Source organism: Dermacentor andersoni, chromosome 1 (genome assembly GCF_023375885.2).
Source record: "Dermacentor andersoni chromosome 1, qqDerAnde1_hic_scaffold, whole genome shotgun sequence".
Lineage (NCBI taxonomy): Eukaryota > Metazoa > Arthropoda > Arachnida > Ixodida > Ixodidae > Dermacentor > Dermacentor andersoni.
Genome location: NC_092814.1, coordinates 322,432,627 through 322,504,715, shown reverse-complemented (window position 1 = coordinate 322,504,715; position 72,089 = coordinate 322,432,627). Strand labels below are relative to the sequence as shown.

The 72,089-nt window shown below is 44.8% G+C and overlaps 1 protein-coding gene and 1 long non-coding RNA gene across 3 annotated transcripts; both read right to left on the bottom strand.

Moving 5' to 3' along the window:
* Nucleotides 1-18,837: 18,837 nt before the first annotated feature.
* Nucleotides 18,838-27,236, bottom strand: LOC129381299 (uncharacterized). The gene is made up of 4 exons (XR_008609496.2): nt 27,064-27,236; nt 25,142-25,231; nt 22,643-22,769; nt 18,838-19,327 (listed from the first exon to the last, which is right to left on the bottom strand). It is a non-coding gene; the product is annotated as an uncharacterized lncRNA (long non-coding RNA).
* A 13,846-nt stretch (nt 27,237-41,082) lies between these two features.
* LOC129381325 (uncharacterized) lies at nt 41,083-68,701 on the bottom strand. Of its 2 annotated transcripts, XM_072285946.1 has the most exons (8): nt 68,101-68,694; nt 65,904-65,980; nt 63,436-63,562; nt 58,475-58,548; nt 55,906-56,062; nt 47,962-48,112; nt 45,779-45,849; nt 41,083-41,213 (listed from the first exon to the last, which is right to left on the bottom strand). In XM_072285946.1, the coding sequence occupies exons 1-7, from the start codon at nt 68,220-68,222 to the stop codon at nt 45,841-45,843; spliced, it is 717 nt and encodes a 238-aa protein (XP_072142047.1). In that variant the 5' UTR covers nt 68,223-68,694; the 3' UTR covers nt 41,083-41,213; nt 45,779-45,840. The 2 variants fall into 2 exon arrangements, with proteins under 2 accessions (XP_072142047.1, XP_054920046.2); XM_055064071.2 differs by lacking the exons at nt 41,083-41,213; nt 45,779-45,849; nt 47,962-48,112 and adding an exon at nt 50,979-52,843 and having other exon boundaries at nt 68,101-68,701.
* Between the last annotated feature and the right edge of the window lie 3,388 nt (nt 68,702-72,089).

The window sequence follows — 72,089 nt, the reverse complement described above, 5'->3', positions numbered from 1 at the left end:
CTGAGTTTGCATATCTAACGATGAATTAAACATGTTGATTCTTTAAAATATGACTAGTTGTCCTAAGCTTGCTGCAACATAAGAACATGACTAGGAGAGCCGTGTTGCTCCATTGAAGTAGACGCTACTATGAAGTGGTCATTGGTGAAAAAGGCTTTATAATATTTCTTTTCAAGTAGCGAAGAAGCCCGGACGAACCAAGCACTGAATCAATAGAAGAATATCAATTTTGTGATACATTACAATATATGGCCTCTTCTTTATTAACCACTCAACGGAGTTTACATGAACTTGTTCCATGCACTTACCTTTGGCATCTAGAGTCTCCCTACAAATTGTTGAGCATTCAACTCACCAGCCATGAAATCTTGTTTTTATTCATGCGCACTTAGATTGGTTAGAATTTCTTCTGTTTACCTTCAATCTATCAGTTGGAATTACATTATAGACATTCTCTCTAAGGGCGTTTTAAGTTGTAGATGATAATTGACCGACATGTCAATACAAGTATTGCCACACCACTCAATGCGGCAATGCCGTCGTCATGGTATATTCAGAAGGTGGCCGATGGCCGGAGGAAGTTTGATTGCTCAGAACTTAAATGCCTCTCCTCGACACAATAATATCGTATGCTTATGTTCAAATAATAGTTTAGTAAGGTCATCAAGGTTTTAATTAGCCATCTCGCATTGCAATACATTATGCGCAACGCCTTCGTAGTACCAGAGTCCTTTTGAAGGACTCTGGTAGTACTAATAAAAGGAAAGTGTGCCACGTGCCAGGGTAGAATTGAAGTTTTTGTTCGCTTGCCTTTTTCTTGGCCGATGATCTTTTGTGTTTTTGTTTTTGCCGCGATCAAGTGAACTGTGCCCGTTCTTCGGCACCAGCTACTCGAAAGTTGTGTCCCTTGTCTTCTGGGAGGCGCCGAGTGCCCGCGCTTGCAGGCTGTTCGCGCGTGTGTCTGGCGTCGCCTGGTGATGGGAGGCGATGTAGCCCGACGGTCTCGGAGTCACGCAGCTCTCTCGTAGCGAGTGGAGGTTTAACTATTGCCGCAGGTGGCTAGCTCCGCAGAGGCCGGGCAAGGGAAGTTGGCCTGTGCGGCACTCCCCTCCCCCTATCCGCCCTCCTCCCGCTTACGATTCCTATCAGCAAATGCTGTGTAGTGAAAAACTGAGCACCTTTTATGGGCTTACTCAAGTGAGGTATTCCCTTTGACATTGAGGATGACGACCTTTTTTCCTTCTTTTTCATTTTGCAAGTGATCCTGGTTATGCAGCGTGGTCACCATCGCAGATGAGTCCTCGCAATGGGGTGTGTCAGCACACTGGTCCGAGGGGAGGCTTTGGACACCACGTTTCGCACAGGTGAGCTGGCCACTGCAGGAATATTTATCGGCGCGCCCTTTTTATATATCAGTGTTGTATGCTGGTGATCGGAATACGTTCAAGATTCATAAGACTGGTTAGCATCTCGTACTCTTGTTTGTCACGAAACAAGAGCACGTGGTCTCTGCTGACCGCCGAGGGGACTTAAGAAATCGTCTTTCCTTCTGACACGGCTAAGCCGCGCTCTCTTTCCTTCGGACACGTCTAAGCTGCGCTCGATGAGAGAAAGGAGGGTCCGAGCCTCGTCTGCTTGAGTCTGGTGCCATGGCAAACCAAACACCTGCCGACTAATGAGCACCTGTCGAGGCAACTGTATGTAAACTGCAGTATCGAGTAAACAAAGCGGAATGAACGTAGAACTTCACGCTGATGCAATGGAATACTTTTCCTAGTTCGAGATGTGTCGACTGCAAGGCCGTTGGCTCTTCATAATTACAGCTTTCTAAGACGTCCTCAGGCATTGCTCCTCATCGCGGACCATCTATATGATTCGCCGACGAAAGGATATGCATACTTTATGGCGGTTTTCATTTTACGCTTAGAGGAATTTCGTGAACATGCGCAATCACCAAGGTTTTAGTTTTTGTGAACTTACTGACGGTCTGCTATTCGCCTCTATCTTATATCGCACAAGTGGAAAGCACATGTCTGGTAGCACCTACTTCCTTTTAAGTAACGACGCGATTAACTTTACTTGCCTGTTCTCTATAGCATATTTTGGTGGTTCTCACATGTAATGTACCCAGTGAGGCCCAATTGACAAGCAATGGTTATTTCACTTATGTTTGAATGCTTTTATTAGAAAAAAAGTTCTTCATATCAACATGTCTAAATACCAACGTGAAGATTCACATACCCAAGCAAAACGACGTTTCATGCGTTACTAGGAGACTGAACATACTTGCCACATCTCCGCGTGTAGTACGGAAAACTGTGGAAAGCCTACGTTACCGCCTTTTCCTTTCTTGTCGGCCTCCCCCATATTTTCTCTTGTCACAACGCGCTAAAGCATTCTGCTATCGGTGCCTAATGAGACGTCAACTGCGCAGTGCGCTTCCGAAGCGTATCTCAAAGTTTAGTGTGTACAAACTGGCAGTCCTAAGCATTGAGAGGCGGATACATCTGGTATGACCTCACCGGGCGAGGCTTCCCGCCCTATACTGCGATATTTTCTCTACTATTTTGTTTCTCTTTAATTTCACAGGGATAAAAGAAAAATCAAAGAAAACAGGTGCGAAAATATCGCAGTATAGGGCGAGCATCATTGCATAGTACATTAAGATCGGATGTGCGAGCCTGTCAGTGGTGATGACTATCCGACGGCGCCCACATTACCTTCAGTTAAGCTTCGGTCACAAGACCCGCTGCTCGTGTTTCAGTTGATAGAGATAGTACATCTGCAAGTAATGCAAGGCAACATGTATACAGTTTACTTGTACAAGAGGTTTTTTTACAGTGGAGCTGTTAGCGCCACGCTGGTTTTCTCTTGACGTTCACAGCTTCGCCAAGCTGGGGGAGAGATTGTTGAGAGAGTGTGAAAGCAGAGTGTAAAACAGTTTCACGCAGCATAACGACGCGGCGACGGTGGGTGGAGCCTGGCGGGGAAGAAGGAGCACCATAGTGGTGACACAGGTGGTGTGACGGCATTGCTCTCCGAATAAAAAAAAAATTGCGCGCTCGTTGGGTTCGACGCTTCGCCGTGCTCCCTCACTGGTTACATAATCTAGCATCTTTCCTCTTTTTAGATCAATAATAATATCGCTTCGCTGGACTTCAAAAAGCTACCAGGTTCCCGGCATGGAAGCTAGCATGCATAAGAGCTACGCCGCGGCGGTTGCCGCCACGTCGCGTCGGTGCAGCGTCTGGCAAACGACACCCACGCATATGGCGTCGCAACAAATCGCATCTGTTGCGGCGGGCGCCTGAAATGGGGTGCCATTCCAACCTACACCTCTCACTGAGGAAGACGGCATGAATTTTTCCGCAGCCTTAACTTCCCCCAGCCCCTTCTCGTCTGTGTAGTTTGCGAAAGCAGAGCCACACACAAGTTTCTTTTACTGTCGATTAAAGTTCCATTAAGACGCGGTTTATTCGTCGATACTTTCACGTTGCAGTGACGGTGAAAAACAGTAGCAAGAATGGGGAGTCACGAAACCAACTCTTTATTGAGCGAAACTGCGCCTACAAAACAGGCGTCACACGGGCAGAATGGAGGCAGCGAGCACATGCCTCAACCATCGGAAACCTTATATGCGGTTTAAGCGTGTCGGTAATAAATAATTGTACAGTCGAAGATTACAGACTAATCGCATGAGCTCAAGCGCCCTACAGAATGTGAAAGACTATTCTGGTCACGCATATAATCAGACTACACAAGGATCCACTATAATATAGACAGCAGACGAAATCAGCGAGGATGACCCAGAAGGTTTTGATACATGCAAGCGCGTCGTGCGGGAAGCGATAACAAGACTTTAGGCGGTAAAACGCGTCAATGAAAATGCACCCAACCTAAACAGTATCGTGCCAGGGCTACGAGCGTCAAACGAGAGGTAAAGATAGAAGAACTTGTAGTAAATAAAATTAACAATGCAACAGAAGCTATGGTAGAACCGCTTAAGGTGCACAACATGGACTGTTTACGGGTGTGAGCGGCGCTGCTGTGATTGCGTGCTACCCGGCACTACATGAAACTAGCGTGGGCCCAGTTAGTGAATTTCCATGTAGAGGCCGAAATAACGCAGCTTTTCACTCAGCCCACATCCCGTTAAAGGGGTGCAAACCCAAACGTGGTCGCCGACTGGTATACGACAAAGCGTGATCGAAGATTAGCTTTCACTGGCCGTACTTCTCTGGTGCTTCATGCGTAGGCGGGCGAGTTTTGATCCTGCGACGCAAGAGCGATTCTGCGGCGCAAGGGCGTCTTAACACATCATGTGTTCGACGTACGTGCTCATTCAAGTCGTCCTTGTCAGGTGATCTCCAGCTGCCCGGACGTGGGCCGCTTGCCAAACACTCATAACTGACTTCGACTGTGGCGTTAAGGATTCATTCATGACGGAGTGATCGGGTGTTGTGTCCACTAAAGTGGTGACTGCGTTGTGAGAACGTTGATGTGGGTGGTTCATGGTGTTACTTTACTTATTTCGAGGTGTTTGGCCACGGCTTGATGGCGCTGTCCCACTGTTTTGTGGCCTCGTCAGGTATGCTTTAGGAAGCGTGGTTTTTTTTCTTCGGATCTGCGTCGAAATGCCAGCACGTCCTTCCTTCTTCGTGTGGACTGATCTTGCGTTTTCGGCGGAGGACCTTCGCCACTGCAACCAGCACCAACCGCACCTCCTTAGGTTGCTGTGTTTAGTTTACGGGATACGGACCACATATCGGCCACGTATTGCCTCAGAGTACCCTCGGCGCTGCGGTGAAATGCACTGCCTTGGTGACGGCGATCGAGCAATTCGTCGGTGTCTCCATTCAATTGCAGCCAAACAGTAAGGAATTTCACGGGGTCGTTCGTCTTTCTGTGAATCCAAAGAGTTTACTGCAACATTTTTAGTAGCGTCTTGCGGTATGGACATAAGCTATTGACGTGCACGTCTTGTCCCCTATTTCTGCAGATGGAGCAGTCATCACGTGCGGGCTGAAGGGGCACGCAGACGCATGAAGACCGTGATGTAGGCCATCAGTCCAGGCTTCAGCTGCGACAATTCAGTAACCGCGGATGGCTTGCTGGAACTCTTCTGAGACGACGGCAGCCATTAAGGCTACGTCAGGCTGCGTTGAAGAGAACACCTTAAGTAGTTCTTCACGTGCAACTGTTCTGGCGGTCTTTCGCAGTTCGTCGGAACCTATTACTTGAATTTTTCACCTCAGCGAGAACACAAGGCGACAATGTCGCCGAGTGCGCTTCTCCAACGTCTTTTCGATGCCCGGGGCTTCCGTTAGGAACTTTGTAATGGTCTTGGCCCGTTTACGTATCAATCCCGTGTTAAACACTTGCTTCAAAACCACAGATGAGGAAAAGCGCTTTCATCTCTGACGCGTGCGGGTCGACGTGGCTGAATGAACAGTTGATTTCTGCCCTCAAGATCACGATGTTCACATTGAACTTCAACCCGCTCCTTAAGCATGACGCTCGTGAATATTTGTGGAAATGTTGTAATGTATTGCTGAAATGGTGTAAAAAATGTAAGCTGCGAAACCACAGCTTGACACCGTTTCCATTGTTAAAGATAGCGGTTCTTTACTAGGTTTCCCGCCAGCTCTTCAGATCTCGAAGCAGTGATCCGCGAATGATCGATGGCTCCCTTGGCTTTTGCACCTCACGACGCTGCACGGGCACTCATTGTGGCAGTTGTGTGGACAACGATCTTGCTCGTCTTGTGGGGCATAGGTCCGTACTCGGGCGGTAGTCGAAGCCTGCGGCTAGCTCACTCGTCCATGACGACGTTCGCGTTATTTTCATGGCTGGTATGGTTTATTGGGTCTCCACAAAGCGCCTTTACGAGATGTCACGTTGTAGTGACGGTGACCAACAAAGTCATAAAAACCGTAAGTCATGAAGGACTCTTTATTGTGCGAACTGGAACCAACAAAATAGGTTACATTCGAGTAGGAAGATAGTGCCGGGCACTTGAGACGATCGCTGAACAAATGATTAGCGATTAACGAGTATCGGCTGTTCTCAATTTTTTCGCAGAACATTCCAGCGTTCTCATTGGCACTCACGTGTCTTCCTGAATGCACAACTGTATTCGAGTGTACGCGTGCAATTTGATTACACAAGGCTCGACTATTGCAGAATGTTCCGATACATGCTGGTGCCTCATGCCCTGAGCTGTAACTTAACATTTGTTATTCAGTATAATCCGTTCACTGGAAAAAGATGTACAAGTATCTCAATCGTCCTGTCATTGTTCGCTGGGACACGTTTGTCATATCAGCATTAAAAAATTCCACAGCTGTATCTAGAGTGGAGTGCCAGTCAAAGAGACTACTTCAGAGTTAATAAGAAACTACACTCTAAAACAGAGGGGTTCCACTTCAATACAACAATCATTGAAATATTCGTACTGAAAGAACCTATATAGTTGAACTCCAATAGATTTGAGCCTAATACAGTCTCACTGCTGTCATCAGCATGATAAAGAATAAAAATCTTCGGTATATTTACAAGAGCCAAAGAGAAAACCAAAAAGTTGCGTGCATTCAACAATTTGTAAGGGAAATAAATTTTCCCATTCCTATGTGTAAATATTCTCGTAAAAGCAGTCTCTGAAAAGCCGCAAGGCCAAAGAATCTCGATATAAGCAGAGAGTAGTTTTTAGTTGCAAAGGACACAGTGCTGTAATTTTCTAATGGTTTTTAATGAGAAGCGTTCCCTGCTATTCGCACTGTAAAATGATTAATAATAATAATATGTGGTGTTTAATGGCGCAAGGGCCAAGTATGGACAAAGAGCGCCATGCCAAAAGGTAATTTTAACAATGTATTGTGAATGCAGTGGATAGTGGATTTATCATGGTAAATGTGACATGGCTGTAAAAAGGCCTAAAAACTGTCGCTGTGGATGTAAAATAAATATGTACTAAAATGATGACACTGATTAGGGCATGAACGATGGCAATTGGGTTTCGTTAAAAAACATGATGGAACAAGACAACACAACAGTGATAGTAGAACCTCAAGAGAGCCCTTTTATTAGAAGGGCTGTTAGTCGTGTGCTAAAAATTTCCTGTCCAAATGCTTTTGAGAGTATCTGTTTCCAATAAAAACTGTAAGACTAATTTCATGTTAAAAAGCGGTTCATCAGTAAGAAAAACTGCAGGGTGAAGAGGTGTATTTTCACGATATGCAGAAGGAAAATGCTTTTTCCTCTCTGTTTCTATTGCAGGGCACTGAATAAGAATATGGAATACTGTCAGACTATTGCCGCACTTACCACAAGTCGGGGGATCGCCTCCAGTCAAGAGATAAGAGTGAGTACCGTATGTGTGGCCTAACCTTAATGGGCAAAGAATTACTTCCTTGTAACATGCTGTTTTCCCACTGATCCAGTTCCCCAGTTTTGGTTTTATTATGTGAAGTTTATTCATTACTTGTGTATCCCACTTGCCTTGCCAATGATTTCTTAATTTACGGCGTAGAAAAGGCTTTAGGTCTTTGGCAGGGATGGGAATATTTCCATCTCTGTCGCTAAAAGTTACGGATGTAGCGCTTTCGTCAGCTACTTCATTCCCTTTTATACCTTTGTGACCGGGTACCCAGCATATGACAATCACTTGATTGCACATATATAGGGCGCACAATAAGTTATACAGCTCATTCAAAACGGAATTCTTATGTATTTGTAAACTAATTATTGCTCTCACGACACTTAACGAATCTGTGAAGAGAACAGCCTTAGCGACGTTTGTGAGCCTGATGTGTTTAATAGCCGAGAGTATAGCGTATGCTTCCGCTGTAAAGATGCTTGTGTGTGGGTTTAGTGTCCCAGATATTGAAAATGATGATCCAAGAGCTGCGTAAGCAACACCATCAGCAGACTTCGAAGCATCCGTGTAAAATTCAGCACAGGAATACTTCTCTTTAATTCAAGAAAATGTGATTTTATGTGAGCCTCAGGCGCTCGTTTCGATATTTCTAGGAAAGATATGTCACCTTGGATAGTTTGGCACTCCAAAGGCGGTGGGAACCGAATAGGAGCCATTGGGATATTTTCTGAGAAAAGGGACGCCTGTTTCTTCTGACAGTGCTTCCACTCGGAGGGGCAGAGGAGGCCTGATGGCTGGGCGGTTACGGAATAGCCTGGCAGTGGACAAGTCGCTAATTGCAAAAAGACATGGATGCTGAATATCTGATTTAACTTTCAAGGCGTAAGAGAAAGATAAATATGCTCTTTGTAGATGCAGGGACCATTCGTTGGATTCAACGTACAGGCTCTACAGGACTAGTCCTGAAGGCACCTGTAGCAAGACGGATACCCAAGTGGTGAATCGAATCTAACATCTTCAAGGCACTAGGCGTAGCAGAACTATACACTATAGAACCATAGTCAAGGCGTGACCTTATCAAACTTTTATACAGGTCCAAAAGGCATCTTCTGTCACTTCCCCAGGATGTACGGGATAAGAGCTTCAGAAGATTCATTGTCTTCATGCACTTCGCCTTCAGATACTGCAAGTGGGGGATAAATGTTAATTTAGTGTCTAATATGAGGCCCAAAAATTTATGCTCATGGCTCACTGGGAGCTGTTGTCGATTAAGATAAATAGCGGGTTCAGGTAATATACCTCTGTTGTTCGAGAAGAGAACACACGTGCTTTTTTGCATGTTTAATTTAAACCCATTCTCATCAGCCCACATTGACAATTTGCTTAGCCGAAGCTGTACATGTCGCTCACAGATGAAAAGACTACATGATTTAAAACCTATTTGTACGTCATCTACATATACAGAATAAAACATTGTACGTGGTATGATAGTATAAAGTGACTTCATTTTTATAACGAATAGAGTGCAGCTAAGCACGCCACCCTGTGGTACACCTGTTTCCTGTGTAAATAGACGAGATAGCACATTGCCAACTCTGACGCGGAACGTGTGGTTAGACAGGTAACTTTGGATGACATTCAGCAAATTACCTCGGACTCCCATTTCGGCCAGATCACGGAGAATTCCGAACCGCCACGTCGTGTCGTAAGCCTTCTCCATGTCAATAAATACTGACAAAAAACTGCTTATGTACAAAAGCATCGCGAATATTCGTCTCGATGCGGACATGGTGATCAGTTGTGAATCTAGCTTCCCTGAAACCACACTGTAGGGGATCTAATAGTTTGTTACTTTCAAGAAAATGAAGGAGACGCCGGTTAACCATTTTTTTCAAAGAGTTTACATAGGCAACTTGTCAACGCTATAGGCCTATAGCTGTTAACTGAAGTTGGGTCCTTGCCGTCTTTTAGTATTGGAATAATTATTGCTTCCTTCCAGGCGGATGGAATGTAGCCGGCAGAGAACACAGAGTTGAGTGACAGTAGCGTTTTGTGGGTTTCAGGGTGTAGGTGTTTGATCATTATATACAATATCCTGTCACTTCCTGGAGCGGATTTGTTACAGCCAGTGAGCGCGGCCTGAAATTCCGCCATGCTAAATGGGCGGTTGTAAGGTTGGTTGCTATTTCCTTTCCGATCCAGAGGCAGTCGTTCCGCTTGTTGCCGGTATCTCAGAAATGTATCTGAATGGTGGGATGAGCCAGAAATCCTTTCAAAATGTACCCCTAGAGAGTCGGCTTGGTCAATGAGTGTGTCTCCTTGTGTATTTACCAATGGCAGAGGATGAGTTTCGCGGCCTTTTATTTTGTTTACCCTGTTCCAGGCTTTTCTTTCGCCTGTATAAGAATTAATACTAGAGATGTATTTTTGCCAGCTTTCCCTTTTGGCAAGGCGGCGCGTTCTTCTACCTTCTGATTTTATTTTGTTGAAGCTGATCAACTTCTCGGTACTTGGGCAGTCACGAAGGCGGCTTCAAGCCTTATTTTGATTTTTGCGGGCTTCCTTACACTGCTCATTCCACCAAGAAATACACCGTTTAGAGGGTGATCCATTCGTTTGAGGGATGCATATAGATGCAGCATCAGTTATAAATGCCGTCAAATAAGATACTCTATCATCGATTGAGAGACTACAGATGTCATCCCAGGTCAAATGTGTCAGCTCTCTATATCGTTTCCAGTCAGCAAAGTCGACCTTCCAACGTGGCAGATGTGGAGAACACTTATCGCTTTTTGTTAATCTTAAGATAATTGGGAAATGGTCACTGCCATATAGATTTTCGATCACGTCCCACTCCAGGTATGGAACTAGTGTACTTGATGTTATACTTAAGTCAATGGATGAGAACGTTTTGTTCGCCACGCTGTAGAATGTGAGTTCTTGTTTAGTAAGCATGCATTGGAGGATAAAAGGAACTTTTCCAATAAGCGCCCTCTCGTATCACAACGAGAATCGCCCCAGAGGGTGTTATGTGCGTTTAAATCACCTACTACAATGTAAGGTTCGGGGAGTTCTGTGATAAAGCTATGGAATTCTGTTGTGGAAAGTTTATGGCATGGAGGGATGTACAGAGAGCTAACTGTTGCTAACTTATCAAATAGCACGGCCCTGATTGCCACTGCCTCAAGGGGTGTTTGCAGATGTAAATGTTGGCAGGCGATACCTTTATCAACTACAATAGCAACACCGCCTGACGAGACGAGAGCGTCACTGCGATCTTTGCGGTAAATGGCATATTGTTTGAGAAAGTATGTGAAGGGTTAAGGTGTGTCTCTTGCACACACAGCACCCTTGGATTAAACCTGCGCAGGAGTTCCTTAATATCATCAAGATTGTGTAATAGACCTCTCACATTCCAATGCGTTATCTGTGTGTCCATATTGGAAGTGCTTTGTGGTGTGTGTCAAGAGATCAATTAGGTTGGCTCAAGAGACCTTTGAAGGCCCCTTGATGCGGGGTATTTCCTTTTTGCTGGCGTGCTCCAGGGAGCGACGCCGTTCCTTCGGCGTCTGAGACGCCGGAGAAGTTTGTTACATCCATCGCCTCTTCAGAGGCGCTGGATAACGCCCGCTCAGCGGGCACTCTCAGGAGTTTTTCGGGCCTGTCTGCACGAGCAGTGGCCCTGGGACCGGCAGGCTCGGAGGTCTGCTGGCCCTTCGTGGGAGGGGGTGGAAGAGCAGTGGCTGCTCCCGCCAGGGGGGCTGATGGCGTAACCGCCGTCACACTCCGTGTGAATTGCGCGGCCGCCAGAAGATGTGGGGCTGCCCCCCGGCGTGTCACATCACTGTACGACGGATTCGATTGGTGGTTTAGAGAAAAACGCTTGCGCACTTCAGGAAAAGAAATGTTTAGTTCGACCTTCAGCTCAATTATTTCTTTTTCTTTCTTCCATGACTGGCACGATCGCGAATACGCGGGGTGGTATCCGTCACAGTGAGTGCAGTGGGTTGCGGAAGAACAGTTATCTGATGTGTGGTCTTTAGATGCACATTTTACACACGTAGCACGCCCTCGGCAGCTCTGAGATCCACGCCCAAAACGCTGACGCTTGAAGCATCGGCGCGGTTTGGGGATGTATGGTCGTACGCGAAGTTTACAATATCCGGTCTCTATCGAATCAGGCAGTTCACTTCTTGCGAACGTTATTATTACATGCTTTGTTAGGATTTCCTTGTCATCGCGTCTTAACTTAATTCGCTGCACCTTTACAACGTTTTGGTCTTGCCAGCCATCCAAATGCTCGCTTACACTTAGTTCAAGGAGGTCGTCATCAGAAATAACACCACGCACAGTGTTCATTGACTGGTGGGGGCCCACAGAGACAGGAATGCCACCAAACGCAACAAGTTTAGTCAGTTTGCTGTATTGAAACTTGTCACGCACTTCCAGAAGAAGGTTGCCGCTTCCCATCTTAGTTACTTTGTAACCAGAGCCGATTGCTTCTGTCAGACATTTTGCAACCACAAATGGGGATATTGTACGGACTGTCTTGGTTTCATGTTGGCTATGTATTACGTGGTATTTGGGAAACATTTCTTTTGGTTTCATCAGAAAGTTGAAGGTTTCATCGGTGCGCCCCCTCTTCAGGGAGCGATCAGGGAGTGTGGGGAAATTTGAAGCCATATATAGGATTACTGTGTTCGGCAGGAATGCCCGCCGCCCACCTCGGAGCCCAACCTGGGGACGTCACAGGATTAGAAAAATTCTATTCTGCGTACGCCAGCGGTACATTCCCACTATAACCGAATATATATATATACCCAAGACTGGATATATTACACAAGGTTAACCCTTGCCGCCAGGAAATAGGAAGTTAAAAGAAATGAGCAGAAGACAGGAGGAAAGATGGACAAGTGGGAGAGAAAGACGAAGATTGGAGAGGAGGACAGGAAAAGGCGACTGCCGGTTTCCTCCAGGTGGGTCAGTCTGGAGGTGCCGTCTATGTGAAGCCGAGGCCGAAGAGGTGTGTTGCCTCCGCCTGGGGGCCTTAACGGTCCAAACACCCAGCATCGGCTCAACCTCCAGGATCCCCCTTTCCCCAGACACGGCTAAGCCGCGCACCGCTACACGCGGGAGGGTCCAACCCTCGTGTGCTCGGGTACGTGGTGTCGCAACACACCAAACGCCTGCTGACGCAGACGCCCCTGCGGGGCACTGTAAAATGATTAAAAGGACGGTCAGGTAAACCTTGTTTGCTAGTAGACTGTCAAAACGCTTGCGAAAAACTAAACGAAGTGTCAAGCATCTTGTGAGAACGTTTCAACTTTCTAGTCGTACGAAAAATAAAATTGCTGCCCGTTCGGATTTGTCTAGAATTTAGTTTGCTAACGCTACCTTTGCGCATAATAGTTCTGCAAACAGTGAGCTCCAGCCAGCACCTGCAATATGCTTCACATTCAACCATCCCAAATTTTTCTGCAGAGGACGTTTTGTCTGGTAACTTCAGAAAATCAAGCAGCATACTTTACGTCTCACATTTCACTCAGCGGTTTTAATCGTAAATGGAGCCCCCACACGATGCGTTCCGTTAGTTTCTCACCCCTGTGGGAGAATGTCTGCGTTATTTTCCTGCACGGCATCACGGTCACGTTCATATGCAAAACCCGTGGGTGAGTTACTTCTCCGGCGCACTAGTCATACTGTTACGACTGCCACGCGTATGCGTCACGAGATGGGCAAACAGTTGAGATGCATCTCTAAACGGCTCTCTACACAATTCGCACCTACTATTCTTGCACAGATGTTAGTTAGTTAGTTAGTTTGGGTTTAGTCGCACAAAGGCAACTAAGGCCATGCTGCGCCAGTCACAAGACAAAATAAAACGGAACGTTAGGGCAGGTAAACCTGCATTACATTATAGTTGGCGTAAATAACCAGTTTTTTCTAAAAAGTCGAAGAGGTTAGGATATGGCACTAGGGGGTCATCTGCTAGTAATAGGGCAGGGTGTAATGGAATGTGCAATTTATACAGGCTGCGTAAAAACCTCCGTCTCAGTGTATTGATGTGTGGACATGTTATTAAGATGTGCATGACTGTAAGAGCTTCATTACATTTTTCGCAAGTTGGCGGGTTTTCTTTTCGGAGAAGGAAATTGTGCGTCAGATGTGTGTGTCCAATTCGAAGTCGACACAAGATCACCTCGTAGAATCGTTGCTGGTGACTGCATGATTTCCACTCGCCAATTACAGGTTTAATTAGATGAAGCTTGTTGCTTAAACAAGTGTCCCAATCGCGTTGCCATTTTGACGTCAAGGCCTTCCGAATCGCATTGACACTGTCTTTATATGGAAGTGCTGTATTTTGAATGTTTTTGTACGCTGCCATTGATGCGCATCTATCCGCCGCTTCGTTACCCAATATTCCAACATGGCTTGGTACCCAGCAAAACTTAATTGATCTGCCATATTTGTTTGACGTTAATGCATTCAAAATATCGCCTAACAAGGGTTCACTTCGGGATTTAATGTGCAGAGCCTTCAGTACGCTTAATGACTCTGTGTATATGACAGTGTTTTCAAGTTTGTCAGCAATGATCTTTTGAACTACCGTCCATATCGCGTACACTTCGGCTGTGTAGACAGAAGCATGCTGAGGTAATCGAATACTTGTTTCCCAATTTTCTGTTATGGCCCCTACACCCACGTGTTTTTCCGTTTTAGAACCATCAGTATAAAATTCAGTGTAGTTTATATACTTGTCTTGAAGAGCGCGGAATTCTTGTATAATGTGTTGATGTGGTGTGTGTCTTTTCTTTAGATGTATTAGTGTCCAATCACATACCGCTATGAAATCACACCACGGGGGTAAACGTTCTGGCTTTCTGGCAACCTGGAGGACTTCCTGAGGGATGTCGTAATCCCGACAGTATTCCTCGTATCGCAGGATAAGCGGCCTAATCATGTTTGGTTTATTTGTGTAATGTAAGCGTGAGCTGCACTTTGTGACGATGTTGTAGCATATGTGTTGTGGTGAGGATCGAATTCTGAGTATGTAGGAAAAAGTAAGTAGCGCTCTGCGATGCTGTAAAGGAGGTTCATTACATTCAACATGTAAGCTCTGTATAGGTGATGTTCTGTAAGCACCGCATGCCAGTCGTAGTCCTAGGTTATGGACTGGATCAAGTCGTCGGACGTAAGATAGTCTGGCTGAACCATATGTAATGCTACCGTAGTCTAATATTCTACGCACCAAAGTGCGGTAGATGTGTAGCAGGCATTTAGGGTCAGAGCCCCACCGTTTCCGGGAGAGGATTTTTAGAATGTTAAGTGCATTGTTCGCTTTGATTTTAATACTATTGATGTGTGCGAGAAAGTTCAACTTTTTATCAAACAGAACACCCAAAAACTTGTGTTCTTGTTTCACGGGTAGTGTGGCATCCTGTAATTTAAGGATGGGATCTGGTTGTAGGCCTCTTTTTTGTGTAAAGACAACACTAATTGTTTTTTCACTTGAGAAGCGAAAGCCATTTTCAGATGCCCACTGCGTTAGTTTGTTTAGTGTAATTTGAATTTGTCGTTCGCAGGTTGCCATGTTCGATGCACGACATGCAATTTGAAGATCATCCACATATAGTGAGTGCATTATAGAAGATGGAATTACACTGTTCAGCGAGTTCATTTTCACCACAAACAATGTTGTGCTCAATACGCATCCCTGAGGTACTCCGTTTTCCTGAATAAATACGCTGGACAGCACCGTTCCTAAACGCACCTGGAATGTTCGATCGGAGATGAAATCAGCTAGACATTTAAGCATTCTGCCGCGGATCCCTAAATCCGCTAAATCCCTTAAAATGCCGAACCTCCATGTTGTGTCGTACGCCTTTTCAAGATCAAAGAAAACTGTGAGACAATATTGCTTGTGTAGAAAGGCCGCACGTATCTCGTGTTCTAGCCGAATTAAATGATCTGTTGTAGAGCAGCCTTTCTTGTACCCACACTGATGATTATCGAGCAGGTTCTCAGTTTCGAGGACGTATGCCAACCTGATGTTTATAATGGATTCATAGGACTTGGCGAGACAGCTTGTGAGTGCTATAGGTCGGTAGCTCGTAGCTGTTGTAGGATGCTTTCCAGCTTTCAAGAAAGGGATTATAATGGCTTTTTTTCCACGCATTGGGCATTTTTCCTGTTTCCCAGATTATGTTGAAAAAGCGGAGCAATGTCTTAACTGCTTTTGATGATAGGTGTGCGAGCATTGTGTAATGTATTCCGTCCGGACCTGGCGCTGTTTTTTTACCAGTAGTGAGTACTCTGTTAATTTCTGAAAGTGTTAGGGGGGCATTATATGGTTTCTCAGAACTTCCTGCTGTCGGAAACTTGTTTTTCTGCTGATTGTTTATACTTTTGAAATTCAGTGGAGTAGTTTAGCGAGCTTGATATGTTATGGAAATGCTGCCCTAATATATCTGCTTGTTCTTTTAAATTCGTTTGTGTACCTGGAGGTGAGAGTATGGGGATTGTATAAGGAGCGTACTCGCTTCTAAACTTACGAAGCTGATCCCACATTCTTTTGGATGTTATTGAGCTATTGATCGAGGATACATACGTTTGCCAAGACTGTCTTTCGGCTTGCCTACGCGTGTACCTGGCTTTCGGCTTTGCTTTTTTGAAATACAGGAGGTTATCATGTGTTGGATATCGCCGAAAAATACCCCATGCTTTGTTTTGTGCTTTTTTAGTTTGAGTGCATTCATTCGTCCACCAGGGTTTTAGTTTTTTCCTTAAAAAGCCGGAGGATTGCGGGATCGTCTGTTCTGCTGCAGCAAGTATGGAGGCAATAATCTTTTCATTCATTTCGTCTATTGTTTGATCATCTGATATGTGATCAAGACTGGCCTTCTCGCTGAAGAGAGGCCAGTCTGCTAGATGGAGTTTCCAACGGGGTGGTCTTAATGGTACTGTAGGGAAAGGAGATGTGTTTTTAATAATGCCGGGCATATGATCACTACCATAAGGATTGTTAATCACACTGCATTTAAAATCGATCAACAGAGATGGAGTGCACAGCGCCAGATCAAGACAGCTCATAGCTCCTGTGCTTGGGGAGCAGTAGGTTGGCGCACCAGTGTTTAAAAGGCATATTTCGTTTTGCTACCCCATAATATGTTATGAGCGTTAAAATCACCTGCTATTAAAACAGGTTTGGGTAGCTGGTTTAAATCTAACTCCAGATCTCCTACAGTAAAATGGGAATGTGGTGGAATGTACATTGAACAAATGGTAATGGTTTGGTGTGCTAAAACCGTGACAGCAATGGCTTCCAAGTGAGTATTAATGGTAACTTCTCTAGCTGCAATGCCGTTCCGTAGAACTATAGCTATGCCACCAGAAAGCCGGTTCGCCTGAGTACGATCGCGCCGTACAACATTGAATCCTTTTAAAATGTTTTTGTGCTTTTCCCCTAAGTTGGTTTCTTGTAAGCACAAGGCCACAGGAGAGAAGCTACTTAACAAGTCTTTGATGTCACCTAAGTTGTGTAAAAGGCCTCTACAATTCCAATGGATAATGAAAGCCATATTGAAACTGAAAGGTCAGAAATGGCACTACGGAAAAGTAAGAGGTGGGATTATAGGTGACAAGGATTAAAAAGGCTAATTCAAATGAGCGATAACCCTTAGGTTATCGCCTTCTTATTTTGAGTTGTTATTGGGATTTTGTCCCTCTTACCGCGCTCGAGGGAGCGCTTGTCCTTCGGTGTCGAGGACACCGGAGTTTTTGTGTCGACCTCCATCGCTCTCTCTGAGGCGCTGGAGGACCGAGAGTTAGGCGCCGAGACACGTGCCTCGGGCCTTGGGGTTCGTTTGATTTTAGGGCCCTGCGGGGCTGGTGTCTGCAGGGCCGTCGAAGAGGGTGGAGCAGTACTGACTGCTTCCACCACGGGGGCGGGAGGAGTCACTGCGGCACCACTGCGCGTGGGCTCGGAGGACTCCGGAGGCCTCTGTGACGCTGCCCCCGCCTGCGTCACTTCGGCATAACTTCTTCGGGGAAGGTACGACAGTCTTTTTCTGGCTTCGAAGAACGACATTTTTTCTTTAACAGTTAGCGCAATGACTTCTTTTTCTTTTTTCCAGCAAGGGCAGGACCGCGAATAAGCTGGGTGATCTCCCTTGTAGTTAACACAATGTGGCGAAGAAGTGCAATTCTCAGATTGGTGTTCGTTGGAGCTGCATTTAGCACAAGTTGCTTGTCCTCGGCATGCATGTGAAGCATGTCCAAATCTTTGGCACTTAAAACACCGTCTGGGATTCGGGATATACGGTCTCACATTGACTTTGACATAACCTGCATCGAGTGAAGTAGGCATTACGCTTGTTCCGAAGGTGAGTATAACATGTTTGGTGGAGATTTCTTGATCGTTTCTTCGGATTACTATTCTTTGTACTTTGGTGACATTTTGTTCCTGAAAACCATCCAGGAGTTCCTCGTCGCTTAAACCAATGAAGTCTTCTTCAGATATTACTCCCCTGCTTGTATTAAGTGTTCTGTGGGCTGAAACAGTCACTGTTGCTTCGCCAATACTGGTAAGTTCAGAGAGCTTATCTGCTTGATCTTTGTTATTCAGTTCTAGGAGGAGGTCCCCGCTAGACATTTTGGATGCTTTGTATGTTGGTCCGATTTTGTCTTTCAGACACTTCGCTACCAGGAAAGGAGAGAGTTTCCTTACCGGAGTGTTGCTTTCACTATGCACTACATAGTACTTTGGAAATGTTGGGGCGTTGCTTTGAAAGGAAAATTGAAATGGTACTTCGGTGCGGCATCTCTTCAGACGCCGATCATAAACAACAGAGGCTTGCGCTGCCATAGGAAAATGTGTATGTTCGGCAACAGCGCCGACCGCCCACCACGGAGCCCAACGAGGGGACGCGGCACACCTTGTGTACAAGCCTGCACGACGCCAGCCGTACGCCATCACTATAACCCAATATGGTGTACCCAAGGTAGGATATCCACACAAGGTTAACCCTTGCCGCCGTGGAGAAAGGAAGTAAATGGAAGAGAGAAGAAGACAGGAAAGATGTAAAGTGAGAGATAAAGACGAAGGTTTGAGAAGAGAGAGACAGGAAAAGGCGACTACCGATTTCCCCGGGGTGGGTCAGTCCGGGGGTGCCGTCTACGTGAAGCAGAGGCCAAAGAGGCGTGTTGCCTCCGCCGGGGGGCCTTAAAGGTCCAAACACCCGGCATCGGCTCAACCCCCAGGATCCCCCTTTCCGCGGACACGGCTAAGCCGCGCACGGCTACACGCGGGACGGTCCAACCCTCGTGTGCTCGGGTCCGTGGTGTCGCAACACACCAAACGCCTGCTTGCGCAGACGCCCCTGCGGGGTTGCACAGATGTGCGTAGAGGTTTTCTTTCTTTGCGAACCAAAATCCACACTGTTTGCACTTATACGGCATTTCAACCTCGTGAATAGTTTTGCAGTGTCTTTTGAAATTTCACTTGAGCTTAAAGGAGACATTACATATGTCGCAAATAAAAGGTCTGTCGATACTATGTGATTTGAGATGAATCTTAGGCTTCTCTTTGTTTTGGAATGGTTAGTACATATTTGGCAATTATGGGGTTTCAGTCCTGTGTGACTCTGTTGATGCCTATGGAAACTCCACCTGTGCGTGAACGATTTATGACATATTTCGCATTTGTAGGGTGTCTAGCGTGTATGCGTGCGGTAATACACAGTTAGAGTAGAAGCCCTGCAATACAATTTACCACATGTTTCGCACTTGTGGTTCGAATTCTTGACAGACAATCCACCACGTGCTCTGAACGTGGGGGCTGTACCGCCCGTGTGTTCGTTGGGTTGTCCGTGGGAGGCATCCCGTCTGCTGGAAACTTTTCCACTGACACTGCAGGACACAGGATGTACTCTACCTCCGGTTGCAGCAGCGTTCCTGCAAGGATATTGACAAATTAGCTGAAAATGGCCGACCCTTTTTAGGGGAAGACAAAAACGGATTTGGACTCATTGTGAGTTTGACAAACTAAATCGCACATTAATGGTAAGGTGACTCGCACAATTTTAGCGCTAAGTTGCTGCACTGGTATTAACGCTCCATTTGGGCTCTGGATTGGCAGAAATTGAACATTGGTACTTTTGGTGGCCGGTGATGCTAAACTGGAAATTAAGAACTTTCCTCGTTCGAGATGCAAGCATAACATAAACCTTGCATTATCTAATACACCATGTATGCCCTACAAGAAACAGGTGCAGGAGTGTAGAAATATTTGTCAGCGATGGTAAGTTAAATAACTAGCCGGACTAAGTATTAAAAATACAACTCCCAGATGAGCACGCTCACAAGGAGCATTCAGGAAGAAGTCCAGAAACGTGCCTTCGGAAGTGAGACATTTGGCATTGAAAAAGTGTTTTGCGCCCGATAAAACAGCTCTCCGTTTTATGGCGCGGCTGTTAGTGATCCGCTCCTGCGGCGAGCGTCGGTGGCGTAACAGAGCGAACGAATACAACAGCGAAAAATGAGAGAGCTAACGCGGAGCGGCAGAAGACGCGAGCACTGAACGGTCGAGAGGCGGAGCCCAATGATAGCTGCCCCTTCAGTGAGACGAGCGCGGAAAACTGGTTTCATGGGGACCCTCCCGACCGCTCGTTTCGTACTAGCATCTGGTCTCAGCCAGAGCGCTCGTTTCATGCTATGATCAGCTCGTGTCGGTTCTCGCTTTCGTTGTGTGGATTGCTTTCTTCGGTTGTCTTGGCTTGCGACTGTTTTCCAATCGGACCATATGCGCGACGCCAATTGTGTAGGATTTTAGGCAAGCAAATCGGCAGCAGAGATTACACCGGATCCTTCCGTCAGTCATTTACAAAAGCCGTGGCGCTTGACGTCTGCTACGTTTCCCTCTCAAACATTTGCCTATATATATCGCCAAATCAAAACACGTACAGAGCTACACTCAAATTTCGCATAATGGGCTATCCTAATGGTTGGTGAATTTTTCAGGACGGATCGTATGCTAGGAAGACTAAAAAGGTTCGGCAGCACGTGACACTCTTCTAACACCTGAAGACGAAAACCTGCTGCACACGTGCTAATGCCTAAAGTTGTACGATCTGACGCGTCAGACATAATGAGCCGCAGTACGAAGTAAACGTTTGGCACTGTAGGTTGACCTCCTCAAGGTCACATGCGAGATCATGATGCAATACCTAAAGGTAAATTCGTTCTTGTTTTCAGCGGCTCTCTTCAGTCGCTCGTTCGTTCGATGCTTGTTTCTTTCCTTCGTCCATATTCAGCCATTATATCCATGCTTGAGCATGGGGGTGTGAACCATTCCTGATAATATTTTTCACGCACCACACTAGAGGCGTTTTTTTGCAGGTATAAGCCATTGCAACTAGCTACTTGAGGCTCTCGCCTAATGACATGGAAATAGCGCAAAGGCGATCTATTCGCGTTATTTCTGACGTATAGGTGGACCGACTTCCCGTCGGATATCATACGTTTTAACTCGAGCCCTGCATATCCAATACGAAGAAAAACTGCGGGGTTCAAGTTTTCCTGCAGTGTTTGCATGAGGTCATTTAACATTTGACTCGCATTCGAACTGCACACTATTCCTGCCGAAGGGATACTGCGAACGACACAAAACTAATCTACTCTCCCATACGCAACAAGCGCAGCTACGGCAAATACTTCAGCGTTTACAGGTACACTGGATGAAATATGGTGCAGAAAAAGTTAGTATTTTCTGTTCTTTTTCTCAGTATGTTTATGAACGCTGCAAGCGTTCAGTTAAGATATTGCTGGTAGGACATGTTTTCTAAAGTTTAGTGTAGAAAATTACAACGAGCAGTAGAGCAGAACCAGCGCGTACTGTGTATGCCTTTTCTACAGTCTGTTGCTTGTTTCAAATATCTATGCTAAACACTAGATGAAGATTGGTAGCTATTGTTGCGGAAATCTGCTTTTTACTTGTATACTTGTGTTTATTCTTGTTGCAGTTGTTTACATGGCTGATGCAATGTTATGGTTTGGTTCGAGTGGTGTGGTGCTAGCTTGTACGTCGTTTCTAATCATGCCAGCTTCACCGGCATCCAGAAGGGATTATTTAATAAAGAAATGAGAAGTAACAAACAATTCAATTCCGTTTGATAGAGCCAATAAATTCCGGCTAGTGTATCTGTCATAACTTTCATTTAGGCTTACAACAAAGAAAAATTTAGAAATCACCAAGTTTCAAAAGAATAGAAGCTTAGATTGAAAAAAAAACATTAAAAACATTATCTATCGCAGTTATATTTTCTGCATGCCTTGGAGCATCCTAAGCCGACAACTTTCGTTATATATATTAGCAATTTGCTTGAAATCGACAAATAATCAGAGGACTGGCGAATGATCAAGCGATAAAACAAAAAATTTCAGAACACTGTAATACATGAATATTCAGCAAATTACATGCGTTATTGGTGCATTTGATTGAATCGTGGTGGTGTTTTCATTGCTGAGTTATAAAAATGTAATATTGTTACTCGAGAATCTCAACGTTTTCTTAAGTATTTGACGAATCTAAAATGGAACTGCTTCAGTTACGATATTATCAGATTTCTTTAAACGCACAAGCTTCAATACTCGTACAATGTGTTGTCAAGCACATTGATTTTTCTTTTCCAAAGTATTTAGGTATTAGATGCTCAGCTAAAGCTTCTTTTTTTTACGCCGACATGGCTGAACAGCAGTTGATATTTGTCATTTAAGTCATCGCAACGTTTATCCCTCGCGCAAGTGCGTCGTTGTCAACGTAATTCTTACAGGAATTTTACAGGAAAGCAGGAGAACCCTGTTTCATTTCATGAGACTTGGCTCTGACGAGCGTCTCTCCTTCACAATGCTTACATATTCCATAATGGGGAGTGAGTGAGGAGGCTAGAAACCTGCAAGTGTACGGAACATTGCGGCGTCTTAACAGGATCGAACATCGGGCGGGCTTGTTTACTTAGCTTCGTGGTTGCGGCGTAAAGTGTCGGTCGGACCAGACAGTGGTGTCCGGTCATGTTGTTTTGGAACCTCGAAGTTTGGCAAGGCAGGCTGCGCCTGCTGAACGCTCTAAATTGCTGACGTAGTACCTGTTTCAGCCATCAGAGCTAGCCCTTCAAAGGAGAAATTACCTAGTAGAGACGTTGTTATACCAGGTAACCATCCCTAGCCTCTCTGAGTCGCTTTTTATTTGAACTTTTCTAAATGCGAACTTACGTGGCGCCGTCTTCAAAATTGACTGATGTTTCCCCCATGCCAGCAGGACTTGTGCTGGGCATTGCCTTATCGATGCTCCTGATGGACGCCAGGGGCTTGCAACATGTGCTGCCCTTATCAGTGACACCTGTAAGACATAAACGTATAAAAGAGGTGTTTATTAGCAGTAGTGCAAAAACAATTCGTGGGAAATGGATATTTCGTGCTTATGGCGCAAGACAAGAAGCATTTAGTGGTAGCGAAACTGTACTGCTATGCTTCCATACGCGGTGCTTTTTCTTCCTGCATCTACGTCTTGAATGCATGCAAGAACTTCTTGTCGATGGGGATGCCGAGCAAGATCAAGATTGTGCAGTGTTGGAGTCTTGTAACGATTATCAGGTTTTCTCTTAAAGTGTGGGCAGAACATGTGCACGACATTGCTTGAAGTGAAAAACGACATCTCGGTCTCTTGTGCGTGAATACCTTGACCCAGTATGTTTGCTGTGTTATCCACTATTAAGCATATTAGATGCCTTACTTAGGTATTTCTTATTGTTCATCGTTTACGAGGTTCAGACATAGCTCTACTCAGACGATGACAATGCAAAAAAAAAAGAAGATGCATTTCTACCGACATATTTAACATTTTTGTTTGACGTATGCCTTTATATATTGACCTTCTATGACACAGGTGCTTCATCTAAATATGTACTCGCCTTCCAGTATGCCGTTATCATAACCCCCATTTGGTGACTCGTGTAGCTCAAGTTCATAAGAACCGGCTATAAGCACTGCAGATTTACCAGCTCAATACGAGCACTAAAACGGTTGTCCTCGCCAATCTACCTGTGTAGGCCATCAATAGACTATAGGACAACATTCAAAAAGGTTGCTCAATGCGCATATGTAAGAGTCGTATTGCAGAGAGTGGATCAGCTTGGAAAGAAATGCCGAAGTCCTAATTCAAAGGGCAATGCCACTAAACTATTCTACTGAAAGCCTCAAGGCACGGTAATAGGGGGGATTGTATGGACAGCGCTGCAAGTAATGTAGCTAGGCGCACATCTTACCTATAATGGCACAGGAATAGCGTGAACCTGAAAGGAAAACGTGAGAAACCTAAATGGCGGAAATTACGGCAAGAACCTCCTCAGAATGACCATCGATGCTACTCCAATTAGCATTAATACTGCAGGGGGACGCCGTATTTTTGTATGCCCCTTTATTTACAATATGAAGGGGGTGGGGCAGTTGGCTAAGAATGATTACGGTATTACTACACCCACATGCCTCAATGACTGTCTTCGTACGCTACAGAAAACATTCAATGCAGAGTCACAACCACAGGAACTATGAGTTTCATCTTTGACTTCGAACAATTACAGTGTGATACCATAGGCGTAACTTAAGCAACTTGTTTTTTACTCTCTGTCATTTTGTAAGTCGCACCGTTAAAGTCAGTGTTAATCAGGCCTGCGAAAGAGGTTGCGCAGATACTGTCAGAACGAATAATGTTTGACGTATCCAAGAAAAGCTAAACACCTTACAAAAAAGAACGTTAAGTTTGGAAGGCCCCGTGTTTCCGCATGGCGTAGATTTTCGCGTTTACAAAGCATTACAATTTTTAAGTAGTGGCACACTCACTCGTAATCGTTCGGTACTGTGATTGTTGCTCATTCAATACGAATAATGTTTATGCTTCAGAAGCGCATAGTTAAGATATTTGGCAAGAATTTATGGCAACAGAGCGCAAACAACTAGATAACAATTTTGTTTCTCCTTGCGTTGCATTTTTACACAACTATTTACCGCTGTTTATGCTGCGGCTGTGGCTTGGCTTGCTTGGTATGAAAGAACCAAGAACTCCAATATAAACTGCTTTGGGGTGCCCCAAATTTTGCTCTGTAACTTCTGCATTCCGCCGCAGCGGGATATGCCCGCTACTCTTAACATACTATTGGTGAGCAATTCTCACACTCTGCCTAAAACGTGACGTTACCGTTAAGACCCTCCGTTATAGACATCTGAAGCGCCGTACTAATTACACATCGCACACGCCATTCGCATGAAAGCACTTGCTTTGACAACCAGCTTGATCGGTTTAAGGGAAGCATTATCACGATGTTACCAGGTCAAACCGACTGAGATTCTGCTCTGCAAATAAAATTGTGGACCAATGACGGAGCGATGATTCCATTTACGAGTGAATTAATCACTGCATGGAATGTACAGTCTCGGCTTCTGCCCTTGTCACCTAGGAGCGTGCTTTACCGGACCACCGATACAAGAAGAAATTCATTCAAAAACTTCGTCTCCATAGATTATGTATCAATTTGCATACATTCAGATACGCACAACTTTCTCAGTAAGGACAGTTATGAACTGGTTCATGCGGGAACCGTCTTGGCGGCACTGGGTAAGTGCATTTTTATACGCAATAAATATACCGCTACCATGGTAACCGTAGGGGCTTTCTGCCAGGTTTGTGGTAAAGGTGAGTGACAATCGCCTACGTACCGTTTACGTTGCAAGTCTTGTCGGTCATCGACGTGTGCTGCGTGTACCCCTGGCAGCGTGTAGCCCTGGTGTTGGTCAGACAGTTTCTAGCTGTGACAAAAAAAAGCTGAAATTATGTTTTATTAAAGCAAAGTCAGGAAAAAGCAAAGTCGTGTTATGTAAACGTGCTACTCACAATGATTCGTTCTCATTAAATACCGACTATGCTGGCTGGCATAGGACGAACGGCACACTCGGGGCAATACATGGTGCAGAGAATTCATTCACCGTAGACGAAACGGTGCCTTGACTTGCACGAATACTGTCAGTTTTACTGTTGAAGTACTTACAAATTTTTTCCATGCAGTTTGCTATTTAAAATTCTTGCTCCACTTGCCAGACTGACAGAATCCTAACAGTAATTTTGGAATAAAGTATTTTAGAGCATGGAACATGTTTCTGCACCAATAAAACCGAATGAAGTTTAAGAATGACACATGTGCAATTGGCTTCTGCAATTATGATGCAGACCAGCGCTGATATTAGAATAATTAGTATTTGCATCTCCCTGATGCGATTTGGCAACGCCGTGCCTAATGTGGCGTTTTCACGCCAATTACAATCATGACTGAGATCCGCCAGCTATGAGGAATATATGGAATGTCAGGTAATATTTGCAATTATGGGCTCAAATTCCTTGCTCAGAGGAATACAAGCAGATTTGTGCCTCTTAGCCAAGTATTACTTTGAATACTTACGAACAATATAACGGGTTTGAAGGAAATAATGATGAACTAGAATGCACTTCCGTAAAGTTTATTTTCAAGCGATGCTATGTTTGCTTCTATGTCACTCACTGGAGCCTATATGAGAATTATTCGAAGGATGAAGATTTCTGTGAGAACACAAAAAATATCCTGCGATTGATACAATGCTTAGCAAGAAAATAGCTGAAATGCCACGTTGGAACTGCATTCGTTCACAAATGGTAAAAGGTACCGTAGAATACCGTGACTTTCTACTTCTTTATCGCGGTGGTATTAACTTACCCCAGTTTAGTATTGGAAAGAAAAAAATCAGTTTACAACTAAGTAACCTAAATTTAAGGGGTCGAAAAACATTAAAAACAGAAACAAATACCTTCCTTGGCCCCAGAACTCTAAGCAGGAAAAGCTTCGTTTCTTCTAATGCGCATTTGTTGTCCTTAAACAACACATGGAAATTGAAGAACAATCGTTTTAAACGAAGAACCGGCTTTTCGTGCACGGGGCCTACTTTTTAATAAAGTAAAGCTTAAAGCGGGGCAGTACCCACTTGGTCACATTTCTTTGTTAAGTGGCAAATGACAGTATTGTTGCGCACTTTGACGAGTTGTCCAGAAAACACTTATGCTACGGTACACCAGTTTTTCACTGCGGTTAAAACAAATTCCGAGGTTTTTCGTGCAAGAGCCATGACCCAATCGAACGCATAGCAAATTTAGGGGGAATGCGCAAAAATTTTCACCATCGCGGCTTCTGTAGCGAGCACCTAAATGGAAGTAATCGAGAGCCTTGTTACAGTGCGCTTTCATCGGAATACGGTGGTGCCATCCGGAATCGTACCCGGGACATCAAACTATAGCAATCCATCGCCTGTGTGCAGTGCAAGACGTACACATCAATGAAAAATATTTTCTTCTGTAAGTAAACGTTAGCTTTATGTTCTGAAAAATCTCATCCTGAGCGCTAAACAGCCAGTTTTGCGCTGAACATGGCAATATTTTCACACCGCCATTGCGTCGACGCGTCGATCAATGAAAGCCTCCGATTTCGAAGTTCAAGCTGGCTGTCGAAAAGACCTGTTTTAGTGGTTACAAATGTCCAGATGTTAAAGCCTAACATGTGGGTCTTGTCTAAGGGTGACAGTATTCAGTGAAAAAATTGACAAGTGGTAAAACTCACGTTGCGTAGTCGCCCAAAGTAGATGAAGCGCCCTGTGTACCGTCACATCATGTACTTGGTGTTTCTTCGCCCTTCATGCTTAAGTCAAGATGCATTTATTCGATGCTGCTTTCTTCAGCCATGCCTGCTGTTTCGATGTCCTATAACTGGCGTGTACTGTCGACTACGCGTTGTTGAATCATGGCGCATGCGCACAGCAATGAAAAAAAAAAGACCGGAAACTAATAAAACTTGTCACTTCGGTGTTTTCATTAAATTGATACCGCATATCTGAAAAAGAACGAGGCGTTTGAGTCCGCCACTAGCTTGACGCTAATGCACAAATTTTGGAACGCAAGCAGAGTCGCCCCGATTACCCGTGCTATCTATCCGCCAAATCATCTTTCTATAGCTCACTTACTATGAAAAAAAGTACACTTATCGGATGATATCGCTACTTTTATTTCATGCTCTTCTCAAAGCGAAGTGTACATCTGGCTCGGAAAAAATTGTTTTTCGTGTAAGCACTCGTGGAAGCGCAGGAGGTATAAAACAAAGTTACTCGAACTAGCGTATGAGAACCAGATCTATGGTGTTGGGCTGCTGAGCATGAGGTCCCCGCCTCGAATCCGGGCCCTGGCGGCCGCATTTGGATGGGTGCGAAAGGCGAACACCCGTCTATAGATTTCAGTGCACGTTAAGGAAGCCCACATGGTCTAAATTTCCGGAGTCCTCCCCTACGGTGTGCCTCATAATCAGAAAGTGGTCTTGGAAAGTAAAAGCCCACAATTTTCTTTGATTACCAGATGCTACGATTCAGCTGACTGTTGTAGCACAATCTGGCTCAGTTGAAATGAAGCAGGTAGTTCTTATCACCTGACGAGTGGCGCTCGCTTTGTTCTGTCGCCCACAAATTCCAGTGCTCTCTTCGTTATCCCCTGGAAATACAGAACTGCTACTGCTTCGACTTGCCGCGCTTCTTCGGTAGCGAACGCTCATGCACCGTGCGTTGTCATATCTAAAGTCAGACCCCAGACATTGCGGACAGTTTTGTGTGATTTCTCGACAGTCGTAAATTGAGTTTTGCGCCCAGCACGACGAGTGGTGCTGACGTTAAACAAAATACGCTGCTGCCCACTCCGCACCTCATAGATTTGTGTATTACAAAGCTTTAATCAAATATGAATGAAAAAGAACCAAATTCGAAACCTTTATAACAGTTGCGAGTATGTAGCCACAACAAGTAAGTCGAGTTAGTTTTTCCTGTGCTCTCGCCGTGAGCGCATTCACGCTCCTGTTTTCGCCACCGTTTGACTTACAAGAGGGACAGTTGCCATTACCTCCTGCGTCCATTGCTTCGTGAAAATGGTTGCGGTACAAAGGGTTCTGCCGCGGCAAACACGAGTGAATACTGAGAACAAATCGCGGGAATTTATCGCGTCGATGGTTTTCGAGCTTGTTCTACACCGCGCAGGCCTCAGTGTGCTATCTGTATTTGCTTTAGCTGTTCCCGTTGAAAATACGTTATACTGAACATCACCAGGCGATGTTAACCCTCTAGTGGCTCAGACAACGTTAATTTAATTAGGTAAATTCTCTGGGTTTAGCTGCGTAAGCAAGAGTGGAAAGTCTCGCCAACAGGGTGATTCAGCGCAATAGCAAAATCAGTCTCTCAGAAGGGTAGCAGTCTACATACGGAATGTATTCACGCCACATAATAAGCCCACAGATGCTCATTAGGTGACACATACGCAGCGCAGTGCGCGCAGGTGGGCTAATTGGTACTGTATGACTTCAGGCAAAGCGCAAAAAGGCGCGTAGGACAACAGAAGTGAAGCGTTGTGTCTTTGTTAACTTCTATTGTCATACGTGCCTTTCTTCGCGTTGCCTCAAGTAATTTATTTCTGGCTACTAACAGATACCGGCTATATTTTTGGTTTCTAATACCTTTCGGAAACGGCACATGTGAGAGCGTGTAGCCTTCGCAGAAGAATATGTGCTCCAAATGCTACACGGAAGGGCCTTTATTTCCGTGTTTAATATATTCAATGCTTTCTAAATGAATCTGTAAAAAAACAATGACATCAAGTGCCAGCATAGTCGGACATTGTTGCCATGAGTACATTTTTAACTCAGTTAAGCAAGACTTTTCCTACTGCGTGACACTGGCTGGCAAACACTTTTATATAAATAGTATTTACTTGAAAAATGATTGATAACCATGCTTCCACGTGTTTGACACATCGTTGATGCTTGCGAAGCGTGCTAAACACAGTTTATACAAAGCTAGGTGAAAAATTTATTGGTTATCAAGAAAAACGCACCGCACCCAAAGTTGCGGTTACGATGACCTGCCCGCGAATCAACAAAAATATATAATGCGATATACCTCCGCGTTCGAAACTTTCGCCAGCTTGCTCTTCAGCCTGCCACCGTTTCGGTTGCTGTATGACTTAAGTTTTACATTAGATAAAATTTTTCGTGCTTGGGTATCGACGAAGTATGCCCAGTGCTTTGTTGTGTTTCTTTCGCGCCTAGCTGCAATCCTAATTGCCCCCGGTCACAGATCTTTTGCGTCTATTGAATTTCGTTTGTGGAACGGTAAATTTTAACACATTAACGTTAGGGGGCCATACGTATGACAGAAAATTCGGTGTCCGCGTCGGCGCCCTGCGTCGGCGTCTCCGTGAGCGAAAATTCTCGTATGTTATAGAGCATCGCACGCGCATTGCGAAGACGTGGGATCCTGCACCCCCATCGGCAAGTCGTGTTTTTCATCCACTTTCAATTTCATTATATTTGTAATTTATTTAATTCAATTAGTGAGCAAAAGTTTCTGGGAAAGATTATGGGTGTGGTGCGTATTTTTGCTAGGGACAGTTGCCTTTCATTCATTTGCCCCCTATCTTCCTTGCCGCAATATGCTGAAGTGTTCTGCTATCGGCCCCGAATGAGGCGCAAAGAGCGGAGTGCGTTTCTGAGCGGAACACAAAAGATTAGCGTGCCCCGTCTGCCAGTCATCAGCTTTGAGAGGCGGACACTTCTGGTATGACCTCACCGGACGATGATGCTGGCCATTTACTGCAGCATTTTGGCGTCTATTTCGTTTCACTTCAATTTGAAAGTGACCAAAAAGAAAATCAAATCAAAGAAAGCAGATGCGAAAATATCGCAGTGTAATGCGAGTATCATCGTCCAGTGCATTAAGACTAGCCAACGGCGCCCACATTTCATTAAGTCATGATTCGGACACGGGCTCCGCTGTTCGCGTTTCATTTGGCACAGGTAGTGAATCTGCAACTAAAGCGATGCCAAACAACACAGATGCCTTCAACCTGGATAAGAGTTTTCCTTTAGTGTGGACTATGTTTCCGCTAACCTTCCAGTGACGGTGAGGAACACAGTTACAAGAACCGGGAGTCACGAAACCAACTCTTTATTGAGCAATACTTAAAAATTGTGGGGTTTTAAGTGCCAAAACCACATTCTGATTATGAGGCACCCCGTAGTGGAGGACTCCGAAAATTTCCACCACCTGGGTTTCTTTAACGTGCACCTAAATCTAAGTGCACGGGTGTTTTCGCCCCCATCGAAATGCGGCCGCCATGGCCGGGATTCGATCCCGCGACCTCGTGCTCAGCAGCCCAACACCATAGCCACTGAGCAACCATGCCCGGTATTGAGCAAAATCTGTGCCCAGGAAATAAGTTTCACTCGGGTTGAGTGAACGCACCGAGCATATGCGTCGATCGTCGGAAAACTCATCTGCGACTCAAGCGCGTCGGTTTGCATAAATGTTTACTCGAAGATTCTAGCGTTATCGAATGTGCTCAAGCGCCTTACAGAATGCAAAATACAGTTCTCGTCACGCATGCAATCTGATAACGCAAAGTTCCACTAAACATAGACAGCACATTATATCGGCGACCATGAGCCCGAATGTTCGGATAAATGCAAGCGTGGCATGTGCCTTGCGATAACTTAGTTTTTGTTAGCCGGTGAAACGCGTACACCGAAGAACAGTGCATGTGTCATTGCGTCCATCTTCAAAGGTATCGCCTGATTACGATGAGCGCTACACGAGAGCGAAAAACAAAAGACGTAGTAAAGAAAGAAAGATAACGAAATTACAGAGTTCGTTAGCTACGGGCCTGAGCTTGACTCGACTATGGGCCTGATTTAAGGGCCTGATCGGTGCCGCTGTGATTGCGTGCGGCCTGGCACTACATCGAAGTTACGTGCGCATATTCAGTGAATTTTCGTGAGTGTGCATTAACATCGAAGTGGCTTTTCACTCAGTCCATGTCGGCTTATAGGGGAGGAAACCAAAACGCGGTCGCCACGCTGCTATTCCGCAAAGCATCTAAGATTGTAGCGTCGGCTGTCTGTCTTTGACTGGTCCTTAGTGCCTATACACGGGCCAGTTGTTGTGGTTCTTTGGCGCGGCGAACAAAGCTGGCGTAGACAAGTGTTTCTTCGGCGGTGAAGTGTGGCAGCGTCGCGTGGAGAGCCGCAGTTATGATCCTTTCCTTTAACTAGCTTGAACGCCATGATCTCCATTGATTCTTTCGTTGCTGTGTTTAAGCGCAGGTTACGTACGCAAGGGTGGCACCGCAGGTCTTGACTTCAACCTAGGTGCACATTCCAGTCATCTTTGTCAGGTGACCTCCAGGTGCTCGGATTTGGCGGTCTTGTCATGTAGTCATAACATTCCCCCACTGCGCGGTTAACGGTTGACTCATGATGGAGCGGTCGGCTCCGTCATAGCCAATAAAGCAGTGACTACGTGGCCATAGAAAAGCACGTCGATGTTGGTGGTTCATGGTCCGGCCTTAGTCTTTGAGTCTTTGCGCAATCCTCATTCAACCAGTCTTCTGCACGTATTGCCATCTGTATGCGGAAAGTACGTCTTTAATGCACGTTAAGGGTCTCGTGCCGCAGGAAATGCGGTGTCGGCGTCCGGCGCAGGCATTCCCCAAAGCGAAACTTCGCGCTCTTACAATATTGTATATGTATATGTCACACCTTGCTTATGACATGGTGTCTATACCGGTTATATTGCATAACACTTCTCTCCCCAAAGTATCTCATACCTTGTCTTACATTCATCACAAGGTATTCTCTCGGAATTTTAAGAATGACAGCCCTCAAAAGAATGTCATAAAACAAAACACCGACAGCACATACATGTCTTTTATGTTCAATCTTCTTAGACTGAAATATTAAAAGTTCCAAACAATACCAGAAACGTGATTATTTGTTATTTCTTCGGCGCGGCGCTGCATAACCTCCGGGATCATCCCACGCAAGAGACCGCGTTACTACTAGGAAACTCGCCGACGGCCATTGCGTTCGCCGCCAGCGTCTCCACGAAAACATTGTGCTTGCGTAAGCCGCAGTTGCCGGGAAGCATGAGAACCAATCGAGGATCTTTGAATGCTATCGCGTTCCACTCTTAAAGGCGAGGCCTAAGCATCCTGCAAGTTTTTGCTGAGTCAACCAAGAAAGCGCTAAAGTATGCTACTGCATCGTTTATACTAAGCTCGCTTACGTAATAACGCGTTAGATATGGTTATTTTTTTAATGATCGAGGACCCCTAAGCTCTTCTTGTGAGTTCTGAATACGAAAGCATTAATCTCCAATTGAACACTGTGTTGAGCAGTCCTTCCAGTTATGAACTCATCGCTGCAAGGCGAGTGCGTTAAGACGCTTGGCCGACGCCTCCCAGATAGCCCAAGACCGCGGCGCTTCGTTCCGCGAAGTCCTGTTACCTCGCCCGACTGCCATAGAATCTAATGTGGACGCAATCGAGTAAGCAGCACTAATTTTGACGTCCCTGCATCAGTCACACCTGGCAATGGCTTGGCGATGAAAATTTAGGTCCAAGTAGCCTGATGCCATAATGGAGAGTGCAAAGACCTGTTATCTAGGAGGCGATGGTATAGCCCAGTGTGTAAGACAGTCGGCTTCGGAGCTTGGAGTTGTACTTACGAAACGCATTGTCTCGAACGCTTTTCTTTCGGATTTATTTGTTCTTTTTTTTTTAACATTACCTGCTTTCCAGCGATTATCGAGGCTAAGTTAGGACGCAGGCGAGAGCCTGACCTCAGACAACTGAGGCACCCGAGAATGAGAGTTGGGGAACGAGAGAACGAGAGTTCTCGGGTGCGAAAGCATCATTTGATGCTTTCGCATCAAAATGCAACTAGTCATCTGAAACTAGATCTAACATATCGACATGGGGAACGAGGCGAGTTGTAGCATTAAAGTAAATGCTACTGGAAAGGGTCATTTTTCAAGGAGTTTAATAACATTGCACTCCAAGTAGGGGAGGAGCGTGGATTGACAGTTGCTAAATCAATGGAAGAATAGAAATTGTTTGAAAGATCGAAATAGGTGGCCTCTTCCTTATCTAATAAGCATGCACCGGAAGTTACAAGTACGTGTTGCATGAGCCCACCTTTCGCGCCCCACCGAGATTCCCCCTATAAATTGCGCATCACATAACCCACCAACCACAAAATATAATTTTTAATAAAATGGAATTAATGTGAAGGGGATAAATTGTAACGAATCTATCAATTAGAATTACTCGCATAGACACTGCCTCGAGAGGAATTTTTCTTTGTACATGTGAAGTGACAGACTTGCCTATACAGTGAGTGTCACACCACCGAATGAGGTAACGCCATCTTCACGGTATTTTCAGATGATTAAATATCACCGGAGGAAGTTTGGTTGTTCTTAGTTGAAATGCCTATACTGGACTCAAAACACCTGAGGCATATATTTAGATAATAGTTTTGGTAAGTCCAGAAAGGTTGTGACTTAGGTCTATTGATTTGAATACATTATCTATAACGCCATAGAAGTACTATTAAAAGGAAATTGTTCCATGTACCAGGGAGAAATTGAAATTTGTTTTCATTTTGCTTTCCCATGATCAATAATCTTTTTTTCTTTTTTGCCGCGGTCATGTGAACAATACCGAACAGCTTCCTTATACGTTCTTTCTTCAGAGGAAGCTTTAGCTCGGGCCCAACTGCGACGCGGCCTATATATTCATATACATGTAAAACGCAAAAACGTTTTTCTGAGATAAATCCTGGGCCACTTTTAATGAAATTTATTGCATTTGTGAGAGAAGGTAAATTCTAGTGACTGCTAGAAGCGGAATATAGATTTAGGCGCTGTACTTTGTTAAAAACATTTTCAAAAATTCGAAAGCTTCAATGATATAGATACACGAAGTTTACAAATTCATAGCTCTGCATCAAGAACAGATATTGTGGTTCTGTAAACGGCATCCATTAGATTGTTGAGAGCGGACAAATTCGATATGTTATTTTACAACTTAGGTGAAGTTGTTACGTTGCGCACAAGGGTTCTCCCAAAGCTGCATTTTCATCATAGCAAATTTTTTTTTACATTCATGTATAATATATCAAATTTGAACGCTTTAAATGTACTATTAAATACAATTCACTGAATTGTATTATCATTTTTCTTGCTGAGTAACAGTTGTAAACTTCATAGTTTTGTTAATTGAAAATTTTCGATTTTTACCAATTTTTTATAAAAATTGACGACGTCAATGAAAAATTTAAAACCAGCAGTCACTAGATGGTACGTTTAGCTTTTAAATGCAACAAACCTCGTCAAATTTGGTGCAGTGATTGCCGAGAAAAACGAATTCTCCTTTTACACTTATCTATATAGGAGCGCCAAAGCTAAAGCTTCCTCTTAATCAGATATTCTCTTCGACTTTCGTGGGGATGACTTCCTTTTCCTTTTTTTGTCCTTTTTGCAGATGACCGTGAATATTCAGAATAGCCCCCATCGCAGTTCACGTCTTTCAAAGGGGTTGTGCCAGCACACTAGTCCGAGGGGTGGCCTCGGACAGCATGTTTTGCACCGGTGAGTTAGCCAGGGCAACTCTGTGATGGATGATCATAAATTTTAGATTGGAAGAATTGTCGCGTGTTTAGAATGCAATACATCCCGCTTCTATGCTCCGTGGCAGAAAGCTAGATGCAAAGGTCAGCATGAAAAGCTTCGTGGAAAGTTCCTATTTTTTTGGTACGCTGGATGTTGATTCGCTGTGCATTAATCACCTTCTGTTCTTTTCAGCCCTCTAAGAGTACAATTTCCGTCAGATCGATGAGATAACCCTCAAATATTGGTTTGAGCGCGCTATTCACGGAAGAGTTGAGTATGGTGGTGATTGGGATATCTCCCAATTGAGCAAGACTGATGTTCCCTACTGCTGTTCGTCACGAACCTCGAGCAGTTCTCCACTGACCATTTTTTATTACATTATCGTCCACGCCTATGGTGTCAGTCAGAGAATTGTGATCAACAAAAGGAGAAAGCGTTCTAGCTTGGTTGTCAGTTTTCTCGCAGTGTGCTAAATGGAAACTGTGGAAAGTCTTTCGTTCGAGTGAAGGAGTTCGTAAGCCTTCATCGGCGCATCTCCTTATTTTGGAGAGCAATGATCAGGTAGTCATGGAAAAGATGTGGTTCTAATACTGTTGTATTTTGTTCGAATAGCAATTGCAGCCTCCCAGCACGGAGCCCAACTAGGGGACACTGCCGGACTTTTCATGTAACAAGGCATACGCGAGCCGTACATTGGTACTGTAACTCGATTAATTATACCCAAGAATGGGCACACTACAGGGTGCTGAACTGAGCTGCCTGAGAAATACATAACATTTGGCAAGAGAGGAAATGAGAGGTGAAAAAGGAAAGACGAAAAAAGAAACAGCTATCGAAGAGGTGCACGAGAAAAGGCGACCGCTTAATTTTCACGGATGGGTCAGTCCGGGGAATACGTGAGGCCCAAGACAAAAGCGCGTGATGGCTCCACCCACGGTCCTTGAAAAGCCTTGGCACTCAGCATGGACTCCACGGTCTTCAGCGACTTTCTCCTGCGCACGACTAAGCCGCGCATGATGAGGCACCGAAGGGTGCAATCCCCATGTCCTGGAGTCTTTCGTGTCAAGGCACACTAAACACCACTCACACATCAGCACTTGCGGCGTCAACTGTGTGAAAACGACAGCGTCGTGTACACACAGTGGAATGGACAATAAAGCGTCAGGCTAAACTAATGGGATACTTTTTCTGGTTGTCTAATAGCATCGAGATGCGACGACTGCATTGCCATTGGCGCAGCTCTTCATAATTCCAGCTTTCTAGACGTCCTCAGCCAACGCTCCTACTTGCGGTCGCTTTACGTTATTGGCCGATGAACGAAGCTGCACATCCTTTGACTCATTCTTTTTACACATATGTGTAATTCATGCACATTCGAGATCGTCAGTCTTTGTTTTTGGGGCACTAGGTAATGGTCTGCTACTAGCCTTTTCATCATATTGCGCCCAACTGGAAAGCACATGCCGGGGGGCCCAAGCTTCCTCTTAGTTTAGGACTCGATTTACTTTACGGATTTGTTCTTTAAACCATCTTTTGATGGTCCTAACCAATCTAGTGAGGCCCGATGGACAAGCATTGGTGGTTGATCTAGTTACTTTTGTGTACGTTGATTTGTGCAGAAACATGTACTTCGACGATCGCCGGCAGTACTACAAGAGCAAGTGGGCGTCGCGTAGTAAGGGATCCAAAAACAGCTTTTTTGTTGGCAACTTGGGTTGGAGTCTCCAACCTATACAGTTCTTCCTCACACGGGACATGACCTTATATTTTTCGCCAGAAGTATGTTATCTGTTAGTCTTGTAATATAAAACTGATAAAAATTCCTCAAACACATAGCGAGGGCCCTACATGGCGGCAACTCCCCCCAATTCCAACTCGCAGCAATTCTCCGATTCGTCTTTGCGTGCTTTGGTCTATTACGTATTCACATGACTGCTCGGGGCAATATTTAAGTGGTCAGTTTTGTATTCCCCTCGGTTAGGATCCGCAGCATGATGTCATATATTTTATATTGACAAACTAATCAACAATTAGAATACGTGTTCGTCACTGAAACGAAAGTGTCTGTCTGTCCGCGTACCATTCGTAGCTCTTCTGGTGCCATTGCACGTTTCAGGATATAGTGCGTTATGTCCAGTGGCATATGTGTAGACATTTTCGTTTCGCTTTACAATTGGCAAGCATAACAGAATCGAGGACATGGTAACCACCCGTTGTACAGAAAGATGTCATTTAACCATGAAATTCGGCATCAACGATAGCCGGAAATTATCTTCTGTTTATCAATGCTTCTAAATAGCAACATAACGATTCGCATATCCAAGGAAATGTTTTCGTTTCCTGCTTTACTAGTTATTAAACATGCTTTCCACATCTACGTGTGTAGTGTCGCAAACAGAACAAAGCCTAGTTCGTTGCCTTTCATTCAGTGTCCTATTTTCTCCTTTGCAATAATGCATTAAAATGTTGCGCTATGGGCGTCAATTGAGACGCGAACAGTGGACAGCGCATTCGAATTATAAATGTAGGTACAGTGCGCGCCGTCGGCCAGTCACCGCCTTTGACAAGGGTGCACACCCGGTTGCACCGCACTGCGCGATGACGCTCGCTCTATACTGCAATATTGTCGCTGCTATTTTCTTTGACGTTTGCTTTCTCGCTTGCAAATAAAGATGAGCACGCGCTCCGGCATTCGCGTTTAATTTGACGCCGCTAGTACACCTGCAATTGGTGCACTGCGACTGAACGCAGATGCCTTCCAGCTAGACGAGTGGTTTCCACCCGCGAGCGTACAAGTCCACTTTGTGAAATCAGCGAGGTTAAGTGGGAGGCTGCCGAGCTGGGAGAGGGAACCGAGTGCAGGGAAAGGAGAGCGCTTGGAGGTAGAGAGGAAGAGCTCGTTGCTGCGGGGTGACGTACAAGGAGGCGCCCTGGCTCCATATACCCTGGCTGTTGCTCCGGGCATTGTGCGCGCTATGGATGTATCCGTTCGTCTGTCGATCGAGAGGCCCAGCGCCAAGCGAGAAAGGAGGAGCAGCAACGGAAGCGGTGGCAGGCCGAGCGTGAGTCGACCGACCCCGAAGTGGTCGGCAGGCACCGGGCACGAGCTAAATAACACAGGCAAATGGCGGCGGCTCGGCATGCCGATCACAATCCCCAAGAACGAGCCAATCTGGTATGTCTGACAAAGGGATGTAGCCCCTAGAAACTCCGAATAAACGAAATAAATTTACGGTACAATAATCGGTATTCCTCAATATTGTGTTGTTGTAGGGAGGGAGAGGCACGCAGTAGCAATAAGCGTGAGTCATGGGAACCAGTTCTTTATTGGGCGAACATGTGTCGACTAAAGAAGTCACACTCGTGCAATATGCAAACGCCAAGGACATATGTCGATTGTCGTAAAGCTGATTTGCGACTCAAGTGCGTCGGCTGTTTATGAAAGGATAGTTCGAAGATTCCAGAGTAATCGCATATGCTTGTGTGCCTTCGAGAATGTACAACACTATGCGCATCACGCATGCATCTAACTACCGTAGGTGCCACTACAACATAGGCGACAGATACGGTCAGGGAAGATGACCGAGAATGTTTTGATACATATGAGCACTTCATAGCTTTTCACTGAGTCAACGTCGGCGTGTTGGGGTCCAAGCCCAAACACAATCGCTTAGCTGCTGCTGCTGCTCCTCATATCTTCGTCGAAGATTGTAGCATCGCCTGTCCGTCCTTGGCCAGGACTTGATGGGTAGGCAAGCAGGTTGTCGCGCTTCTTTGGCACGCTGCAGTAAGGTGACGACGTCGAGATTTTCTTCTGGGGTGAAGTGCGGTAGCATTGCATGTCGGCGTTATCAGCTCACCTCCAGCTGCGTGGATTCAGAGGCATTATCATGTAATCATAACTTGCACCGACGGCACTGTGAACGATTCCCTCATGCCGGAGTAGTGGCACATACTTGTTTTTATTCATTAAAATAATGAACATTTCTAGCTATTACTTCTGCCTTCTATATGTGACACATTAGTATATGATCAATAGGAACTCTAGGGCGAGTTTATGAGGTAACATAATTGTACATCCTCCCTTGAGAGGCAGCGCGCCATCCCGTCGTTTTTTTCTGTGTGCGCCGCTGGCACTGTTTCAGAATTAGGTTTGTGTAGTCTCATTTATTCTGCTACTTTTGTTGACGCGCCTAAGCCAAATATGTGCCACGATTCAACCCACGTGATGTTACTTTGAAAGTCTTTCTTAACTCTACAGGAAAACACGGGGAAGGCGGGAGTAGACAAGTCCAGTTATCGAAACGTAGGCTCCTGCTTTCACCTTGTTATCGTCTTGCTCATTAACTCTACTGGTTTATGTGGTATATGTCGCAATATGTGCTTAAGTAAAAGGAGGTAAATAAACAACATAAAATAAAATAAATAAATATTTATTTCATAAAGAATGGCAAAATTTTACCTGAATAAATATATAAATCAACGTTCAGGCAGAATTTTTCTCACGATCAACGTCGACTTTAATGCTACCTAAAGCACTGCTTACTTGCCTGGGGGTTGAGCAGCACATACAAAGGTAAACTCTATTTACCGTACAAGAACGTTCCCCGATGATTATGTTACTTCCTAATGCCTAATTTGAGCGCAGCTACATACGTGTTATCATTTCCCGATATATTGGCTGGTGCGGACAGTCTCTTGTGCGGCATGTTGCAAACGGAGCCAAGTGAGGCGCGACTGCCTCGCTCATCGGGAGATCACGCCAGGCAGCGTGATTCACAGCAGCCGCCGCAGTCGTCACTTCAGTGTCGCAATTCCATTGTCATGCAGTCGCACCACCCTGGTTGATGTATCGACGTCATTTTTTATTCGTTATTAGGCCGCAGTTATGCTGTCGCCATCGTATCGGGATTATGCCGTCGTTGTCATGCCATCCTTGTCATCGCGTTGTCGTCACACAGACGCTATCATGCATTCAATCATCGTGCCACCTTAGTGTCATTGTCATTAGCGTCATTGTCGCTTTTTCATGCGGTTTTCTTACCGTCGTCATCACGTCGTCCTTGTTATACCATGATCATGACTTAAGAATGCACTTGTCATTGTCATGTCGTCGCCATTGTACGACTTTACCATTACATCAATATCATTCCTTAAAATTAAAATGAAATTATGAGGTTTTACGTGCCGAAACCACGATCTGATTATGGGGTACGCCGTAGTGTGGAACTCCTGAAATTTTGACCACCTGGGGTTCTTTAAGGTGCGCTTGAATCTGACTCAAGGGTGTTTTTGCATTTCGCCCCCATCGAAATGGGGCCGCCGTGGCCGGGAGTCGATCCGGTGACCTCGTAATAGCATTCCTTCTTATTCCATCGTCATTGCATTAGCATCATACAGTCATCATGCCTCCAGGCTCATATGTTATCTTGGTAAGAGAAAGTCATAAAGCTGCACAATATTTGAGCATTTCGCATATAGTCAAATAATTGAAAGTCAACGCTGCACTCTGAAATGAACGTCACTTAAGCAATATGGCCTGTCACTGCATTGCTCGATTGCTTTAGACACCCGCCGTGGTTGCTCAGTGGCTGTGGAGTTAGGCTGCTGACCACAAGGTAGCGAAATCGAATCCCGGCCACGGCGGCCGCACTTAGATGGGGGCGAAATGCGAAAACACCCATGTACGTAGATTTAGGTGCACGTTGAAGAACCCCTGATGATCGAAATTTTCGGAGTCCTCCACTACGGCGTGCCTCATAATCAGAAAGAGGTTTTCTCAAGTAGAACCTCATAATTTAATTTAGCTTTGTCTTTAGACGGACGCCTTTCTGTTTACTATCTTTACAAACGAATATGGCGTAGTACGTACGCATTTCACAAAGCCACAAGAGCGCTGAAGACGACAAGCATGTTAGCACCACCTCTACCATGCCGTGTGTTTTGAATAACGGTTGATTTTGTTCGCGTTTCACATACCAGAGCTCTCCTCCATAGCGAAAGTACCACAGTGGAGGCATAGTTGTACCACGGGCAGCGTTACGCACCGTCTGGGATTTGCTTTGTGCAAAGAAATTTTTCCAAACGTGGGCTCACCTAGCGATGTTTTCCGGAACGGCCGATTCTTCCTCTAAGCCAGCGCGGCTTGTACTGGGCTGTGCGTGATTGCCGCAGCTGCTGGACACCATAGGCCGGGAACTGGAGATTCCGCTTTCAGTGACATGTGTATGGCCTGAGAGAATAACAGAGGTGTTAGCTCGTCACTGCGCAAGGGTCATTCAACGAGCGTGAACATGTCGTGCTGAAAGAAAAACACGGAGATTTAGTTGAGGTTTAGTGAAAGGGTAACCTTACTTCAGTGCTTCCGTATGCGGTGCACTTTCTGGAAATATGCCTTGAATAGATATGACGAAAGAGACGTGCGTGACGGAATTTATGCAATGTTGAATTTCTCCCGAAATATGTGCTGTATATAGTACAGCAGAATTGAACACGACAGTGTTCCATGCCGAAGATGAGACATAGACATAGAATAGCTTTATTTCTATCTACTTGATGGAGGAGGCTGCAAGTAAAAGCTGCTCCAGTAGAGGCAGCTTGACGAGGCCCGCAGCCCCCCTACAGAATATTCGGGAACAGCATACATGCAAACACATCTGCATCAATATATATATATATATATATATATATATATATATATATATATATATATATATATATATATACATACTCTCATGAACCCACATACTCGTATATACACATGCACACCCGTATCCATACAGAGCCACTGGTGACTGAATCAAAAATACTTAGGGTAGCTTGTGTGGTTCTCGTGGTGAATACAAATGAAACAAGAATACGCCGTTGAACATTGTGTACACATATATATATACACACACATGCATTCATATACCCGTATATGCATACACACTCGTATGCATACCTACATATATACACACACATATACAGAAGCATATATACACATTTTATATACATACTAGCCGAGAGGATGTACACTCAACCAGTAATTCAAATATCCTGCACATGCAAGTCTCTCAGTTGTTGGGCCGTTATTTGGGTGATATCAACGCCTAGATTTTTATATTTATTTAGAAGCATTGGCATTGTGTGCGACAGCTTTTCCCGTAAATAATTTGTTCTTGGTGTGACCACCCGCCATATCTCTTTATGACGGGTAACATAAAATTTGTCATTAAGTTCAAGGTTACAAAGTTCTCGTAGAAAGGAGCAGTTCAGTGTTACTTCCCGCCTAAACGCAGTTGTTAACTTGTACTGGTATAATTTTTACACAGAAATTATGTTGGCTTCCTGAAATACGTTTATAGTATGGGAGTTGTAGGGGACATTAAAGAGCAGCCGAAGAAACTTCTTTTGCAAGACAAGTAGTTTATGCAAATTAACAAAAGTAGTTGTACCCCATGCCAATAAGCAATAATAGAGGTACGAATAAAAAAGCGAGTTATAAATGAGAAGTTTAACTTTAAACGGCAATAGTGATTTACATTTCCACGTCATGCCAATGACCCTAGATAACTGGATTGTGACTGCGTCAGTGTGTTCATCCCAGAGCAGATTACTCGAAAACGTTACGCCGAGAGTTCTCATACTAGTAACCATTTCTATCGTTCTTTCCCCGTACATAATGTTAATATTTGAATTCACTGGCTTATTTTTAGGCCTAAAGAGCACAGCTTTGGTTTTGTTTGTACTTATTTCTAATTGGTTCATTACTGACCAGTTCCTCAGCTTGGAGAGCATGAGGTTCGTTTCATACTATATATCTGTACAGTTTATTCCTGAAACAAATATACTGCCGTCATCAGCATACATGACATATTTCCCGTTTAGGTAAATATTCGTTACATCATTGATATAGGCGTAAAAAGAAGGGGCCCCAAAACACTTCCCTGCGGAACTCCTTTTGAAATAGGCTTCATACTTGAGCAATGCATATCTATCTGAACAAATTGCTGCCTGCTTGCTAGGTAAGATTTAATTAGTACTAAAGAATGACATCGAATGCCATAGCTATGAAGTTTTTCAATCCATGTTAAATGGGGAATATTATCAAATGCTTTGCTAAAATCCACATAGACGCCAAGCACAAGTCTTCTTTCTTCGAACTGGGATAAGGTGAATTCCTTTTGTTCCAACAGTGCATATTCGGTGGACTTAAGCTTTCTGAAGCCGAATCGGGCAGGTGATATTATATTGTTCTTCTCGAAAAAATTATTAAATTGGCGATGTAAGATTTTTTCCAGGCCCTTAGAAAAGATAGGCAATATGGATATAGGCCTATAATTTTGGACATCATTTCTGTCTCCCTTTTTAAATAAGGCAGTCACTTTAGCGATTTGCATTCTTTTCGGAAAAGTTGCACAGGACTAACATAAATTAATAATATATGTAAGATACGGTGTGACAATACCTAACACGTACTTTATCGGTCTAATTTGCATGCCTTCAAAATCACACGAGGAACTATTTCGAAGTGACGTGAAATCAGAGAAAACGTCATGTTCAGAGACAGGCTCAAGAAATAATGAGAAGGGGCTAGCAACAGGCTTCAACTTAAACAATGTCCTAGATGAACTGCTTTGATTGTTGTTAACAAAGTGATCATTAAACATAGTGGCGAGAGGGATGCCAGATATCTCATTGCCATTTATGTTCAGCTTTCCTATAAGAGAATGCGATTTATTACGATTAAGGACAGTATTTAACCTTTTCCATGAGAAGTCAGGTTTTGGTGCAGAGCACTCAAATTCAGACTGAATGTGTCGCATTCTACTTAGTTTTATTTCTTTATTCAGTTTATTTCGATAAGTTTTGAATTGTTTCAGCGTATCTGGGCCCTTATATTGAATAAATTTATGATACAATTAGTTTTTGCGATGTATTTTTGCAAGCAGTTCAGGCGTTATCCAAGGTTTACGAATTTTTTTGCCTCAGGTAATTCTTTTTTCGGGAAAGTGGTACTTGTATACACCAGAAATTATATCTATGAACTTTGTATATGCCGCTTCAGTGTTCGCGAGTTGACCGATAACTTCCAAGTTACAGGTTAACATCCGAGTTCTAAAAGCCGCAAGGTTGACTGCTGTTATTGGCTGATAAGTGAAGCATCTCACATCCCTCTTGTCTCGAAAGCTATGTTTAGGTATCATGATAAATATTGGAATGTGGTCGCTTATGTCGTATGATAGCACACCGGCGTAGAGTAGGCATGTTTAACGGGATAGCACTACGGGCATCCTGTAGCAGATAATTCGGTGTTTGCGGCCGGCGCCGGCGTTGACCGTCTTGTGAGCAAAAAATCATTCCGAGTCAGATATACCGAATCACGCAGGCCTTCCGTGTAGCGCGAATGCGTTATTGAACTAAACGAAATTAACTAAAATGCGTCAGAAACATAGTAAAGTACGACTTACACGCAAACAACAGATATGATAGCACCAGATTGTAATTTGAATATACGAGAAAACAGTTTTACGCGGGAACTCAAGCGCAAGGCAATTTTCCTGCGTTTCTACCACTCTTGTACCACGGGCAGTGACGTACCCATTTCCGTGCAAAAGCATCCAGATGGCGCTGACCACCGAGAATCCACGGCCCACGTAATAAGCGGGGTTTCTTCCAGAAAGCTCGCTTTCGTGCATAGCTTTTGCCGCCAGCGTTTCCCAATAAACATTACTCTTAAATAAGCTGTAGTTACCGAGAAGCGCGAGAAGCAGCCAGGGATCTTTGAATGGTATCGCGTTGCACTCTTAAAGGCGAAGCTAAAGCGTCCTGCAAATTTTGTTGTGTGTAATCGGAGTCAAATCTTGGCTCTACATTTGCAGCAACAAGCATATTTCAGGCTTTACCAAGGTGGCGATGGAAAATTTGCAAAATTCCGTAAACTAGCTTTTGCACAAACCTAACTTGCCTTAACCGTAAAGGCCGCGCTCTCGTTATAGTAAAGCTCCTTAGTAGCGCAGAAAACTAAAGTTTAGTTCGCGCGATTCTGTCTAAATACATGAGAAATTCGCGCTAAGCATTGCACTAAATTTGCCGAGGTCTGTTGCACTTAAAAGAATCAGTTCAAATGTAATGACTGGAGAAAACGAAGTTTTGTTTGGGCTGTGAATGTTATAAAAATTTTTCAATATGGAACAATTTGTAAAATACGAACAATATGAAGCTTTCAAATCTAATAGGGCAATAAAAAGGATAACATTGTTTTGGATATATCTAATATTACCGCTAAAGTGGTCAAAATGCTATATTATGCGGCGCTCTGAAATATACTACGTTGTGGGTAGGACTTTTGCAAAACGCTCGTAAACAGTCAAAATGTTTGTAAGTTAGTAATTCATGAACCAATGTTGGCCACCTCAGGTGCTCTAGCACATTCAGTTTTACAGAGCTGTGATATCTGTTTCTTTGTTGTGGGGGGGGGGGGCAGAGCAACAAAGTTGTAAACTATGTCCTTGTGAGTTGTGTCGCCCAAGTATGGCTGTCGCGCTGTATGACTTTCACGCACCAACTTTCCCAATCAGCTATCCTGTAAATTCGAATTGGGGCTGCTCATACGGAAACCGACATGGTGACGCTCATAAAGTGTTTCCTCTTGACCATTAACTGCAACGCTATCGGGGCCTATGTAACTGTTCTTGCCGTTTGTCCTTGTGGACCTTTCTTGTTTCCGTGTTTAGTTACTACTTCAATTTCCGTTGAGGCTTATTAAGGGTCTTCGCGAGTGGTATCGATGGGCGAAGGCCATGCCGTACATACCCGTGACGTCACTGGCATCGTTGTGGCTGTTCAACGCGTTCCACAGGTCTTCGAAGGAGTCGTCACAAATCCTGGAATTAGACATATGTATTTGTATCGGACTCGTTGCTTCCATGTAAGGCGGGAAATATGTGATGAAGCTTTTTTAAAAGCAAATTTGGAACAAGCAAACTGCTATTTTGTTAATGAACGTAATGTATCATTTTACTCAAATGCTCACTTGCTGGCTGGCACAAGGAAACCATGTGTAATACGTGTAGTGGCGAACGCCTGTTTGACTTGCACGAACTTGCAAGTCAAGTTTAGTTTACTTTAGTGCAGAACTTGAGATTTTGTTCACTTACTGCGTTTCTGATTAGTGCTTTATAGTTGGGTATAGGTGTTCAGTTTTCAAATTGTCGTGGCGTCGACTCGTGGAGGAGAATCGCAATGATAATTTGCGAATAGGCACACCGGAAATTTTTTTATCTGATTGTTCTATAATATACGGTGAGGCTCAAAAGAAGAAGCTGCGAGAACTCCTTGCATGCTTTGATTCAAAGCAGCGCTGTAATAAAAAGAGATGCTCCTTCCGCGTCAGATTGGATTCGAAATCGCCGTGCTGGTATTAGAATTTTCACGGCAATTTAAATGAATGACCAATCATGGATCCGTGCCATGAGCAATGTATCTCATAAATAATTAAAATTACGAGCAACATGGCTTCCTCAGAGTAATAGAGAACCGACAGTTGTCTCTTAGGGAAGACTCAGTTTGAACACTTGAGAAGAAAAGGACGCAGTCAGTTGAAGTTAAGCATATGTGACAAAATGTGTTCTTGCCAGTTTACTTCACGTGTGACCCATGGAGCTGCCTTTCCGAAAAATTAAGTAGAGTTACAGGATATGAACAAGGCGCAAATGTAGAGATAAGCCTCTCAAAGAAAACGTAAATGAAGAGACGTGCATCTACAGTTGTAAACCGCAAATCATTCTAACATGCGACTTCTTTACCGTGGCGGCAAAAAAAGTTGTCGACGGTTTGCTCTTTAAAACCTGCTTTAGAATTTAAATATACTTATAACTTTTGCTTCAGCTAACGAAGCAGGACATCACCAAGGTGACAGCCGCACGATAATGAGCGGCACGTGTGAGCGGTTCGGGAGTGTATTTAGGTGAAGTGTTGGAGAAACTCATCGGTCGGCCGTTACAGTCACGCATCACGAGATGGCATTTCAGGCATCGCCCGACGTTTATGCGCAGGCGCGAGTAAAAGCGGGTGCGAGAGTGAAAATATGGGGGCTTTTGCTCCTTGGATATGTGACTTAGCCTAGGTACTATGGAGGAGTAGCTTCTTTGCTCGTTTTGTATGGGTTTGTCGCTGCAGTGCCGGTATTGCGGAACGAGGTCGCGTGCTGGCCATGCCCGTGCACTAGCTTGTTTATGCTCTGACACTACCTGCCGGCGCGGCAAATCAGGTGAAGCAGTGGGCACTGACGGGCCACGTGGTGATCGCTGTTTCTAAAGGTACATCGGACCTACGCGAATCCCAGAATCTAAAGATACGTCGGACGCACCTGGTTTGCTTCGGTTTCGCTGGCTCCGCGGCTCCCGCGTGCCGATATTTCGCACATATTTTTCTTAAGGACGTTTATTTAGCTCAAAGAGGACCATTAGACAAATATGCTTTTGTAAGGTCGCGGCGAGCAGCATTCAAAAAGCCTGACACGAACGAAATGATGCTTCACCGCCTGGGTTTCTATAATAGGCACGTAGGTCGGTGAGTGTTTTTGCATTTCACCATCAGCGATGGTAGGCCGTTGTTCCAGGAACATCAGGGGTGACCTCGAACTCGGCAGTCCAATGCCGTAGTCACTGTGCCACCGGAACAGGTGTATGACGCGGTGACCAAACACGAGCGACGAACATGTTCGTCCATAGAAGCATTTGCTTCCCGCAGTGACATACCTTTGGACCTTAACGATAAACAGCCGCAGCTATGCTTCCCATGAAGATATTTTGGCATCACCCATGCATCAACGCGCTAAAAAAGCTGAGAATGTCTCCCACATACGCAGGCTGAAGTTGTTTGTCAAAGGCCTGCTTTGAAGTAAGAACAAATCTATAGCTATCAACGCCTGCGTTCCGGGTCATACCTACGGGGCACAACATTCCTCGAGAATTGTTAGAAGCGGCACGACTCACGTAGTGTGACACGGAAGTCCACGAAGCGCCCTCGAAGAATTCCTGGCTTGTGCTCGGCGTTGCTTCGTCGCCGAAGGTAAATGCAAGAGGCGTGTGTCCACTCTTACTTCCTTCAACGATGGCGGTTTCGGCGCCTCCGGAGCACCAGCGCCTGTTTCGTGACAGAAGCACACGGAATCGCAGGGCATGCGCAGTCAGTGCCGATGAGTAAAGGGAAGAAACGAAACGATTGGCTTTTTGGAAACTAGAAGGCAGCCATAAAGCTCATGTGAAAAAGAAAAATATGATAGAGTAGCGCCACTATCTCGACGCTAAAGTGCTCATCATTTAATGGTAGAAGAAGCGTTCCAATAACTCGCGCTGTCTTGCCACCAAATGATAAAAACCATGTAACTCCCTCTCCCAGATAAAAACCGTTGGCATGAGATGTCGTTTTTAAGGGGAAGCCTTTCGTGGGTCATGGGTCGAAAATTTGACCATCCTGCGCTGTGGCATCAAAATTCAAGCGCATGCGCCTGCATTTCTTTACCGATAAAAAAGAAAAGGGTTCGATCACCTTTGTTTTGCGTTAAATGGACACCCTTCTAAATAAGCAGTGTGGCCACAAAAGTGTGTGCGTGCGGTTTCTCCGGTTTTTTTTCCTGCCTGGCGAGCAACGTACACGTACGTGTCTTATGTCTTATGACAGTACGTCGGCGTCAACTGGAATCGCTTCTGTCGTTGATAGTTAGTGCTGTCTGTTTGCCTAATTTGCCCTTCCGAGTCCCTTTCATTCTGTGCTCAAAAATATATATAAAAGCCCATGTAGCTACCTTCGTCGATTAAAGCACTACGAAATCATTCAGGGAACACGCGTATGTCTCCGGAAGGTATTCATAGACTTGCCACGGCCATTCTAGCGTGCCTATAAGTGCACAGAAATAGTGGCGATGCCTAGGCGACCGAAAAAGAGCACAAGAGAAAAACGAGTTAAGAGAAAGCAAGTAATAATAGAAAGTAACAACGCATTCGAATGACAGTGTTCAAGTAATTTAAGGAATTTCTTGCGAGCGCCCAGGCTTTCGCTTTCAACCTCGTTACCGTATGCTAAAGAAACCGTAATGTTTTACTTTTTTTCTCTTAGTAAAATGCTACGGCTTCCAGGGGTAAACTGGTGCACCGGAAACAATTCGACAATATATATGACGTAAATAATTTCATTTCCAGAACTCTCATTCCACTCATCCGTGTCATGTGACCTCCAGCGGCGGACATTTGGGGTCCTTGTCATGCAGTCATTACTGTCAAAGTCGGCGTGGTTCAGTAATCATTCATCAGTCGGGTACTGCGTCCGCTAATGCGGAGACTGCGCGGCGACAGCATCGATGTTGGTGGTTCATAGACTTGGTTGTTTCGCAATGTCGAATCGTAAAAAAAAATTATGGGGTTTTACGTGCCAAAAGCACTTTCCGATTATGAGGCACGGCGTAGTGGAGGACTCCGGAAATTTCGACCACCTGGGGTTCTTTAACGTGCACCCAAATCTAATCACATGGGTGTTTTCGCATTTCGCCCCCATCAAAAGGCGGCCGCCGTGGCCGGGATTCGATCCCGCGACCTCGTGCTCAGCAGCCCAACACCATAGCCACTGAGCAACCACGGCGGGTGAGTGTCGAATCGGGGCTGTATCGCACTGTCCCGCTTTTACGTGGCGATTTCGGGTATCCTTTAGGCAGCATGGTTTTCTTTTCTTCGGAGCTTTGTCAAAATGGCAGCATGTCGTTCCTTTGTAGTGGAGACTGATCTTGCGTTGGCGGAGGAGCACCTACGGGACTTCAAAGAAGAGCAACCGCAGCTCCAAAGGTTGCTGTGTTTAGTTTACCGATAATGGACCCAAATATCCGTCACATATTGGCATAGTGTACTCTGGGCGCTGTAGTCAGGTGCAGTGCCATAGCGACGGCGATCGGCACAGTAGTGGGCGTCTCCATACAATTGCCGCCTAATAGTCAGCAATTTCACCCGGACGTTCATCTTGCTGTGAATGCAAACAGTTTATCACAAAACATCGTATCATCCCACGGTAAAGGAATAAGCAATAGACGTGTCCGGCTTCTCAGTGGCAGCAGAGCGAGCAGTAGTGAGGTGTGGGCGCGAAGGGGGGACGCAGACGGTTGAAGACAGTGACGTAGGCCATCATTCCAGGCTTCAGATGCGGCAATTGAGGGACTGCGAATGGCTGCTGGTTCTCCTCTCAGAGGACGTCAGCAAGTAAGGCTTCGTGAGGCTGCGTCAAGGTATCTTATGTATTTCTTCGCGTGAAACTGTTGCGGTTTTTAGGAGTTCGTTCGTTAGGAGCCTATAGTGTTTAGTTTTTCACCTCGGCGGGAACACTAGGCGACGATGTTGCTGAGTGCGCCTTTCCAATGCCTTTTCAATGCCCCTAACTCCTGTTGGGAATTTTGTAATGATCTTGACTGGTTTACGTATGAATACAGCATAAACCACTTGTTTGAACCGCAGATGAGTAAGAACGCTTTCCTCTCGGACATGTGCGGGTCGACGTGGCTTAATTTCTGCCCTGAAAATCACGGTGTTCTCATTACACTTCGGCCCGTTCCTTGACCATGACGCGCGTGAATGTTTCCAGAAATCCACTGAGAAACTGCGAAGCTGCAGCTTGTCACAGATTCAATTCTTAAACATAGCGGTTCTTCCGCAAGTTTCCGGCCAGTTTTCCAGATCTCCCAAAGCACGTCTGCGTGTATTTGTTATACTTGTTGCCGTAGCCAGATAGATGTACTACCTGTTTCGTCTGCTTGCTCCCCCCGGTGGCTTCTTTGGCGGTTGCAGCACACGTCGCTGCGAGTGACATGGCAGTCGTAGCCTGCAGCGAGCTCTCTCATCCATGACGACGTTCACGTCATTTTCACGCCTGGTAGGGTTTATTCGGTCACCACCAATCACCTCTACGAGATGTGATGTAGCGACGATGATCGACGCAGTAAGGAGAGTCGTGAGTCACGAAACACGGTTTATTGGGCGAACTGGCACCCAGAAAACAAATTACATTCGGGCAGAAAGACAGTGCCGGGCACATGAGTCGATCGTCGAACAAATGATTTGCGATTAAGTAGCGCCGGCTACTTAATCGGATGCATAAATGTATTCGCGTTGCGCGTGAAATTTGATAACGAAGGTTTGGACAACAGTAAAGAAAGAAGAGATAGAATCGATGATAGTTATAGGGAATGTACTGATGCATGCAGCTGCGTCGTGCAGTGAGCACTAACTTCAGATTTGGTAGTCGGTGAAACGCGCTCACAGCAAGCAGGCATACAACTGCGCGTGTCAGTATTATAACTAAAACTATCTCACTCGCAGGGATACGTTTGTCACAAACAGGCTAAAGCATTCTACAGCTGTAAGTAGAGTGGAGTGCAAGTCAAAAGAGACGACTTCCGAGTGAATGAGAAACTGCGCTTTAAAACTGACAGAGGTTCTTCCTCAATAAAACACCTAAAATATTCGTATTCGTAAAATATTCGATAGTCTAATACAGTCTCACTGTTATGAACAGCATGACAAAGTAGAAAAATCTTCGGTATGAATACAAGAGCCAAATAAAACCAAAACATTACGTTCATTGAACAACTTACAAAGCAAATAAATTTCCTCATGTTTATGTGTCTATATATTGCAGTAAAAGCTATCTCTAGAAGGCAGCAAGGCCTAAGAACCTCAAATATTGGCAGATCTTTTTATTTGACAAGGAAACAGTGCCTCCTTTTAAATGGTTCCTTATGAGATGTGTTCCCTTCTATTCACACTATAGAATCATGAACAGGTTGGTTAGGTAAAGCTTAACTAGCACATTGTCAGACCACTTGAACTAAACGAGGTGTCAAGGAGCTTGTGCGAACATTTCAACCTTCCAGTGATACAAAACAGAAACTTGCAGACCATTAGGGTTTGTCTAGAAATGAGTTTGCTAATGTTAGGTTGGCGAACAACATAGTTCTGCGAACAGTGAGCTGTAGCCGGGACCTGCAGTATACTTCGACATTCAAGCATCCCAAATTCTGTCGGAGACAACGTTTTTTTCTCTTAATTTGGAAAAATCAAGCGGCATCCTTTGCGTCTTGCATGCCACTCAGCAGTTTTAAATGTTAAAAGAAGCCTGTCTCTCCCCACGATGCATTCGGTTAGTTTATCACCCCTGCGGGAGAATGCCATCGGTTACTATTTCCTGCACGGCTTGATGGTCATGTTCATGTGCAAAACTCATTGGCTATTTACTTCAATTGCGCGCTAGTCACACTGTTACGACTGCCCACCCGTATGCATCACGAGGTGTGCAATGACTTCAAATGCATCTCTAAACGAATATCCACACAATAGGCACCTAATATTCTGGCAGAGATGTGCGTCGAGGTTTTCATTATTGGCGAACTGAAATCCCCAGTGCTTGCTCTCCTACGGAATTTCACTCTCGTGAATTCTTTGGTGGTGTCTTCTGAGAGTTGAGTTGTACTTATAGGAGAGACTACATATGTCGCAAGCGAAAGGCCTGTCGTTACTGTGCGATTTGAGATGACCGTTAAGTTCCGTTGTGTTTTTGAATCGTTGAGTACATATTTTGCAGACATGGGGTTTCACGCCGGTGTGAATTTGTTGATGCCTACGGAAATTCGACTTGTCCGCGAACGACTTCTCACATATGTCACATTTGTATGGTTTCTCGCCGGTATGCGTGCGGTAATGTCCACGTAGATTATGAGCCCCGCTTATAACTTTGCCACACGTTTCACATTTGTGGTTCCACTTCTTCACGGACGATTGATCATATGCTCTGACATCGCGGTACTCTTGCTGTTCCGTTCCTCCGGTTGCAGTAGAATTCCTGCAAGCACACGAACAAAGCAGCTCAATATGGCCGACTCATGTTATGACACAGCAAAAGCACCTTTTGCCAATTTAGAGGTTGACAAACTAAATCGGGTATTAATGGCAAGGAGGCTCGCTCCATTCGAGCGCTAAAGGCCTTCATTGATATTTTGCACTAGATTTGGACTGTACGTTTACAGAAATTGAACGCAGGTGCTTTTGGTGGTCTGTGATGCCTGAACTTGACAATTAGAGCCAATCTTCGTTCGTGGTGCAAGCAATACAGAAGCCTTCCTTTATTTAATACATCACGTATAGCCTACATGACAGGTGCAGGCGAGTAGAAATGTCTGTCAGTGACGGTTAGTTAAAAAGCTAACCGTCCTAAGTATTAAAAATACATCTCCGTCTTCAACACGCTCACAAGGAGTATTTAGGCAAAAGACCTGAAACGTGCCCTCGGAAGTGAAACATTCATAATTGAAAAGACTTCTGCGTCATCTAAAATACATCTCCGTTTTATGGCGCAGCTCTTAATGGCCTGCGCCGAGCGTCGGCGGCGTAACCGAGTGAACGAGCACAGCAGCGAAAGACGAAGGACGCGAGCCGTGAACGACGGGGAGGTGTAGACCAATGAGATATGCCCCTGCATTGGCGCACGCGTGGGAAGCCGGTTTCATGCGGACCCGCCCTACCGCGGCTATCGTGCTAGAATCTGGTCTCAACCAGAACGCTCCTTTCCTACTATCGTCAATTAGAGTCTTCTCTCTCGCGCGCTTGTTTGGTTTGCTTTGTTTCGTTGTCTTGGCTTGTGATTGTTTTGCAATCTGATTGTGTGCGCGACGCGAATTGTGTAGTATGTTATGGAAGCCAAGCAGGACCAGCGATTGCACTGGATCATTCAACGAGTCATTTATGTCTCAAAATTTTTCCCTCAGCATATATCGAAGTAAGAACACGTATAAAGCTGCGCTCTAACATTGCATTATGGGCTATCGAATTCGTCGGAGAATTTTTTTAGGACCCTTTGCATGCTAAGATGAGTAAAAAAGTTCGGCAGCATGCTCCACTCTTCTAACACTTGAAATCGAAAGCCTGTTGCACGCATGCTAATGACTAATGTTGCCCGATCGGACGGGTCAGACTTTTCGCATGACCTTATGAGCCGCAGTATGAAGTAAACGTTTGGCACTGTAGATCGACCTTCTCAAACTCATGCGAGAACCTAATGCAATACCTGAAGATCCTTTCGTTCTTCTTTTCATCGGCTCTTTCTTTCCGTCGTTCGTTCTTTGTTTCATCCTTTCCTTTGTTCATATTCGGCGATTACATCGTTGCTTGCTTACACGGGTACGAGCCATTCCTGGCAATATTTGTTCATTGTTTGTGTTTTGCAATTTTTCCCTTCGTTGTTATTTTGTTTTTTTTTTTTACTTCTTTGTTTCACGATTCCCACCATTTAACTGCATCCATGAATAGGCCACTGCGCCATCGTTTTCATTAAAGTTCTCACTGCCGTTTTTTGCTGGGTTGAGCCATTGCAACGAGTCACTTAAGGCTCTCGCCTTAATTAACAATTGGAAATAGTACAAAGGCGAACTATTCGCGTGATTTCTGACAAGTATAGGTGGACTGACTCCCTGCCGGACATCATACGTCGTAATTCAAATCCTGCATATCGAATACGAAGAAAAACTTCCGGGTCCGAATTTTCATGCAGTGTTTGTACGAAGTCTTAAAATTCGACTCGAATTCTAAATGCGCACTGGGTCCTGCCGAAGGCATCGAGCTGCCGACGCGCACATAATATATCCCCCAATCGTTGCCAGCAGAAATATGCCCAATACTTCAATATTTTCATGGACAATTGATTATATATGCTGCCGAAGAAGTTTCTCTCGTTTGTATCTTATCGTCTCGTTGTGCAAATAAGCATTACAACGATCATTGCAATCTTCATTCATGCAATATAAATAACCTGTATTTCTCTTACTTTTGTAACCTCATTTTTATCGACGAGTTAACGACCACTGCAAGCGTTGAGTTAAGGCATTGCTGATACGACATATTTTCTTCGGTTTATGGAAGAAAAGCAAACAGGCTATAGAGCCGAGATGCGCGCGCCGACTTTATGTCTTGGCTTCTTCCTATTGCACTTTATAAATTGGTTGCTATTCTTGCGGTAATATGGTATTTACTTCTATGCTTGTAGTTATTGTTGCAGTTGTTCACGAGACTCATGCAATGCTACGGTTTGGTTCGAGTCGTGGTGTTACCTTACACGTCGTTTCTAATCATTCCATCTTGGCTGGTATCCAGACCGGATTAATTAATAAGTAAATTAGAACTATCAAACAATCAAATTCTGTTTGCTTGAGCTAGTTTAATAGCAGCAAATGTATACATCATAATTTGTGTTTAGGTACGCAAGTGGAAAAATTATTAAATCGCTAAATTTAAAACAGTGGAAGCATACAATCTACAAAGTTAACTACAGGAAAAAATATATCGCAGTTCTATTAGCTGCATCTCTTGGAGAATCGCAAGTGGACAACTTTCTTTGTATCTACTTGCAGATTGCTTGAAATCGTAACAACGTGTGTGAGCATTGGCGATAATCTACTCACAAAATAGCAAATTTCAGAGTGCTGGGTAATAGATGAATTTTGTGCACTTTACATGCATGATTTTGTGCAGTATAGAAACGTAGCATAGTTTTCGCTGAAGAGATATAAAGATGAAATTTTGTTTCTAGAACTTCTCAATGTTTTCTTTAGTATATGACAACTTGAAAATGTAACTCCTTGAGTTATGATACTATCAATTTTTTTTAAATGCCACAAGCTTCAATACTCGTACACTGTCTTGTCAAGCACATTCATTCCTCCCTTTCAATGTACTGAGGCAATAGATCCTGAGCTAAAGCTGCTTGTTTTCGCCGACACCAAATTGTCTGATCGGCAGGTGATATTTGGCAGTTAGGTCATCAGAACTTCCATCCATCGTACGTGTGCGTCACTGCAAGCTTAATTCTTGGAGGAATTTAGGAATAAAAGAATTATTACAGAAATCGCTCACCTAGCGTCGTTTCCCGAAGTGTCCGATGCTTCCTCTGTGCCAGTCCGGCTGGTACTGGTCACTGCGTAATCGCCGCCGCTGCTGCTACTGTAGACTGGAAGTGTGAGACCGGTGCTTCCGGTCTCTGTCATGTCTGTATGCCCTGAAGCCAGAGGTGCTGATTGAGAAGCAACAAGAATGGGAAGCGAAAAGCTTTTTTTTTAGTTCCTTGAAGCTACCCTGGCGCTTGTATTGGCTGCTCATTCTGAAAATTTTGCGCAATAAATGCGAAAGCTTTTAGGAAGATCAGCTGCTCTGGCTAAGGTAGTGCTGAATTAAACTGCAAGTTTCACCTGCGAAATTGCTAAGGCATAATCCGGATTAAGAAAAATGAGTTAACCCCAAAAGGTGGTGAAACGTTCATTGACGAGAAAATTGTCAGCCGCCTGGCCATGTAAAATTCGTTCTTATCAGGCATGATGAAAAAAAAAAGAATGTTTCATCTGCTGCAAAGCTCTTACTCCAAGAAACCTAAAAAAAGTTGTCCTTGTACATTCCTGCTGTTGTCTCAGTTCCGGATGCATACGGTCACGTCAAGGATGGATCCACGATCGCGTACAGATTTGTAAAGCGCTTTTTTTCTAGAAACAAAAAAAAAACATCGCGGAATTACAACACACCGTGGGAATAAAGGTGATGCGCAGCATTTGCTATTGCTATGGAGCATTTTTGTGGTTCCGCGAAGCCTTACGAAACAGACCAGCATGTTCGAGTAAATCGAGTAGTTGAGTGCGTGACAATGGCAGCACGATTACTACGTGGAATACGATCGTATGACGACAGCGGCAAGACTACCGCAGCCGTCTGACACGAATTTATACCTGCCAATGATTGGGTTCAGCAGAGGGGCTGAACAGGTATCATCGAGAGACCGGTATGGAGACGTAATCTGGGTTAGGAATTAGCCTTATACAACGGTATAAAGTGCTTTTTTATGTATATATGACACGATTAATGTTGAAACGATGACACCATTTGCATCAGAAAAATGTAATTTTCGAATCTGTTCAACCTTGCGCGATCATAAAGTGGCTACAAGGCCGCACGTGTTTTACGAAGCACACACCATACGTTTCACAGATATGGGTGCCACTAGAACGATAAAAGCACGCCGGTTATCACGGTCTAATTTCTTTTACATCATGGACAATTGGGGAACGGGCCTTTTTGCTCGATGGATGATGTGCGAGTCGGTCATTGGTGGCGTACTAATTGTCTTTTTATTGAAACAGCCCCAGACAAGTACCTGCCTACCATACTTCGTTAATTTAAGTAAGGCGATAGCACACTTATGGAGAACTTTTGGTTTTGTTGGAGTTCCGACTCTCAGTATTACAACGGCGCGAAACAGACGAACACAAAAAAACCTGCCTGGAATGACAAGTTCTGCTGGCGTTAAATGAAACGCGAATGGCGGAGCGTGTGGTGTGTGGTAAGGGCATAGGGTGGCAGTTCAGTAATCACGATTCAAAGGCGCAGACATACTGTTTGATAGCAGTGCGGGAGGACACTCCCCCTATAGTGAGATATTGTCGTTTATGTTCTGGTTGTCATATCTGATAGCGAGAAATAAAAGAGAAAGCAAGATCTAGAATACCAAAGTATAGACCGCGTATTAGTGCACACTGCAGCGATACTGTACGCTCAATAGCGGCATCAGATGAAACACGAACAGCGGCTCGTGTGCTATAGTTTGCGCTGTCATTATTACCGCGGCGTCGTCCTTTCTCGCCTCCGAATAAAAGTCAACCGCAAGAGGAAACACAGCATCACAGTATAGTGGGAGGATCATCACTCATTGCGGTGAAACCGGATGTACGCGCCTGTAAATTATGATGACTGCATAGTGCGTACTTTACTTTCACTTATGCGCTCTGTTGTTGGCGTTTCATTTGACGTCCTTAGTACATACCGTCTTACATCGTCTTCGTCCACGTCTGCTGTCCTTCGTTCCATCCAATGATTACGATTATTTTGCAGGATCCTATTTTCGTGCATCTATATTAAGAACTGGACGCGCAGCCCAGTTCGATTCATCATACAGTTACCCACTTCAGTAAACAGCCCCAAGAAGAAGCACTGCTACCAATGCAAGGTTTTAGGAGCCTTACCGCTGATTTCTCTTTTCACGACGAGGGTGTGATATCTTGTACAGTAAACCAAGAGCACCTGCTTCGCAGTTGGGACAAACACGTCTCAAATGGCCAGGAGGTGTCTTGTGGTGCATATTGCATTGTGCTTTTTTTGGCAACCCTCTACCTTACATATACACACATTGCTTTCATACGTCTGTTAAATGTGCATCAGGAATTGCTGAAAGATAATCTACGAACCATCCTAGTGATTAGAAGAATTTTGTTACTATCAAACCATGCGTAATCTTCAGCTCAGATTGCGCAGCACCATGTTTCTCCGAGCCAGCGGTGATGCTGTTTGAATGGGCCATGTGCCCTAGCAGACGTTACATTCGTCAATCACCTTCAAGGCGAGACGTGGTATAACAGCAGGTAAAACACCTTCTCGGACTTACAGAAGACGGTGGACGTGCTTTCAGCCAGTTGGTACTGCGTCTTCTCTTGGTGAACCATGGTGCTCTCGGAAATTCTGGAACACAAGACAGTCACATCAACTGTAGGCATGATGTGCGTGACCTGGGTCGAAAAAAGATTACAGCTGAAGCCAATGTTTCGGCAAGGGCATGCGACTTATGAGGTACACAGATATATGTAGACACGCCAATGTAGACATTCAAACATCTGGTACACCGATATGTTGATCTGAGGCAATATACCGCAAGCTACGAGATCGAAATGAAAAAGTATTTTGCCAAGACGAACCTCGAAGCTACTACAGGTATAGCAAGGTAGTAGACCATTAAACAAAGTAGAGCTCGTGGCATTATAGACAGTGTGATGTCAGATAATAACTCGCTTAATAACCAAACACTTATAGTGGCATGTGTGCCAAGACACGCATGATAACCTAGCAACTACATATACTTGTAGTCACAACAATGGCTTTAGGAGGAAAACCACTAAACTACAGGTGCTTGTCCAAAACCGAAGGTTCCCTGATGCCGCTCCCTTTTACACTTGATTTCCGAAGCACAGATCAGGCCACCTGCAGTACTCGGTCATCGGGAAGCCAGCGTCTACCGAGGAGTTCTGTGCTCGCCGTCTGCTCGGCAGCACAAGTCACCTTTTTTTCAATAACATTTCGTTTCTATAATTAAGAAGGTACTGCTCTGTACGTACTTCACTGCTCTTTAGTTACTGATGTTGTAAACAAATGAGTCCTTATTAAAGACGAAACGGTGCTTGCCTGACCCTCATTCGAGGTCTCCTGGCTCTGCGAGAATGATGCTCAGCCGTAGTCATCACATCCCGCATTTGCATGCATCCAACGAAACGGCGCAGTGCCAGTTTTGTCTAATATAGGCAAAACCTCCATGGCTCCTGTATTTACGCGCAACAAAGAAAATGCTCTTTCTTAAGCGCCTACTGCGATTTTCGTTCGAGATAAAAAGTTGATTTACAGAAGTTACGATTACGGGACGACTCGCCTACGCAGGCGCAGTAAAATATAGACATATACCGTGGATGCATGCGCAAAGCTGTACACTTATTTACGGTGGTCGGAGCTTCAGCTTGTGGCATCTTGGCATGCAGCAAGCTCTTGAGAATCTAACAGTGGTCGTGCGACATTGCACAGTCTTCGGGATCGGCGCACGTATGTTGAGTGCTCAACGCCTGCGTCATTGATCTCTCACCAGGAACTGTCGAGGCACTTTCGTAGCGTGTACCGCCTATGATCTCAAACACGTGCAAAACATAGCGACGCTGGCCATTTAGCCATTGTTCATGGTGAAGACATGCACAACCATCTAGGAAACAGCTCAGCGTCATTTGTCAACGCGTCCCAATGGGGCTGCCAAGGCCTGTATTGCCGCTCAACGGCATCCTATTTTTTTTCTCAGACGCCAACCTTGACGTGCTACGAAAGGTTTACCTCGTGAAGAAGATAACGTAGGAAATTTTTACCTCCACCGCACTAAGTGAGAGCAGATGATGCGGTAAAGGGTAGTGGTGAGAGTAAGCATTGCAATGCTTGTATTTTGTTTATAAAATATTGCCACTTTGTAGTGACCCTGCACACCAACTAAGTATGAAAACTGGGAGCTACAAATATAACTCTTTATTGGGCGAAGTGCCCCCCATCAACACATGTAGCTCTCATGCACAATGACAGCAGTCAGAAAAGTCGGCGATGGACGAAAACTGGATCTGCGGGGCAAGTGGATTGGCTTTTATGCAGGGAATCCCAGCTAAATTTAGCCAGCGTATAAAAATATGCCGCTGCACTCTAATGTGACGCGACCAAACGCATGTTGCTGACAGTTGAATAGAGTAAGTCACACTTTTTTTTATTCTGCCTAATTGCATGGGGGGGAGGCGGGATAAACCTTTATTACAGAACCAGCACTTTACGATTACAGGGCCTACGCCTTCCATGAGGGGACGTCGAGGGCTTCCCTCGCCGCCGCCTCACGGGCGTGCTGGGTCGCCCAGGTTTGGTCGTCGAGGGCGGAGCTCCGCAGACCTTCACGCAACCTCGACGAGAGGGTCGTGGTGTTAATGTGTGTGTGTTGTGCTAGGCCCTCCCACAGCATATGCGGAAGCGTAGCCAGGTGAGTGGCACCGCACCGGCAGTTGGGGATAGTGTAAACATCTGAGAATATAAGGTGGAGGCCGACGGGAGAAGGTTACGTGTTTCTTTGTAGGAGACGCAGTGTGGTAAGCTGTGCCCGGCTGAACATGAGGTGAGGTGGGAGGAATGATGATGATGTGTTGTGTTTAGTGGCGCAAGGGCCAGGTTTGGCCAAAGAGCGCCATGACAAGTGTTAATGTTGATATATTATGGAAGATGTGACTTGGCTGTAAAGTGGCCTAAAAATAGTCGCTGTAAACTGCGTAAAATCTACGTGCTATAAAATTATGGCGATGATTTATGAAGAAAACTATGACCATTAAAATCCATCGTAGGAGAATGATGCAAAATGGAAAATGGAGGAAGGTTCGGTGAGTGAGGTAAAATGCCTTAACAAGACAGTTATAAGTGGTCAGATTGTCCGTGGTGTCCAACTCGTTTCTAGTGACTCCGGCACGGTTGACTAGGCCTCTCGCAATGGAGTGGTTGACCTCGTTGAGATAGCGAAGGTGTGGGGAGACAGGGCCCGCATGTGCCGTGATCCATGTCAGGGAAATCATGCTGTCTTTAGAGTGGGGTGCCTGGCAGAAGATGCTAAGAGCTTGAGGAGAAATACAGCCTTTGTTGAAGTTAGTGACGGCCGAGCGAGAGTCAAACATGACGGTGTGACAGGTGGGATCTGGAGTGGCCAGGTCAAGGGCCACTTCTTCAGCCGTCTCGGCAGGGGGGGGTAGTGCCGCTGGAGGCGTGGTGTAGGACTCCATTGCGTGTGGCGACGACCACAAATCATGTCCCATGGGAATATTGGGCTGCATGAACAATTGTGACGCCAGGTACGTGAGCAAGGGCTTTTATAATAGGTCCGATCCTAGCTTGGCGCCGGGCCATGTTATATTCAGCGTGCATGTTTCTAGGGATATGGTCTTGTGTCGATAAAGCTACGGATGTCAGTCGGGATGGATTATGTGGGGCCCTGTTGCTGGTGATAAGTGAAGCTAAGCGTGGATAGAATAAAGCGTCCCGTTTCAGTAAGGGTGAGCCGTTCAAGCTGAGGGCGTTGTTGGGCTTCAATGAGTTGGGCAAGGGTGTTGTGAACTGCCATTTGGTTGAAGAGTTCAGTGCTGGTGTTATGCGGGAAGCCAAGTGCTTGCTTGTAGACCCCTCGTATGAGGGTGTCGAGCTTGCTTTGCTGAGCCCGGTACCAGTTGAGGTACACGGCAAAGCAGGAAATGTGACATATGAGAAAGGACTGCACGTGGTGGAGAAGGCTGACTAGTCTGAGTCCCCCAAGTCGGTTCGAGTTACGATTAGTAAGGCGTAGGGTGTTTTAAGATTGGGCACAGGTCTTGTTGAGCCAAGGCGTTGGAGCAGTTGGTAAAGATGGTGAGACCGAGGACCCGGATACTAGGTACGTGTGGGATAGGACTGCCATCATAAAGGCGTTGGGTGACTGCGTCATTGGGTAAGTGATCAGATTGGTGTTTGGGAGGGCGTCCCCACTGAATGGACTTGAAGAGAAGCTCCGATTTAGCCGGCGAACAGCGCACACCGCTCCCTTGGAAATAGGCTTCAACCGTGTCAATCGCTGTTCGAAGAGCTTACGCCATTTGACCATCACTGCCTCGGTACGCCAAAAGGGCGATGTCCTCGGCGTAGATGGTATGGTTGATATTGTCGACTCGTTGTAGTTGCTTGGCAAGGTCAATCATGACTAAGTTAAAGAGTATGGGAGAGATAACTGAACCTTGCGGGGTGCCTTTGCTGCCAAGGGGAAGCGGGCCTGATCCTAAATCGCCGGCCGAGAGGATGGCCCTGCGATAGCAGAGGAAGTGACGGATGTAACTATAGGCTCGCTCTCCCAGGTGGAGGTGGGATATTTGGTCAAGGATAGCTGCATGGGAAATGTTGTCAAAGGCTTTAGTAAGGTCGAGCCCGAGGATGGCTTTTGTGTGACGGTGGCGGAATTACTGCGGGTTATGGAGAGCATGGGCGTGGCATCGCCAAGAGTTCGACGATGGTGATTTGCTGCTGGACAGTTTTCAGATTCCCTAGTCGACTCGCCTACGGAAGACGACTGTATTAAAAGCAGAATGTTTTCGAGAGTCAGGACAGCGGGTCCTTGTTTCAACAGAGAGGTTTAACTTGCTCCGCAATGGCGAAATCGAGCCAAGCACATTGACGTGACTTACCATATATTTCTTGCTCTATCACCGGACAGAAAGAAAGGAAGGGCCAACTGAGATCAAAGTAGGGTCGTCGGGGCTAGTCAGGATGATGCCACTTGGTTACACAAGCACTTCGACTTGCCGTATTATCGGTATAAGATGTGCATGCGCACTCCGCCATGCGTATCACGTGTCAAAGTTACGTATCGTACGAAGTGCAGACAGCCTCTTAACGACAAGTACGGCCGGCTAAATACCTGCGGCTCGGCAACTGATTAACAAAGTGCTACCTAATAGTTTTCTTCTTGTGGTCTTTTGAACATTCTTATGGAGGTAAAAATATTAAAATATTGCCACCTGCAGTAGTGGGGACAGTGCAAAAGAGAGGGGAAGGACACGAAGGACGACGTGCGTGTTTTAACGCCGCCCGCTCGATAGCCATGTCAATGCAGGCTGCTCCGGCCGAACGCTCAAAAGTGCCAATGCAGTACTGTTTCAGCCAACAGAGCTAGACCTCCCAAGGAGAAATTACGGAGTAGAAGCACGATTGTTACACGGGTAGCCATCCCAGTCGTCTCCGAGATGCTTTGCAGTGGAACATTTCGAAATGTGAACTTACGTGGCACCGCCTTCAAAATTGGCTGATGCTTCCTCCATGCCAGCGCGGCTTGTGCTGGGCCTTGCTTGATTGATGCTGCTGACGCACCCCAGTTGCTGGTAACTTGTAATGCCATTGTCAGGGACGGCTGTATGGCATAACAGTATAGTAAAATGTTTATTCACCGAAGTGCAAGGGCAATTCATGGGAAATCGATATTTCATGCTCATTGTGCCTGGCAAGAATCTTTTAGTGGTAGGGAAACTTTACTGTTGTGTTTCCGTACGCAGGGCTTTTTTTTCTGCAACCTTCTTGAATGCATGCAAGAATTTTGTGGCGATGAAGAAAGCAGGCATGATCAAGATTGTGCAGTATTGGTTTCTTCTGAACATTATCAGGTTTTATCTCAAACCGCAAGCAGAACACGACAGTGCTCGAAGTTAAAAACGACATGTCGGTATCTTGTGGGTGGAGCCCTTGACCCAATATATTTGCTGTGTAATCCAGTAATAGGCGCTCTAGATGCCTCACGAAGTTCTTTCTTGTTAATCTATTACGAGGAGCAGGCATAGACGACAAAGAAAAATTGACAGGTAGCATTTTTACCTAGGGATTTTAAATTTGTGTTTGACATATGCCCCTAATTTATTGACCTATGACATATAGGTGCATCATCCAACGACATAGTCGCCTTTCGAATACTAGGTATCCGAAACCCATTTGGTGACTCCGGTAGCTGAAGTATCTAAACACCGGCTGTAAGCAGTGCGTGTTTTGCAGCTCATTACGAACGCTAAAACGACTGTCCTCGCCAATTTTCCTGTGTAGGCCATCAACAGACTATAGGACAACTATCAAAAAGATTGCTCAATGCGCGATGTAGGAGTTCTATTGCAGACACCAGATCAGCTTGGAAAGAAATGTGGAAGTGGTAATTCACGGGGCAATGTCACTGAACTGTGCAACGGAAAGCGTCAAAGAGCGTTGAAGGTCTGGACTGTATGGATAGCGATGCAAGGATTGTACCCAGGTGCACATCTTTCCTATACCTGCGCAGAAATCGCGTGAAATTAAGAATACGTGAGACCTAAAAGGCAGAAATTACAGTGGAGCCTTCCTCAAGATGACCACCGACGCTACTGCAATTAGCATTGAAACTGCAGGATCTGCACCTTTTTTTACAATGTGAAGAATGGCTAAGAATGTTTATGACATTGTTACACCGGCATGCATTAGTCTCTGCGCTTTCGTACGTCACAGAAAAGATCAAACGGAGATTCCCAACCACCGGAACTAAAGATTCGAGTTTCATCATCTTTGACTTTGGAAGAACTACAGCGTGATTGCATAGGCGTAATTTAAGCAACTAATTTTTAGTGTGTGGCATTCTCAATTTTATCAGTTGCGCGGTTCAAGACAACGTTCGTCAGGCCTGCGAAAGTGGTCGCAAAAATACTGGCAGATCGAATGATGCTTGTTGTATGCAATGAATGCCAATCGCCTTAATAAAAACGAGCATTCAGTTTGGAATGCCGGTGTTTCGGCATGGCGTAGATTTTCTTGTTAACAAATAATTACAATTTCGACGTTGTAGCACCCGCATTGGAAATCGTTGGATACTATAATTGGTACTCTGTCAACACAAATAATTTTACAGATGCCTATAGTTGAGTTATTTGCAACGATTTACGGCTTAACATTGCGAACAACTAGATAACAATTATGTGTCTCCTTGCGTTTCATTTTCATTAATTTGTGAAGGTTGTTTATGCTACGACGGTGACTTGGCTTGCTTGGCATGAAAGAACCAAGAGCTTAAATATAAACTGTTTTGGGCTACCCCAAATTGCATTTAGTAGCTTCTGCATTCGGCCGCAGCGGGATACGTCCGCTGCTCGTAACATGCTATGGGTGAGCAATCATTACGCTGTGCCGAAAACTCGACAGTACCGTTACGACCCTCCAGTAAATACATCTGAAGCACCGCCCTAATTTCACATCTTACTGTGCATTTGCATCGAAGCACTTGCTTTGCTAACCAGCTTGATCAGTTTAAGGGAAAAATTATCCCGATGTGAGCAGGACAAACCCACTGAGATTCTGCTTGGCAAATAAACTTGTAGACCATTGGTAAAATGATTCCATTTACGAATCAATTAGTCACTGCACGGAATGAACAGTCTCGGCTTCTGCCATTATTTAGGAGTGTCCTTTACAAGCTCACCGGTACAAGAACATATTCATTCAGAAGCTTCTATTGCATAGGATATGTGTGAATTTGCATATATTCAGATAAACACAAATTTCTCAATAAGGACTGTTATAAGCTGGCTCATGCTGAAACCGTCTTGACGGCACTGGTAAAGTGCATCCTTGTACGCAAGATATGTACCGCTGCGGCGGTAACCGTAGGGGATATCTCCTACGTTTGTTGTGAAGCGTCGGAAGGGCTTGTCGCAACATGTCGCAAATGGCCATCGCCTACGTACCTTCGACGTTGTAAGTCCCCTCGGTTATCGGCGTGGGCTGTGTATTCCACTGGTACTTCCACGCGTCATCAGGAATGCTGCGTTTAATAAATTATTTGTCAGACGATTACTAGCTGTGACAAAAATTGTTGAATTTATGTTTTCTTAAAACAAAGTTCTGAAGAAGTAATGTCGTGTTTCGGAAACGCGCCACTTGTAATGGTTCGTTCTCATCAAAGACTGACTGTGCTTGCTGGCATAGGAAGAACGGAACATCCGGGGCATTACACGGAGCAGAAAGCTCATCCACTATAGCCAAAACGGCACCTTCACTTGCACGAACATTGCCAGTTTAACTGTTAAAGTACTTGCAATGGGTCCTACGTAGTTTGCTGTATGGAATGATTGCTTCACTTGCCACAGTGAGAGAATCCTGACAATTTCGGAATAAAATCCTGACGCACGGAACATATTTTTTGCATCGATAACTCAGGTTGGAGTATAAGAATGACAATGTGCAGATGGTTTCTACAATTATGATAAATACCTGCGCTAATATTTGTAAAATTAGTATTTGCACTTCCTCATGTGATTCGGCATCGCTGTGATAAATTTGGCGTCTTCACGCCAATTACAACCATCGCTCAAAGATCCGGCAGCTATGACTAATATGTCATAGTTTACGTATTATATGAAATTATGGCGTTAGATGACTTGCTCTGGAGAATACAAACAGATTTCTGTCTCTTAGCCAAGTAATAATTTGAACACTTACAAACAAAATGACGAGATCGAATAAGATAATCATGAACTAGAATGGTGTTCAAAAAGATTTGTTTTCAAGCGATGATAAGTTTACTTCTGTGTCACTCGCCCGAACCTATCTCAGAATTTTTGAAAGATAAAGTTTATTGTGAGAAAAGCATGAAAAATATCCTACATAAGATAGCGTTTAACAAGAAAACAGCTGCAATGTGACGTGCTACTGCATTCGTTCACAAATGGAAAAGCGTACTGTAGAATACCATGACTTTCCACTTTATCAGTGTGGCACTAGCTTGCTCAAGTTATATAGTTATTTGAAAGGTAAACAACGTAAAGCCCAGTAATGTAAACGTCATTTTCAGAACATTAAATATAGAAAGAAATACCTGCATCGCCCAAAAAACTCCAAGCGGGAAAAGTGTGTTTTCTCTTTAATGCACATTCATTGCCGTTAAGCTACACATGGAAATGGAAGCGCAATAGTTTTAAACCAGCTTGTGGCTTTTCATTCAGAGGTTTATGTTTCCAAAAAATAAAGATTTGAAACGGGCAGTACTTTCTAGGTCATGGTGTCTTTTGAATTGACAAATCACAGTATTCTTGTGTCACTAGACCTGTACCTTGTGCTGTCTAGAAAACACTTACGTGGCGGCACAAGTTTCTCTGCGGTTTAAACTAATTCCAGGGTTTCTCGTGCAAGAGACACAACTTGATAAAACTCATGCCACAGTAGGGGACTGAACATAAATTTTCACCACCGTTGCTGCTGTAACGATCACATAAATGCAAACACGGACCTTTTTGCAGTGTGATTTCATCGAAATTCGGCGGTCGCACCTGGGATTGAATCCGCGACTTCTAGCTATAGCATCTCGTGGCGAGTGTGCAGTGCAATAATCACACATAAACAAAAATATTTTCTTCATTAAGTACGTTCGCTTTATGTTCAGAAAGATGTTATCCTGAGCCCTAAACAGCTGACTTTACACTGAACATGCCAATAATTTTGCTCCGCCAGTGCATCGACGCGTCTAGATTTAAGAAAACCTTCGATTTAAATGCTCATACTTCCTGTCAAAAGGACAAAAGGTGGGAACAAATGTACAGATGTACACCCTTTGCAATTTTTTAACAATAACGCACGAGCGCCGACCACACGACGTGTCAGTGGCCTTGCAGCGGTGAGGGGCACTCCTGAAGCGAACAGTGCAGCAGTATACTGCTGCACTGTTCGAATGTGTATACACATTCGAACTAGAGTCCGCCTTGCACGACTGCACGTGAAGTTGCCAATCCCGCGTGTCCCTGGCCACTACAAGGCCGCGGACACGCCTTACCGTCGGCGCTCGCATGCTATTGTTAAAAAATTGCGAGGGTGTACATGCCTATTATATATGGGTGATGCCTAAGGCTAACAGTATTGAAAGTAAGATTATCAAGCTGTAAAGCTCACGTTGTGTAGGCGCCCAAGGTAGATGAATTGCCCGTGGTACCGCCACAGCTTGTGCTTGCAGTTGCCTCGACCGTCATACTAAACTCAGGAGGCGAATATTCGTAGCTTCTTTCATGAGCCATGCTTGAGGATTCGATGTCGTGTAACTGGCGTGTATTCACGAATGAGCAATGTTGAATCTCCACGCATGCGCACTCAATGCCAAGAAAGGACGGAAACTAATAAAACTTTTGTCACTTCGGGATTTCGATTGAAATGATACCGCACGGCTGGAAAAAAAAATGAGACGTTTGAGTCCGCCACTAGCTTGACGCGCCTGTGCAAATTTTTGAACGCTAGCAGAGGCGCCTCGGTAAACCTTGCTATCTTTCCGTCGAATGATCTAACCAAACTAACCCTCACTTACAAGAACAAAAACAAAAAAATGTACATTTATCGGGTGATAATGCAACTTTTTTTTAATTGTCCTCTCAAAGTGAAGTGCACATCTTTCTGGTAAGACATTGTTGATCGCGTAAGCACTCGTGGAAGTGCAGGAGGCATATTGCAAAAGCGCAGGAGGCAGAGTGCAAATTATCTCGAACTAGCGTATAACTACCAGATGCTGCAATTCTGCTGACTGCTGTGGCACTTTCTGGCCCAGTTGCAATGAAGCAGGTAGTTCCTCTCTCCGGAAGAGTGGCGCTCGCTTTGTTCTGTTACCCACAAATTGCAGTACTGTCTTCGCCAACCTCTAGCAATACGGAATTGCAAGTACTTCGCACTCGCCGCACTTCTTTAATAACAAATGCGCACGCGTCGTGCATAGCCGTAGCTCAGTCATACCCCCGCACCATGGGGACAGTTTTTTGTGATTGCGCCAAAGTTGTGAATTGCGTTTCACGTCCTGTACGACCAGCGGTGCAGTCGTTAAACAAAATACGTTACTGCCCACTACAACCCTCGCACATTTGTGTTGCACTAACGCTACCCAAAAATTGATTACAAAGAATCAAGTTAGTAACCTTTATAACATTTGCTAGTATGGATCCACAACAAATAAGGGCCGCGACCACAAACAAGCCGAGTCAGCAGTCGAATCAGTTTTTCCTTGTGCTCTCGCCGTGAGCTTATTCACGCCCATGTTTTCGCCGTCGTTTGAATTACAAGGAGGACAGGTGTCATTTACTCGTGCTTGCAGTGCTTCACGAAAATGCTTGTGGCACAAAAGTTTCCGCCGCTGCAAACACGAATCAATGTATTGAGAACAAATCGAGAAAAGTTAAGACGTCTATCGTTGTTGAGCTTGTTCTAAATCGTCCAGGTTTCAGTATCTTATTTGTATTTGCTGAAGCTGTGCCAGTTGAAAATAATATATACTAAGCATCAACAGGTGATTTTACGACGCTACTAGCTCAGACAACGCAATTTAATGATGTAAATTGTGTCTGTTTTCATTGCGTAAACAAGAGTGAAAAGTCTCGCCAATGGGGTGATTGCAGCGCAAGAGCAGAAGCGGTCTTTCAGAAGGACAGCAGTCTACACTGACAATTTACTCATGTCACATAGAAAGGTTACAGGTGCTTATTAGGTGATACAAGCGCAGTGCAGTAATTGATTTCTTCAAGAGAACAGACGGGTGGGCTATAGTTGGTTAAACAAAACTTGAGGCAACGCAGGAAAGGACACGTAGGACAGCAGAAGAGAAGCGCTTTCTTCGTTCACTTCTGTCGTCTTACGTGGCTTTCTTGCGCTTTGTCTCACGCAATTCACTTCTTGCTACTGCCCTATATGGGTATACTTTTGGTTTTCAATGCCTTTCGGAAACTAAGCACATGACAGTCTGGCCTTCGTAGAGTAATATCTGCTCCAAATGCTAAGCGGAATGGTATTTATTTCCGTGCCTAGCACATTCAATGCTTTCTAAGCAAATCTGTCCATGAACATTGTTATCAAGTGCAAGCACAGCTGGACATTGTTCAAGTAATTACGCAAAGCTCGTAAGTAAATTTCTAACTCAGCTTCTGCAACAACTTCTGCAACACCTGCAACACTCTCTAGCAAATACTTTACGTGATACAACATCTTGCTTGAAAAATTAATGGTTACAGTGTTTGTACTTCTTTGTCACGAAGTAGATGCTTGCTAAGCGTGTTAACCACAGTTTATACAAACCTACGTAAATTTTTGGCTGTCAAGGAAAGACGTACCGCATGCACCGATAGTTAACATCACGATTACCTGCCCGCCTCAACGAAAATATGAATTGCGATAAAGTTTCGCTTTTGAAACTTTCCCCAGCTTTTTCTTCACCCTGCCCCTGTGTAGTACTCTACGACTTACCTTTCTGATTCGATAAAATATTCTGTGCTTGGGTATCGACGAAGTAACGTAGTATGCGCCATGTTTTCTTTTGTTCCATTCGTGTCTTCCTGCAATCCTCATTTCCCGAGGAAACACGTCTTTTGCGTGTATTGTCTTTCGTTTGTGGAATTAGAAATTTTAACAGGACAGCGTTAAGCGTTCCGTACGTATGACACAAAACCCTGTGTCGCCGTTCAGCGCCGGCGTCCCCGTGAGCGAAAATTCTCTTATGTATTAGAGCATGGCACGTGTAATGCGAAGACGTGCGATGGTTCCCCACCTGCAGCAAGTGGTTGCTTCATCCAATTTCAACTGCATTAATTTATCATTTCTTTACTTCAATTAGTAAACACAACTAATTTTCCCTGTGTTTTCTTTAGTATCCTCGTTTGTTGGACTTTATAATATCCATAAAAATTGGGCCCCTCGGTTAACCGCTTTTCTTCTCGTTCCATATATATTGTAGTGCATGTACATACCGCGCCTTGCTGCATGACTTGTATGTGGGGTTTAGGCTGCAACACCGTTATATCACTTAAGTTGCTAATACCTTGTCTTACATTTTTGACAACGTTATTACACGGAATTTTCAGAATGACAGCCCACAAACAAATGTCGTGAACTATAGACCGGCAACGCGTGCCTTTCATGTTGAATCTTCTGTGACTGAAATAATAAACAGGCAAAATATAACGAAAACCTGAAAATTACGTTTTTCTTTTTTTGTGTGTGCTGCTGTGCACAACCTCAAAGATCGGTCCACGCAAGAGGCGGCGTTTCTACAAGAAGGCTCGTCTGCGTGCATAGCATTCGCCGCCAGCATTTCCCGGTAAACGTTATGGTTGCATAGGTCGGGGTATACGTGAAATCCAAGCCAAAACGTGTGGTCACTCCGGCCAGGGGCCTTAAAGGCTCTTGCACTCAGCATGTGTTCAACTGTCCTTATAGTCATTCCTCCGGACATGGCTGAGCCGTTCACAGATGAGGGAATGAAAGTCCTTGCTGTGGCAGCACACCAAACACCTGCCGACACATACGCTCCTACGGAGCCAATTGTGCGGGAACCGCAGCATCTGGTACAAACAGCGGAATCTACATTAAGCGTCACGCGAAATTAATGGAACACTCTTTTTTGGTGTTCACTAGAGTCGAGATGTGACCCCTGCATGGCCATTGGCGCTGCTCTTCGTAACTCCAGCTTGCCAAGACGTCCTCAGCCAATGCTACACCATGCGGTATCTTTACATGATTCGCCGACGAACGAAACTACATGTCCCTGGCGTACATTTTTTAACACTTAGAGGTCTTTCTTAAACACGCGTAATCGCCACAGTTTTATTTTTTTCGCACGAAGTGACGGTCCGCTACTCGCCTCTGTCTCTTAGTGCCCACATATGGAAAGCACATGTCTGGGGTGCCAGCTCCTTTTTCGTTTAGGACACCATTTGTATTGCTGATCTGTTATTTAAAGCATCTTTGTATGGTGCTTTCAAATAACCTAGCTTATGAGGCCCAATGGGCAATCCATGATTACTTCTCTTGTTCAGTGTGTTGATTAGTACAGAAACAGGCACTTCCCTGTTCGCACACAGTACTTCACGTTTACGAGGGTGCGACGTAGTTCGGAATCTAGAAACAGCATTTAT

What these genes read in the sequence shown, in the direction of transcription:
- LOC129381325 (XM_055064071.2), bottom strand. Translation starts at nt 68,222, where the DNA reads ATGGCTCATGAAAGAAGCTACGAATATTCGCCTCCTGAGTTTAGTATG. An exon ending in GGGGACTTACAACGTCGAAG is followed by an intron (nt 63,563 to 65,903) that starts GTACGTAGGCGA and finishes TATGCCATACAG; the next exon opens with CCGTCCCTGACAATGGCATT. An exon ending in AAGCACGTCCACCGTCTTCT is followed by an intron (nt 56,063 to 58,474) that starts GTAAGTCCGAGA and finishes CTTCTCAATCAG; the next exon opens with CACCTCTGGCTTCAGGGCAT.